The following is a 72,089-nucleotide window of genomic DNA, read 5'->3' on the forward strand; positions in this document are numbered from 1 at the left end:
GATCACACATTGGTGATTCCAAATCAGATAGTGGAAATGACCTGAAGAAAGATCATAATAAAGAAAAGACAGTATTCACTTGTGAATGGGAGATTTAATTTACTTCAGTGATAATCAGTGGATCACGTGGTAAATTTTCTATATTGCTAAACTTTTGTTTATATCTGCTTGGTGACAAATGGGTGATAGGTGTGTGTTGGCATCTGTGGCGTTCTATGACGTTCTGCTATGAGTTGGGGTGGGGTGCTTCCAATATTTTATCTCAATTACTATGGAACTCCTACCCTGGCTCGTTTTTGTAGGAAGTGAAATTAGTGATAGAGAGAAGTAAAGCTCCGAGACCTCAGTCAGCAATGCCGACAATTAAATTATTGACTGCACAAAGATGAAATTCAAAAGAATAGCTATTTAATACAATTTAAACGATATTAATTTTCTTCCTCTCGACCATGTAACAACCTATTTCATCACGTGATTATAGTGTGAGATGGCTTTCCCCTGTATTTGGTTTCTACTCATCTGTGTTCTACTCTGCCAATTCCTTTCCTACTTCCGGCGTTCTCCGTACTACGACTCCCGTTCTACGAATCTTCCTATACTCTTCCCCATCTTGTCTCCTTTAATCCTCCTCCTTCTCTCTCTTTCTTTAGCGACTAGGCCTGTTCTCTGCCTACTGTCTTGTTCTAACCTGTCCCCCTCTCTGAGACTCGGGACTTAACTACCCGGTAGTTCTGTCCCCAAAAGCTTCCTGCGAAAAACACAAGGACGTTAGCATGTTTCGTTAGCCATCTCGCCTCACATTAAATCTTCGGTCACGCATTCGTGCACATCGAAAAACCCACACGTTCTTATAGAAAACAACGTTGCAATAAAGAGCGGTTTCCTACTTATCATACATACATCACCAAATTGTGTCACATCAATATATATATATATATATATATATATATATATATATATATATATATATATATATATATATATATATATATATATATATATATATATATATATATATATATATATATATATTCTTAATCTAATTATTCTGAACAATATCACAACAATCAGACTCATTTCGGTACATTACACTCCCACAAGTGTACACAAATATTCAAAAATCAATATTATGTAATTTTACACACTGCAACCACTTGCAAAGTAATACTTCAATTCAACAGTTGCAAAATCTAGAATATCACATGAATAAATACACTCTTTTATTACCAAGTAACCAAGTAGCGAATTACAATATTAATTCTGACTACTTGCTAGCAATCTATATAATCATAGCTCATTTCTCAAGTACGCATGTAAATTAAACAATACACAGGAAATTCTACTTACTAACGATTCTAGCAAGTAATTATATATACTGCACATAATTACAATTACAGTGCCGTAACATTCTGCAACAATCGAACAAATAAGTCATTGATCTTTTCGAAGCTTTCTGTCCTTAGAATGTACTAAGGGTTTTCCCGCCCGTTCATGAGTGGCTTCCTCGGAGCATATTGCTGCTTGACCAGTACGATGGCTTACAATCACTAATTCGTTCCATTTCTGGTTCGAACTGATGGCCCCACTCTTTCTAAGTTCCGATTGGATATCAATTCTACCCCAGTTGGTCAACTTAACAGACGAGCCTCAGTCCATCTGTCAACGAAGGGGAGATTTACAACAACAACAAGGGTCCTTTGTTCTAGAACAAAGCTTCCAACGTCTACATGCGAGTTTTGACACCCAGCGAAGCGTGTCTCTTGTATAAACACGAATCGCTACGATAACCGCAGGGTCTACATCTACACATGGCTGCTAACCCATTCCTTTGTTCCTGACTTACGTAATCGCGGTCAGGCAAACGTGACAGCATGATTTACACTACTTAAGGTACTATTAAAACTTGTTATTAGCTTTACTTGTCATAGAACAGAAGAGGTCATATGATTGTCTATCATGCATCATGTGTTATCCATCCATGTGTCTGTTACTGCTAATTTGTTATCAAATCTCCTAAACTGCATTGAGGATGGCGGTGAACCTTGTCTTATACACACATTCATCTCATGGTCTAGTTGCTCATAAATAAAGACGCTGCTGCTCAGACATCCAGTATGAAAACAGAGTTTTCACCAGAAGTCTTTGGGCGGGAAAACCTTTAGGAATCTTACAGATGGTCGAGGTGAGCAGAAGTGTTTTCTGTGCGTGCTGAGGCAAAGCAGGTAAATCAGGTCCTGTGGTAAGAGAATCATCATTGTTTATTCATATATTCTCGGCTTATTTGGATTATTTGAATTATTGTTTGATTGTGTATAGTAAATTGTGCGTATCCCGGCTGGAGTACGTAACAATTATAACAGGTTTTACATTTATTCACCACTATGCTGTTTGTTTCTTTATTTCCGGTAAGAACAGGAGAAATATTTTGGTGGAAACGGATTAATATTTACATATTACATACAATTAGTAGGGCGTGACCGCCTTATATTGCCATAGTAGAGGTATATTAGATATTTCATCATTGAAAATAGTAGTGTGATATCTGCTTTTGTATTGCAGTTTACATTTTTGTATGAACACTGTTCAAATGATTAAAATGAGTACAGTTGGAACTGAAACAATGGCAGCAGGAACAATTCCTAAAAGTTCAAAGCTCAACCAGTATTTTGAAACACGTGTTGAGAATAGACAGCTAATAGTGAGGCATCCGGTGGGTTGTCAAACAATCGACTTTGGGGATAAAGCACAGGCCCCCAAACAAGCAGAAATCCTAATGGCACTACACACCCTTGGTATAGATATAGGGCAAATAGACGGAGTACAAAGCGGCGGGAGGAATAAATATGTGGTTTTCCCTAAACACCAGACTCCTTTACTTGACATGCCCACTATAGAAATAAAGGGACTGACTGTAACAATACAAACGACGGAGCCCTTCATACGGAACATAGAGCCAAAGATTACGGAAGTTCATATAGTGGGCTTACCGCTAGATGTAGACATGGTAAAAGTAGCAAGGAAAATCGAAAATAAGTTCCGAGAGAGGCTACATCAAAAATGACTATCATATGGGGTTTTGCACCCATTAAATCAGGTAACAAGATTATATATTTGAAAAAGAAGGATGCACAAAAATCCCACTCTTTTTGTATGTCTTAGGGTTAAATTAAGGAGCTGGTACAGAGGGTCGGAGTTCGACTGAAAATGTCACAGATGCCATCAAACGGACAGGAACCGAGATACTGCCCAATGCCCAACCCAGAAACACAACCAGGAAACTCTACAATTCCAACATATGCAAGCAAAGTAACTATGAAAACACATGGACAAATAAGAGAAGAAACAGAGCAAATTCTTATACTTATACAAGATGTAAGGAAGGCGACGAATTAATAGGAGGGAGACGAGCCGATACACACATTGCCAAATATTGACATCACAGCAATAGGAGCGACTAAAAGAAAACTCCAGACTGAGCCCTAACAAAACGAGTACGAATGGAAAGGAACACAGTATTCGACTACAGGATCGATTCGAATGTCTCTCTGATGCGGAAATACAGGAGGAAAATGATAAGGATGAAACAGAGGAAGGATTGATAAGAATAAAGTCACTCGCATCAACAACTTTACCAATAATGATGAAGAGTAAGAGAAAAGCGGTGACTGGCCCAGAATCCTCACAAGAAAATGAAAAGAAGAAGAGAAAGAAGGGAAAAACAGTAGCGAAATAGATGCAAGTAAAGGACAAAACGGGACGGTAATGAAAAGTGCAGTAACTAAAAAAACAGGGAAGAAGAGATTGAAGAGGAGGAAACGGAAAGAGAAATGGATAACAGAGATGAAATGGAAGAAGAAGAAGAAATAGAAGGAAAAAAAAGGGGGGAGCGAAAGCGACTCACAAGACAAACAGGAAGCAGTAACAAAATATGACACTACGGAAATGACGACGGACGAAACAAATACGATGACCAATGATACAGGGGAAGAAACCTACACTTACCCAATCAGCATAGATAAGGGGAGGATTGACTCCAGTGCCCCGTTTTAGTAAAACACATTTAAAATAAAATTATGAAGATAATCTAGAAAAATTATACAACAACCAACAATGCGGCAACCTGGAGGGAAAAATAAATGGAAGAAATGAACTTCCACCTTTTATCTATTAAAGTGAATGGAATTAATAAGGAAAAAATAGCAAAATTTAGAAAAGATTTAAATTATGACATCTTATTTTTGGAAGAAACTTATAACGGTTTTAAGGACGGTGTAAGGATCTTTTGTGAGAGCCATCTAAATGGGATTGTAATAAAAAATGATCTTGAAGGAGCTGATATAAGAGGAGGTGTAGCCACATTAGTTAAAATAAAGCGGGTATGAAGTGGGAGAGAGTAGAAGAGGACAAAGACTTAAAAGGGAGACTATTACATATAAAAACTGGGAAAACACATTTTATAAATCTATTCATACCAGCAAACAAATATCGTAAACAAGAGTTTTGGGGAAATCTAACGAAATATTTAGAGAAATACACGATGGAAGAGGTCGTACTGGGAGGAGATTATAATTGGGTAGGGGAAATATAGATAGAGAAGGGGAGTTAACATCACATGATGTAAGGTTCAAATTAGAAATGGAAAAGTTTATCACTAAACATAAATTTAAGGATGTATATCGTATCCTGAATATGCCAAGGAAGGAATATACCTATGAGTATAAAATAAATAAAGGATGTAGGATCGGAAAAATTTTATGTACCAACTTTGAGGAGATAAAGTATAAAGAAGCAGGTATTTTAGATTTTAAAGTATCCGATCACAAATTAATATATATTAAAATGAATGTTGAAATAAAAAATCTGGGCTAAAGTAAACTGGAAATTCAACAACAAACTACTAAAAGAGCCAACGTTTATTAGAGAAATAAAAAATGATTTTAAAAATTTTGCGGAAAACGTTAATAGAGATATTATTGAAGAATGGGACAAGCTCAAAAACAAATTTAAAAAAATAGCTATAAAACACGCGCAGATAAGAAGCATAAATCTAAAACTAGAGCAGGAAGCGATTGAAAGGCAACTCAAAAAAACTAATACAATAGAAACGGAAAAAAGTAAAAGACAGATTAAATAAAATTATAGAAAAATGATTAGTGGAAAAGAATTAAGGGCAGTAGAATTTACACAAAAGGGCAGAAAGATTATATAAACGTGAATATATTAGGGAGAGGGGGAGAAAAAATTATGGATGGTCTAAAAGTTAATGGAGATAAGAAAACAACCGATAAGCTTGAAATCTTAAAACACTTTGAAGAATACTACACTAATCTGTACAGATCGCAGGGAATTGCTGACGACAAAATTGAAGAGTATCTAAGAGATATCCAGTGCGAGATGATATCATCAGAACATAAGGACATATGTTATGATTTCATCTCGCAAGAAGAAACAGTGAAAAGTATTCAAAGTCTTACTAAAGGAAAATCCCCAGGGGGAGATGGACTCACCACAGATTTCTACATAACATTCTTTGGTGGGTTGTCGCCCATTTTGGAATGGTTGTATAATAATATTTTACTTAGAGATGATGTAATGACAGAAAGCATGAGGGAAGGTTTACTAGCTTTACTATACAAAGGGAAAGGAGATAGAGAAGAACTAAAAAATTGGAGGCCCATCTCCCTCCTTCATACTGATTATAAAATATTAAGCACAATTTTTGCGGATAGGATAAAAACGGAATGGGGAAAATTATAAATATCAACCAAACATGTGGCCCAAAAGGCAGAGATATACAACACAATATATTAAGTATTAAAACCATTATTGAACATATGTGACAGTGGACAAAAAGGTGCTTTGGTACTTTTAGACTAGGAAAAAGCTTTTGATAGATTGGAACATAACTATATACAAAAGGTAATAGAAAAATTTGGTTTTGGAAACAACTTTCAAAAATGGACCAAAATCCTGTACAACAAAATAACCTCAAGGGTGCAGGTAAATGAAGCAAAAACAGGTAAATTTGAAATTTAAAGATTAGTGAGGCAAGGTTGCCCACTATTTATGCTATTATATAATAGCAATTGAAATCTTAAGCATAAAAATTAAACTAAACAAAGACGTTGACGGCATCAAAATACCAAACATAAAAGAAAAAGTTAATGATTGTGCAAACTTTATTAAGGATCCATATTCCTTTACACATCTGATCAAATAATTCGAAAAATTTTAAAAGCATCGGGATCTCACATTAACCACGACAAAACCGAAATACTTAAAATAGGGAACTGGAGAGGAAACCATCCAGGTTTACCCCCACGCCTGATCAAGAAAAAGGTCAAAGCATTGGGAATTTATTTTGGAGAAGAGGAAGAGAAGGAAAACTGTAGACAGATAAAAGAAGAAAAAATGTGAACATCTGGGCACTAAAGCCACTTTGCCTTATGGAAAGAGTGCAACTAGCAAAAATATACATGTATGCACACATAAATTATATAATACAATCTATAGATATTAGTAATACAGTATTAAATACAATAGATAAACGTATAATAGACCACGTCTGGGATTTTAAATTACACTATATTAATAAAGAAACATCATATAAGGCTAAGGATTGGGGGGGGGGGTACTCCCCAGCCCCGTATTACTTGAATCCTCAAATATTTTAAACAGATTGAAAAAATTTAGAGCAGAATCACAATCTCCATGGGATGGTATCTATATATACCGCTATGGATTCACATTAAGAAATAGGAGGGGCATATATAAAAATAATAAGTTAACCAAACAATTAGAAATACAAAGAAATCAAAGGAATATAAAATAATTACTATTAAAATATAGAGACAAAAAAGAGTTCTGGAATAGGGAAGAAAAATTGACTCATAATTGGATAAGAGAGGATACGACAAAGGACCTTAAAAGCATAGTAGAAAAAGAAAATGTACACATAAACTGGAGAAGAGCATGGGGGCACTGGAATAAACTAGGATCCCTGAAAATTAAAAGCCTCTGCTTCAAATACATGCACAATGCGTGGTTGACAGGAGAGGTAGCAGTGAGACTGCACATGGTCAGAGTACCACCAAAATGTCCACTGTGTAAAAAACGAACATTTTCAAAATTTCATGTTGTGGCACAATGCGAAAACTCCAAAACTAATAGGTTAAAAGTCATAACTGAAATAAATAAAATGGATAAATACAAACACCAAAACATTTTATATATAGATGGAAACTTTAACAAAAGAATATTAAGTAAAATTACTGATTACATCGTTACAACTATGACGGCCTGTGGCCAAGTAATAATGATAGGGAAATAATAGTAAAAATGGGCGAGAGGCGGGGGCAATGAGAACTATCGATAGTGGTTGTTACCCAAAAGGGTTATTGCCCCGGCTACCTCACGATAAGATCCTTGAATTTTGTCCATAAAATCTATTGTTTTGAAAATAATATCTTTAATCATTTCTCTGTGGAAACTTAGGGAGAAAGGACAGGGACCTCCTGTGGAGAAAGTACGAGACGAGGAAGCCATGGGGTTAAGTAACATGGCGCTACGCGAAGTGAACAGGCCTATGGAAGAGTCCTGAATAACACCCGCATGGAGGACATGGAGACTTACAAAACAAAACAAAACATAACCTTTGTCTCACAAACATAGCTAACACCCGTACAGCCACTCTACTGTACAGAATAACCAAAACGGGAGATACAGTATTTGGCAATTGTTTGGAAATAAAACATCAAATAAAAGGTAGCCAAGTTCGAAGAAGTGAAGTGTGGGAAAATAAAGAGTATATGGAGCTCTCTAGAACGCAGCTGACCCTGGCTTAATACTATAAAGCGAAGTGCGACGCACTATTATAGCATACACCAAAACAATAGTTTTTTTTTTCTTTTTCTCTAAAATTAGCGCATAGTCACTTCGCAAAAATTCAAAATTGAAATAAATTAATCAAATAAATTATAAGAAAACGCATTAGATCCAGGTTATAAGGATCGTAAAACAACTGGGAACAGATTTGATATAGAAGGCAATCCCTTCACGAATACAATTATAGCACGAACAACATATAGCATACTCACCAATAGCACACACGGGATATAGGCACCTCCAGCCAAGGTCACACAAAAAATAGGAGAGGAACTCCGAGTAAAAGCGATAGAAACCTATTCGGAATACCAAACCTATAGAAGACAATAAGAATGTAAATACCCCGTCAAAATTTTGTAAAATTTTGTACCAAATTCTTTATGAAAGCAGAAAACAAGCAACATGGGGGGGGGGCTTCAGAAACACATAAAACACTTTTATCTTTGGTTAGGTGGGGGGCATCTGTCTGGTGCCCCCACCCACCCACCCAAAAAAAAAAGAAAACAGAGTTTTCACCAGAAGTCTTAACATACAGGTATCGTCTAGTTGAAAATCTTGTCATTACATCCCAATGGATGGTGATATAATGTTTTAACTAAAAGACTTCACATGATGTCTAGTTGGTCTTAAACGAAAAGGGTGCTGATCTGAGTTCCGTTATAGCTGTAACAGCATTGATCGATCTTAAAAGCTTTTCCTCATTACTCCTCCATAGCAAATAGTTTTGTGACAATGATGCTGTTCACAAATCCAATATGGCTATCATAGTGGCCATTTTGAGAACTTTGTCATCACTTATTGTGCTAAATGGATTTCTTATTAACATGTTGATTTTACTAAATTCTTAAGGTCTAATGAAAATCGTGCCACTCAGGCCACCACAGTGACCAATTTAATGGTCATATCAACATGGTGTTTTAACTGAAAGACTTGTTGTGATGTCTAGATGATCATAAATGACAATGATGCTAAACTGAAGACCCAAACGGTCATTTGGAAATTCTTGCTCTACTCTTCAATGAAAAGTCTTTTTGAGAAGGTTATTCGTCAGAAGAGTTCTTCTGATGTCTAGTTAGTCCTGAATGAAAACAATGCAAACTGACTCACATTATGACCACCATGCTAGCCATGATGAAAGTGTCGTTATCTCTGCTCCTCCTAAATGTATGCATATATCAACATAGGGTTTTCACCAACAGACTTCTTATGATACCTAGCTGTTTTTAAGTGCAAATGTTGCCATTGGTAGATCCAATATTGATGTTACATTGGCTGTCTTGACAATGGTGATGTCTCTACCCGCCAAATATGGATGGTTATATTGTCATCGGGATTTCACTGAAAGACTTGTAATGTTGTCTTGTTACAACTCTATGATCTTCACCTAAGTAAAAGAAAAGATAAAAAATCATAAAGTTTTGTAAAATTCAACAGATAATTTATTTCATTTTAATAAAAGGAACTTAACAATATTGTGAATTAAATCCCAAATAGTCCTATAAATTCTATCACATTTTCCAAAAGTGTAATGTTCCAAATGAATTCCAGTGGTGTTCCAAATAAATTGCAATCTTGCATGTACCGATATGTGAATGGTCTTGAATTTGCAAATGGTCTTGCTGTTTCAAATTGATGCAACCTAGAATATGTCTTTGAATAAATTCACAATAATCCTTAAAGAGTGATTTTATGCTGAAGTCAATGAAAACTTTGGAATTCCAATGAATACTGGTAATTCCACTACAAATGTTAAGATAGGAATAGTAATTATGATTTAAACAACATTACACGTATGATGTATATACCTTCCTTCTTGACCTATGTTGCAATAAACCATTTTTGGGAAATAGTCTGTCATCTTAGTAGAATTTCCATCAAATTTGTAAAAAACAAAATTAAAAGAAAAATTCAGGTCTTTTTACATAAATATTAGCAAGCTGTTAAGAAAAGGGCAGGTAGATCATGTTTTTTGAGGGGAATACCAATGTCCTGAAGTCACATCCAAGTTAACATGTTTACACACAAAATTACCTTATCTCAAAGTAAAAGCCCACAATAACGGACACAATTACCTTTTAATGAGTTCTTTACAAAATGACCCATAACAGTGTATAGTCATTAAAAAAAATAATGTAGTATACATAACCGTCTACTTAGTCTTTACCAAAAAATGGTATTGTATTAAATTACTGGATATTCTTCTTACTCAGAAAAGCATCAACCCATTCTTGTTACTCTTATTATTTGTATTGTAGTAAAAGTAGTATATGCTGTTATAGTTGGGAGATTGTTGTTGTTGTTATTTTCTGGAATATGACAATGCATTTTGTGCATGATAATTAGACGTTATTCAGGAGTTGCTCATACTTTTGCATTGTATACTCCCAGCAAGAGAAAATACTACGTATATCAAAAATCATAACTGAAATGTGTACTGCACTATGATTTTTTATTTTTATATATCCAAGCAGGAAAAGTTTTAATTTGGATCTTCCAATTCACCTGTTTTGAAAACGCAAATACAAAGTGAAGGATTGTTCCTTACTTTTATATTGAAATATTCTTTCCAATGATAAACTAGTTGCAACTGGAATTTTGTTTTACATGATAATTAAGTGTTGGTAGTTTTTAATCAGTATATTGCTGCATTAATTGGCATCATTCTTTCGTTTGTTAGAATCACAAATGTGAACACGAAAACCTTAACCAGTGAGCTGTTTTTACAATTTTAATTTTATAATTGCCATAGCTGAACTTAAAACTACAATATGTATGACGTTTGGAATAAATATAACTTGGATAGTTTCAACATTTAAATTCAGACACTAATAAGTTTCGACATTTATTGAATTTCAAAGATTAATAAGTTTTGACATGTCCAAATTGGTTCATATAAAAAGATGGTAGCTAGTTGAAATGTTGGAAAGAATAAGTAAATGATGTAACAGTCCAAGTTGTATCAAACTGGCTGACTGTAAAAAAAAATGCATTATTAATTATTTTACAAATTCCGTGGGGCCCAAAGTGTCAGAGTGGTTTAAAGCGCTCACTGTTATGGATCACTGCCATCTCACCTCTGTCTGTGTATGTTTGAGTCTCAGGCTCGGCTAGTGTGGGTATGTGAGAAAGCTTGCTGATAGCTTCTCGTGGGTTTGTGATTCTTTCTGGGGTTTTCCCAGGTTCTTCCTCCACCATATATACTGGCTGCAATGCATTGCCTATCTTGCGTTTAAAAATGGCATTAAACCCTATAACAACAACAACAAATTCCATATGTCGTTGCGGGCTGCAGGAATTAATTCCATGGGCCATCAGTTTGAGACCTCTGGACTAGATACATGGAAGCTATACCTTCTAGTAATGCATGGCAACCTTAATGTTTCTTCTAACAGTTTTTATACAACAACCATGTAATAATATTATATGTGCACCTGTTTTCCAGATGTCAGTCTGCTTGTTCTTTATTTTCTTTGGAATAAGTTAGGCTCCCTACAGTCTGTGGTTACCAAACTATTTGATCAGCATGCCTTTGGCAATAATCTGATTAATTTTAGGTATGAAAAATCAGGGTGACTAGGACTGAAAGACTGAAGATCGGTTAATTACATGCATACTCACTGCTTTGACCAAACTATGTAAATGGCCCACATAGAAGATGAGAAAGACACTAATTGATTGAGAGAGAATGCCCCACTTGTTACATGTCGCTTTTGTTGGTTATTGTTATCTAGGATATGATTGACTGGTGTTATTGCCTAGACTGAGTAAATAACAATGTCAAATATGAAATTAATGGACGGAATAACAGAGATCTGAGCAAAGATCTAGAATAGAACAACACCGTATTTAAACAATAACAATTTAATCAATTACATAAACATTTTGAAACTGAACATGACATTTGAATAATACACTTTCTCTTAGAAATAGAATTTCAAAATTTTATAGAAATGCAGTTGTCCATTCTGTTATAAAGATAAAACAAATTTGATCATAGAGTCGAGTAAACATTAAAACTCATTGCTCAGCATGCCGGCATAACCTGTTTCAGTCTCCTTCCAAATGGCACCCGACCGCTCCACTGGCCTAGTGGTTAGAGTGTCCGCCTCAGATGCAGGAGTTTGAGGGATTTATTCCAAGCAGAGTCATACCAAAGACTTATAAAATTGTTTCTAACAGCTGTATTGCTAGGAGCTTAACATTAAGAGGTTAGTGTTAGGACTGGTCAGCCTACTATAATGTGGCTAGGTGGGACATAATGCTACATGTCTGCGCCAAAATACCCAGTGCTCGACATCGCTATAAACTTCCATGCTGCATAATTGCAGCGATATGACTGTACAATTGTGAAAGCTACATTCAAATTCCAAATCGCACACACACACAATCCAAATGGCACATACTTGTCTCTGGTTTGTCTCTACGTTGCGTTTCCCGCCACTTAACCCCACGTTAATGTCGCCTCTTCTATATTTCTAACCACTATTCCAGCAGGTTCTAATTAAAAATCAATCATACCCTATCCCATGCAGCAGAGCATCCCATCTTTCACAGCCAGTTATTTATTGCGGGCCAAGCCTATACGCTAAAGTTAATTGTTACATGTCACCTTGACTGCATCAAGATTCCACTTAGTTATGGTACAATAATCATCTTCCAAAATTCATACTGTTACATTGATTTTTTAGTCAGGGTCACTACCATTTAGGGAAATATAGTTTACTGACAATATCTTCTGTTCTTTGTTACCTACTATAAACCAGAGCTTGTGGATGTCATGCATTTGAAACTAAAGACACCTATTGATTTGGGGGCAAAAATCCCCAAATACAGTTTCAACAAATTACTTTAAGTACTCTATAACTTAATTTGACCAAATTTTGTGGATGACAAATATTTTAGACAAGGAATACATCTATTTAATTTTTGGCTTTGAGCTCAAACTCCAAGGTCACACTGACTTAAAGAATACATATTCCCCGTCTTGACACATTTGAACTTGAGATCTGCATCCCATACTCTGGTCAGAATTTTTAGTTGGCTTGCATTTCATGCTATAAACAAAAGAACTGTTTTGATATTGGAGTCAAATGGGCACAGTTACTCCGTGATAAAACTGTGATGACTGTGTAAAAAAGGAAAACTTCCTTTATTTTCATGACCAAAAATTTTCATTTTTTGCGTTTGAGCTGAGAAAGATTAGGTATTTGATAATATAGTAGGTAACAACTTTTGAGGTGCCACCCATCATACTGGAGGTACGAGGGCTGCTACTGATTCTTGGGGAATGCACTGAATGATGCTCATAATTTTGGGAATGGATGTTTGGTGTACCATTTATGGTACTCATGTGGTGATAGGAAAACAAAACTTATACCTTGTATCTCAGAACATTATCAAGTGGATTATTTATACCCACCATGCTTTGTTTGTCAAAAGCAAGATATTGCATTTTAAGGGGTTAAGAATGGTTTTGCATTTCTAACGAAAAAAGCAAAGTGTCGTATAATTTCAGCCATATTAATAGATGCTTCCATGAAAACTTTTACAAAATATACCATGGTACATCTGTCACATTGCCATATGAAACATACTTTGCATAATATCAGGATCATAGAATTGAAACCAAGGCATGCAAAATATTTTGCCTACTCAGTATGTTGGAATAAAGGCCTAGCGTGATGTCTGGTGCAGGAAAATGAGTCTTCTAGCTGAAAATAATATGGCTTGGCAGACTTTGGGTGATGCAGTAACTACTGACAGTTTTCAAATTTGCTGTTGTAAAGAACATATTACATTACTAAGTCTTCTTTGGGATTTTTGTTTATATATTAAGATAATTATCATTTAGAGATAAATATACATACAGATGTTGAGTTTAGGGTCTGTTTCCTTTTTAAATGAAGAATTTTCAGGAAGCAACCTTGCAAACTAATGCTTGACATACAAGCAAACCTAACAACTTACTTACCTTCTACAGCAGAACAACACTATAACTGCCTGCGTTCATTGCTCGATATATATGCCCCAGCAACCGAGTGCAGAGTATCAATTCAATAGTGTTCTCCATGGTAAAGGAGTGTTAGGGACCAGCTTCGCACTGCTAAAAGAGACCGCCGTAAAGCTGAAATGCTTTGGCTTTCCACCAGACTCACTATTCATAAGCAAATCTATTAAACCGCTTAGATCATAGATCATCATCCAGTGTCTCACCAATTGTACGCTGATGACACCCAAATATACAAATCTAGCCACCCAACGGAAGTTGATGCTACCATCCAAGGTTTAGAGAGGTCCATTTCTGATGTGAAATCATGGATGACGTGTAACAAGCTGCAGATGAATGATGATAAAACTCAGGCCATTCTGATTAGAAAACAAAGATGTTCTTATTCACATCCTTTACTTCAAACAATAAATATCAGCAACACCAACATTAAATTCACACAATCAGTACGAAACCTAGGTGTTACTCTGGACAGTACTCTCACATTGCACCAACATGTCATGAACATATGCAAGGCTGCATATCTTCAACTGAGACGCATCAGCTCCATTCGCAGATATTTTTCAGTTGATGCCACTAAAACATTTGTGTGTTCATTAGTACTTTCAAGACTGGTTGTAATTCAATTATGTCTGGTTCATCTCGATATCTACTCCGAAAACTTCAAAACGTTCAAAACACAGCTGCTCGGATCATACTTAGAGTACCACGATCAGAGCACACCTCCCCGCTGCTCTGTACCCTACACAGGCCATCCATTTGATATAGAATCAAACACAAAATGTATTCTCTGTGCTGCGTTTCACTGACGGACTGTAGTCCAACATACCTCTCCGACATCACCCACGTGTACACACCGGCAAGATACTTACGCTCCTCTTCTGACAATCGTATACTCATTATTCCCACTATGAAAACAAAGTCATATGGACAGCGTTATTTTGCATACCAGGGCCCAGCAACGTGGAATGAATTGCCCACTGAACATAGACTCAAAGACACAGTGATCACATTCAAGAGTGCTCTCAAAACTCACTTATTTCGACTGCAAGAACAAACTTAAAGACCTAATAATGTTTCCTACCTTAAATATTTTCAGCATGTTTTTTTCATTTATTTATGTTTTATAATTTCATGGTGTTTGTGTTTGTAATCATATCATTATATGTTTTCATCTCATAGGTGTTGTCTAATATTGTAAAGTGCTTGGAGCTTCTAAAGATTAGGCGCTATACAAAGTCTTCATTATTATTATTATTGTGAATTTAATAGGAAAATTAACTTTTGACCTTCATCCAGGTTGTGTTATTGTGTCTGGGCTTTTTATATATTGTGTTTACTTCAGAATGATTCATTCCATATCTTAACCTCAGTCTAGTGGAGTCAGTTGTGTTCAAATATATTTTGTGAAGATTTAATTTATTTATTTCAATTATTGATTGTAATTACAAAGTGCTCTTTGATTTTAGGACTAAATTACTATCTTGGAATTATTGTGAATTTAGTCAAGGATACTTTGGATTATATTGTTGTGTTACGTCGAGACTGTCAGCACATCCACACTATTCCAGACTTCTGGCACTTCAATGCATTCAGTATCGAATTTCTTTTGGAATACTACTGGAATTCATTTGAAATACTTGATACCCATTGGACTTAAGTTAGAATTTTTTGGGACTATTTGGGATGTAATTCAGACTAGAATAAGTTCCTGTTAAATTTTCACTTTGTTTTCTAGGGAAATAATTATCTGTTGCATTTTATGAAAAAATTTTTGGTTTTTACTATATTCTGGTACTTAGTCTAAGACCATAGAGTCATACAATCAGTCAGTGCTGTGTTTGGGGGTTTGGGGTGTAAAAGAGATGTACAATACTGGTATAATGTAGTGCCCTTTTCCTTTGCATAGAACCTAGTACTTGTATACTTTTTATAATTATGAATTTATGTTTAAAAACTGCAGCTAGATTGCACTAGTTGCAAATTGTCATATTGGTTCTTTAATTAAATTGGAAATAAAATAAAGGATACTGGGTTTCTCTTAAACAGGTTTAACATATTGTTGCCAGGGGGAGGAGGGTCAGATCCCTTGCAAAGTTGTGATCATAACAGTTTATGGCCATGACATTAATTCTGAGTTGTTTTTGCATGATTTTGTAACTGGCAATATTCTGTGCCCAAAGTTTAAGCATGTCAGTGCAGATTAACAGTACATGCATACAAGTTTTGTTGTTATCTATCTGTTTATAACAGCTTGAACTCACTAGAAAACACTGTGGCATGCAGTTATATAAATATATATTACAGTGTGAACTGTGTTTGTAGCCATTAATCGAAGAACTTCAGGTACCATGTCGGAACACTGCATTGCAAGTTTCTGAGATTTTACTTTTCACACAAGATTTATTTAGGATTCATGTAGAGCTTTAAGGAAAAAAAGAAAACTGATAGCACAATGACTAGGCTCCCTCTAAATCAAGACTGTGCCCATCTTGTAAGCTACCTGTCTGATCTGTTCACGAATGGTGCTGTATAATTTGCCTGAAAGAATCCTTGATCCATTTGTCGAAATTGTGTATTTGCACAAAGACTTCAAAGTACAGGTATAGTAGTAACATTTTCCCAGCTATGAAAGTTTTGCCAGGCTAGAAAATTCTTTACACTTCCAGCTGAAAGTGCGCTCCCCCCCCCCCCCCAGGAATTCGCTAGGTTATTATCCCCCTGCCAATTACACCATTAGAACATTTAAAAAGCAAAACTAAATTTATAAAAACAGATACTAACTTAGTTTAAAATTTTTATAAGAACAAGTCTCTGCCCCCCCCATGAATATATTTTGTTTTTAAAACCAATAATATTATAATAAATATTTATGTTACACATTTCCATATTAACAAATATATATATATATATATATATATATATATATATATATATATATATATATATATATATATATATATATATATATATATGTCCATTCCTCATCGTGGGGGTTATATGTTTTTCTTATTTTGTTAAGATTCATTCTCCTACCGCTCTTAGAAAGGAATGACCTGCGTGTGTTTTCCGATGTCACGTAAGACCTTCAAAGCAGATGCCTCTTAGTTTCCCACTAAACATTGTCAATTGTGCACTAAGTGACGGCGGTATGTCCGTGGAAAAAATCAAAAGAATATTGACAATGATGATGCCTTATTCGTGTTAATGACTAGCGCTACAATAACAAGCGCTCGTGATGAGTGGCAATCTAATACAAATAGTACGTGACCACCGTCGACACACAGGATGTTGACCCCTTAAATTTGTCAGTTATCTGATACCAAACGCAGAAGCCGTTGTCGGGTCCAGTGCGTAGTACATTCATCCTCTTTTGGTTTGGCGCCTGCCGTGGATTTATTGTATCCCACACATTTAATTTAGTCAGTACTGTGTTTTTATTTACAGGAATGACACACTTCTGTGGGTACATAGTATATGACAATTTCACGTCCATCAGATGAAATTCAGGAATAAGTATCCGGTCACTCTCGCTGGGATACAAAAACAAAATCTTTAGAAAGTTGATATATTATCCTCTGCAACAACAACGACACGATCATCGTCCCGGGCGCTAGTTTTTATTTTATCAGCCGCAACAGGAATCATGGTAACATAACAAGGACAACGGTTTCAACCCGTGTAATTGGACCATACTGGTATGTAATGGAAACAGTGATCAGTATGTCGATCACATTAGCTGTGGTGTGTGTTTGTCACTGTAAACACGGTAATGTGTAAGGGCTGCAATGCCAACGATCAAGCTTCCGGATTTCCAACTACTCTTACCATATATAGCTTCCACAGTTAGCAACTCCGTTATGCATGCTTACATTAGATAAACAAAGTCAAGTGGAAGCAAACAGAAATATACAAGGAGTCATATGTGCGGTCTGGATGAGCTGGATTGGAGTATTGGTGCAGCTCACACAACGTACATGACATCAACAAGGAGTATAAACCATTGGTGAGAGAGCATGTATCAACTAGAGAGGCGTACCGCCCCCCCCCCCCCATTCACAACCACGCAAAAGAGCTCATCAAATATGTTTACCCCTCATACACGCAAAACCATTCCGACACACGCACATTAAACGATATTTCTCTATCTGCCACTAGTTTAAATTCTTCCAGATTTTCAGCTACACATGTATGATCATGGTGAGGAAAGATTTATCATCAAGATACATCAGGATAATGTTCTTACACTATTGACCTTCTTCAGAATTGGTCGATTATTGTCTGTCTCATGTCAACGTTTAACGTTGTTGTTGTGGAAAATGTCAAACGTTTACTGAGCAGTGATATCGATATTTTGAAGGAAACATCTTATACTGCCAAAGCTTGAACAAGGAGAGATAGAGAGAGAAGGGGGGGGGGGAGAGAGAGATTGAGAGAGAGATTTCTTAATACGTATCTTTTCTCTACAACAAAAGCTTTCTGCAACGTATATAATGAGTCGAATAGACAGTTCAGTTGTCGGCGTGATGTTGTCTTTAAGATGGGGACACAGGAGACCGCAAAGAAATGAATTTGGAAGGATAATCGCTTACTCTTGTACGTATCACTAAGGTTCACTGAGATGGAATGCGATCGCGTTTCAAATTGGACTTTTAAGGTCTGGCTGTACATATTCTGACGGCATTTAAATATCCATCCATCTGTCTGGTAAACAGTGCATATTTGTAAGATCCAATCTTGTAATATATTTTGATTGTAGAATATATTGTATCATGAAAGCACGTTTTAGTTTTGAACGTATATCCGTATTTAGCCACGTGAGGTATAAACAAAATTACAAATAAACATTATAAATGCACAAAAATAAATTTTGCGACAAATCTAGACTAATCATCTATCCTATATTCTCTAAAAAAATATATGCAATAAGGTTTGTATCAATGTTGTCTATTCTGTGGTTTCCATGGCATCTTTGAGAGTGGTAGAGCATGGTCATTGTGTTATTGAACTAGATGAAATAGCTTTCTGACACAATGTTGCAACCGTTAATCACTGATTGCAATTAAATCACTGATATAAGAGAGATGATAAAATTGTTTATAACATACAATATTTGCAGGAGGAATATGATGAACAAACCGTTGCTGCCAAAATGAGTGAATACATCTCGCTACCCCAGCATTTGGAAATCAACATGCTTAAATGTGTTACTGTGGAAGTATTGATTGGGATACAGCACTAAACATACAACTCTCTCCAATGAATGTCACTCTCTACAGTATTTGACTAATACGGTAGAAAAGTGGACATTTACATTTTAAATGACTCACAAGCTCCTAGTCGGCAATGTAGACAGCGTAAAAACATGAACAACTTAAATTAAAAGGTATAACAATTTAATATATGTAGTAATAATAAATAAACTAATCAAACAATTTATGGCTATAAATCTTACAATTACAATCCTCTCGTAAATGAACACATTAACTTGGCCTGTTACAAATCCATCATACGAGAATTTATATCCTAATATGAAAGAGTCTCCTTTCAGTGAGAACTCTTCCTTGTACTCATCTGTGTCAATTCTCCTGTCTCACTTCTCCTTCCCTCCTTCTTCTTTCAGTCCCTTTCCTGCTACTATTCTCTTTCATATTGCCTCCTTCCTTTGCCACACTTGTACTCCGCAACACCTTGTACTATTCTCGTACTTCTCCATCCCTCCTTAAGGGTTTAGTGCCGTCTCTACATGCATCCAGGGAGCTTCCTCTGGAAAATATAAAGGACGTACATCTGGTTCTCTATATACTCATCTCGAAATCTTCAACTTTATCGCGGACTTCTCATTAGACAAATGGCGAACACTTTAGCAGGTCTTCTCACACTCTAACGTTCTCATTCCATATAAACTATGCCCTATATACGAATAATATTACTTAACGAAGTCGCGTAACACAGGCACTCACATATCTAAATAGTAAACTCCTACACAGCAATCTACCGTTGTTGCGGTAATCGTTCACATTGTAAGTGTCCTACGAATAATAGAATGATACAAATAAATACATACATATGCATAAATATTCACTGTCCATTTTACATACATCTTATTCTACATGCTGGACAATGCAAATACCATTCTAATAATTTCATATTTACACAAATCAATGCAAATATTCAGATGAGATATTTCTTACCTGTAGAAGCTTCTTATTTATTTTCCAATTCAGTTCCTCTTTGACTTTTTTTTGAGGCACTCGCTCGGAGTAGTCATTTCCCAAGATACTTTTATAATTCTTATATCCTCCGCTCCTCTCAAAAGGTGAGGAACCACTGATTAATTTCACCAAGGTACTGGCTAGCTGTTTCATTGTCCAATTGTCTGTCTGAGACATTAACTCCCTTACTGGTAGGTTTTTAAATTTCTTTAATTCCGATCGGCGGGTACGTATACCTTGAAGTTCATGGCTTGCCATATACCCCATCCCACAGTTATCTGTGAACACATAAATCTTTCATTCGCAACGACACAAGGAGTTGAATCCCTTTGAAGCGACTAGCGGTCTCCCGTCTAATTACTGAATAAACACGTTGCCGGTATCTGCTGTGGTTCTTACAAAGCATCTCAGACAATTATAACAATGACTTAAACCCGAGTACATTGACAATGTGATCTTTCATCTGATTGGATAGACTTGTTACTACTCTGGAGATTATTTTTCTTCTCCGAGTTCAACCAGACTTTCCACTGAGGCTTATATCAAGATCTCGAAGGAGTTAAATACTAAGCAAGATGCACAATTACTAATGGGGCGATATTGGATCTGATTGACTGAGCTTGCTAGGACCTACCAGTCTTGATAGTTTTGATCTGAGTGTGATCAAACCTTGGATATATGCTTGTGACATCGCGATTTGAGCAGAACTTGATAATGAGCGAGATACAGGTATTTCAATAACGAAATATGATATCTCTTCCTCTGATCATGTCCCAGTTCTGGAGAACATATTTCTGATATATGTTTAATTAAACTCGTACCATAAGTTTACTTTATTTAAGAGCTCGTAATAGATCGATAGTGAGACAAATCTAGGCATGAAGATGAGGTGAAGAACACTTTGATTGGTTGATCTTTGTACAGCGCTGGTGGTCATAATTGTTTTCCGATTTTGATCAAACTTGAAATCTAAGCTTGAATCACCAAGAACTCAAGCACGTTTCCAAAATGTTCAATAAATTCTAATGAGGTGATTATGAGCTGATTAAGTTTGTTTGATCACTTGTGTGTTGTCTAGCTGGAGGTTTTAATTAAAAGTGGTAAATACTTTTATTTAATCGTTGAGCGAGATTTAAAATATCAACAACTTGATCTTACAACTTGTTAAACTGAATCTCTTTGCACACAAGAAACGACATGTCTGACCGGTTTTGTTATTCAGAATTATTTACCTGGCTAATATTATTGAGATGTTAGACAATTTTATTATGAGTGAGACCTATACATATTAATGAGGTAATTTATTTACTACCTGCCTGAGCTAATTGCAATTCTAAAGACAATGTTCAAAATAAGATTTGGATTAACTTGGCAATTAAGCTTATATGTCAATACCTCCTGTAGGTACAAATATGAGCGAGATCGACACATATTAATGACATGATATCCCGCGCGACCGATTGGAATAGCTTACCAATATTCTATGGACTCTAGTTTCAATTTGCTTTTGATGAAATCTGTTAAGAAGTTTTACATCATGAAGATGTTGGAAGAGTTTGATCATGATATTTTTTCTGACTGACCAAGCTTGTTACCTCTCTCTAGACCAAGTTCTGTCCGATTTTGCCGAAACTGAGTAAATAAGTGTACAACATCGTGGTTTTGAGACAGGTTCTGTAATAAGAGATTGCTGGACATATTACTTACTTGATCTGGTATCTGAATTTCTGATCTTGCTACCTCTCAATCTTCGTAAACCAATTTTCCGATATATTAACCCTATCTACACCTCGGTGGATCGAGCATATATTTGAGTGCTATGTTCTAGCAACATATATTGGACTGTATGAGTTGTCTCCCTTAGTGTGTAATGTCAACTAATCAATAGCGTGTAGATGCGGTGCATTGCACATCGGTCGATTGACTTCCAAAGATACTTTGCATGTTTAATATCGAAATTATTACTACGAACCAGAAAGAAGCCATTACATGCGTATTTAAGTGAAAGATATTTGTACCATCACAGACCGGCTGTGAAAAATTGTTTATTTATGAGTCTATTCAAGATGTGTGCTCCAGTTGTTTCGATAATGTTGGAAAAGAGTTCGAATTTGAGCAAGTTAATTGTGATTGGATGCGGTAGCTTGCAATGACCCGAAGCACACAAATCTCTGCTCGATGAGTCAAGTTGTAGATAGGGTTAACGTATGGAAACTTTGGCTAGTAAAGTTTACAAACTCTTCAAAGACTATATTTCGCATTCGATTTCGATAAAACAGTACAAGTGCTTTTTATGACTAGGACCTTGGTAGAGTTCAGCCATAACTGAGATCCATGCATGTTAAGCCTTATTCATTTTAATAGTTACATCATTCACAGTAATATGCAAACCACTGTACTTTGGAAGCACTGCATGATATATTTTGTGTGATATCGAGAAATTAATATTTATATTTTTCATGTATATTATTTTTCAACACAGCTAAATTTGACCATAGTTTGGTCCCATTTGTACTGGAGAACAAATATGCATTGTTTATGGATACTGACACAGAAGCTCTGATATTAAACTCGTACAAAAGTAAAACAAATTTTAAGAAAATATATCTATGTGAAAATTACAAAAGATATGTTTCACGAGGGTGCGACTCTATCAAATATCTAACTGGATGTATATTACGCGTGGATGGTTTTGAATAAGACCGAATTTTATTTCTTATACCTCTCCAAACTTCCGGATTCCGTCGTCCGCCCTTTACGACGGTCCTGGTCGTATCCAAATAAAAGAGGGTAAATAGCAACAAGGCTTCCTGTTAAATTTTATTTTAAGTGTTGTTGCATATTTAAAAGAGAAGGTTAATACACTCAAGTCTGGCTGGTCTGCAATCTTATTATTGTATCTACAAATAAACAAAATCACAAATGTTTTCAATTTCTTGTTTGTCACTCTTGATATGCCTTTCTAATGAATGTAGTTATTTAGCTTGGCGTAACATCGGTCTCTGAAGTGGTGTTCATTGTGAAAAGTAAGAAATTGTCAAATTGGACATAGTCAAAATCAGATAACTTTGTTATTACAAAACCAAATGAATTAAACTGACAAACTAATTCACCTAATTCTAGAAAGTACAACGTGTCTTTCAGGAAAAATAAATTAATAAAGGGACACGCAGTAGCTCATTTGGTACATCTGTAATCCAAGGGTCGTATCGGCCTAGACCAGACTGTGTCGACTCCATTGGTGTGTCCATGAGAAAAGTACTTACCCGTCTGTCTTCCATGCCATGTTGTAGCCACTAATGTGTTAAACTGCCGATAATAACCAACAAGCCAACTATTCATTAAGAAATAATTTTTTTAAAATTAATAGATGTTACTAATAATACAGATTTTGAATAAAAAAATAAATGTATATCTTAACATGGAACACCCTTTATTGATGACTGGATATAACATTGGCTACCATTGCTAACAGACTGTTAAGCTATTTTAATAGTGTGATATATCTTTGGACATCCCCATTGATTTCGCCATTGTGCAACTACTGCCTTTTGCTGAGGTAAAATGTAAGTCATTTTGAACGCAGTAAGGATAATTTTTGTTTCATTTGGAAATGTAATCTGAAGTACAGTACACTTTCTACGCTTGTTTCAAGTTTGGTCATGTCATTTTGATTTGCAAAACTAAGAAAGTACATTCTGAGGAAATTCAAGATGCATAAGTTTAAGTATATGTATTGACATTCTTATTAATATCTATAGGATACATATGATTATGCTGTGTCCCTTGCATACTCACTGTTGGAGGGACCCAGCTATGACATTCCTCGCTTCTCTCTCAGATTCATATTGGATGTGCTTTTATAGATGTATTTCTGATTTTTAATAATTTAAATAGTAGGTGTAAGATACTCATTGTCAGCGTGACGTTTGATGAGGAGGGAAACCTTTAATATAATTGATGATGATATCTTCAATTAATTAGAAGCCTCACAAAATAACATTTTGAAACCTGTTTTAAAATTTCGGGTAATGAAGCTGCAGATAGCAGAGTCTAGTCTCAGATCAAAAATAAACTGACACTATTTTTTCTTTTGTGCGGTGGAAACATATTGTAAGGGGTGTCAACGGAAGCAGATTTTAAAGGGCTTTCTATATCGTTTATTTATTTCTAATAGTATTAAAAATATAGTCAAAAACCGAAAATCCGACAGTACGATCTGATCTGATCCGACAAAGTTTCAAGATGTCTGTCATCATTAATTCGTCTATTGCATGGTTACTTGATATCAGAAATACATAATAAATTAACATGAGGCTAATACAAATAATTATATTCCCTGGATTTCTCTCAGCCCCTGTGTACCAATCACTAGATCGTTACTAACAAATTCACAGTTTGTTAAATTGTGTTAAAACCTTTCACAAGTTTATCTATTTTTAGTAACAGCAGCCATATTTGATGGCAGATTAGAATCATTTGCATAAACTTTAAAGCCTTTCATGTTAAACTGTTTACTGTAATAATTGGCCAAATTATGCGGAGTAGTTTTTCATAAGATGTAAGTTAAATGATACCCCATTTTCAGACATTTATTTCAACTTCGTGTAGTTTCTTACATATAAAATGTTGCCATATCTGATGTCATTTAAGCCCAGTTTGCACAAACTTTAAAGTCCTTTAACTTTAAACGTTAACGGTTGTTGAGTTCCACGCAGTGGCGAAATACGGGTGAATGGAGCCCGGGACAACGGTCATAGCCCAAAAGGGTTCTGGCGCCCCAAAACCTCTGACACCCTTGGTTTTCTGCCCTAAGATATATGGAGTCCTATCCGTCATCCCTCCCCACCCACCCAAGGTAACACGCTAATGGTTTCACATCAAGAATCATAAATATATTCCGCATTATAGGTCCAATTACAACTTGTATAGCTTTGCACACTCAGTAATTGTATATATGTGACTTCAGCTTCTGTCTCCACTTTATCTTCACCAAGACTGCTGTAGTTTTGCACAGTTATAATTTACAAGTGGGTACAGCTCCTGTCGGCGTTTTATCTGCATTAGTAACGAAACATCGTAAGATGACAGAAACATATATACCAGTTTTATCATTCAGTTACATTTTTGACCAATCATATCCGTTCATTTTATACTGTTCAAGCTGACCGACACCCCTTTGGCGGTTATTTTTGACTAATAGTTATGGTTATAAATGTATACATTCCGCTGAGTTAATGGAATTGAATAATCTGTAAGTAATGGACTCTTCTAATATTATTTTTATGGATAATCCACAGTCCATGTTTACTGATTTCAATATGAATGCAATATAGCCCCTTACTAATCTTTAAATCGTCTACTTTACTGAGTTAATTAGATTTGTTAAAACCTTTTTCTGATCTTTCAATCACCAACCAATTTATTTTGAATAACGTCAGTTGAGATTGCACAAATGGTTAAACAGCTTAATCTTATTAGCAATGCCTTTGTCCATATAATCATTCCATTTACTACCTTCAGTGTAAGTGCGTATAGCATATGTTGCTTTAATTTAATGTGTCTATGTATGTGTGTGTATATGTATAATTCATAATTACAAGTGAGTGTGTCAAACACTGTAGTGTTTTATTTGTATATACACGCTGCAATTATAGTTTTAATATTCGACTTTCCGTTACTAAAAGTATGATTGGCTGATTTGGAATCAAATGTATTATTCTCAGGAAATAGTAGTAGTAGTGATACTAGTAGTAGTAGTAGTTGTAGTGGTAGTGGTAGTAACATTATGTGTATTACCAAAAATAGCGAGTTTTGAGTTTCTAATTGCAAAATATGATTGATGGAGTCCCTCAACGATTGGTCCTAGGACCATTCTTGATTTTAGTACATATAAATTATAATGCAAACAAAGTAAATCAATTAGACTTTTCGCTGACGATACTACGCTATATATAATCGTTGAAAATCTAAAAATGGTAGCTCAAATTCTAAATTTGGATATTCACAAAATACGAATGGTCCCGTATGTGACCACTGACCTTTAACCAAGATAAAACAGAGTCGACGCTTACAAGAAGATAAAATATCCAAAAAAGTATTATGTACTACAGATAGCTAGCAAAGATGTAAAATAAACGTTTAAACTTTTGAACATAAACATTTAATTTGTATATTGGCTAATGTCTCCGCCTGGCATACCGGATTTAGGAAGCAAATATATTAGATACGTATTTGAACATACACAATAACGTAGCATATCATGCTGCAGATGGTTAACAAAAATATTAATTAAGTGAGTATATCGCCTAATGTCGCCACTTGGCATACTGCAGATGGCTGGCAAAGATAAAAACATAATTGTTTTGAACTGAAGCATTTAGGTAGTACATTGTCTAGTGTCGCAATTTCGCACGCACATGCTAAATCATTGTGTAAAAAGGACTATGATGAAGTTCATGCTTTGGAGAAATTGAAACAGATTCAATCGTTTGTCCTCTTAAAGAATATAACGCCCCTTGTTTAACTATTCTGATTATATCTGGGATTAGTGTACCATGTAAGAAAAAGCATCACTGTAAATAAATACAATTTAAAATAAATTGCAAGTTATAAGAATAGTTACTGAGAGTAGGTCCTGGACACTACTATACTGGACATGGTGTGGAACAGCCTGAGTTCTAAACGTCCTGGACACTACTATACTGGACATGGTGTGGAACAGCCTGAGTTCTAAACGTCCTGGACACTACTATACTGGACATGGTGTGGAACAGCCTGAGTTCTAAACGTTATATGCATAAATATTAATCCATCTAAAAATGTACGCCAATGAGAACCAACTGTTGTGGTTTATAGAACGATTTATTCTTAAATAATTTTTCCAACCGTCGGTGGGGTAGTTCAGTTGACCGAGCGTCGGAAAATTCACTTAGCTCCCACTTTCTCAGCACGATATTTTCAAAAATGTTTTTAGCCTCTGTAAAATCAGCAAAAAAAGTATATACCTTCCAGCGGTAAGCACTGTACATCCGGGCATACCGCATCGTCTGAACATCATTTTACCGCTCTATGGACAGCGCGTTATTTACACTACTTTAGGGGTTTTAGAATTAACACAGCGTTATTCGGCAATTAGGCATGTTGAGATTTGTATTATGCAGACCATATATACAAGTATAAAGCCCAACATATATAATATTCTTGTTATTAATTAATACATATATGCGAGCCCGCTCCTAGGGGCAATGGGTTGACTTAACCTCTAAACCTGTTTCGGTCTACATCCGTAAAACGTAATAGCTAAATACTACATGCTTACGCTCAACACCCCTACCCCTATTATGCGGGTACCCTAATTATATAACCTAGAACTGATTACATATCTATTTATGTGTCACTGATCTAACCACATCAAGTCAGTGTACAAATATTGATTGTCAGGATTTCTTCGTAATATAGAAGAGATTTTCTTTTTATCTATCTCTTTATATATGTTAGTGAGTTAACCACTTCAAGTCAGTACACAAATACTGATTGCCATTAATCCTTTGTAATATAATACTTTCTCTTTCAGCTGAATCTCCCCAGACATTGCATTGTTTCAAAATAGTATGATCCGGTAGAGTAAATATTCTTTAAACAAACAAGATCAAGACTTATTTAGATCTTATTCGCAACTGTCCCCAAGTTGTTCTTAAAAATCTTCAGAGTGTATAAATCCCGCTTGAGCATTATTAAGTAATTAATGTCAATTTTGTAAACACAGGGTGATACGATTCATCTTTTGGGATAGCCATTATCAAGATTTATATACTTTGTGACCTTCAATAATCACAGCAGAACCTATACTTTGTAATTAATTGTAACTGATAAGAGCACATATATTACTATATTGTAATTACACATAGGTACCAATATTTATTCAAATGTCACTTAAACATGCAATTTGTTTTGTTGGTTTATAAGACTTTAACCGGAATATGAAACAAACTTTATATATGTTGATGAGAGAACAAACACAAGTGTCCTCCTAGTTCGCACCATATTTTTCACCTATCCAAACGATAGTGGTCACCGATGTTATGAATGAGTAACTTTTCAACTATACGTTTATGGGGACTTTGTCAATTTTCGGTTAAGTTTTGATTTTTTTAAATAAATTGGTTGCTTTAGTTAACTATTTGGACTTACCTGTACATATAACAATGTAATCGATGTACTCCTGTCAGAATCAATTAAAATGTATAGTTTCTGATGTGCTTGATGGAAGTCACATGGCCAAAATACATGGCGTAATGATCAAGATTAACACATAAACCTTAACAAACAATAGTAGTGAAGGGGGGCACCCTACGGACAATGGGAATTACCATTAAAAACACCCCTGGGGCACTCTACGGACAATGGAAATTTAACATGGAGAAAAATCGTGGGGCACTTTACGGACAAGGGGATTTAACATGGCAATAAATCGTGGGTCACTCTACGGACAAGGGGAATTTAACATGGCAATAAATCGTGGGTCACTCTACGGACAAGGGGAATTGAACATGGGATTTTTTTTTTTAAAATTTAAAAAAAATTTTTAAAAAAAGGGGTAGGCAATGGAAAGGCTATCTCTTTTCGAGAAATATGGCTGGCCCTGAAAAGGGCCTTTGGGTTTTCTTCTTCTTCTAATTTCTTCTTTTCCTTCACCAACTTCTTATTTTATCTCCAACACTCTTTCTCTTCTTTTTTTTCTCCTTCTCTTCTTTCTTCTCTTCCTCCTCTTCTTCTTTCTTCCTCTTCTCATTTTCCTCTTCTTTTTCAATCTTTTCGTTCCATTTGCGTATTCTTATTCTTTCCTCTTCATCCTCCTTCTCCTCCTTGATCTCTTTCATGACACCACTAATCTTGTCCTTTGCTTTCCTTAAGTTATTAATTTCCATCTTCACACGATGGGGACTATAGGAATAATGGTCTTCAACCAGTCTTAATAGCATCTGTTCCATTATTCCTAAGTTGTCTAAAACGTCTTGCAAGGTTTGAATTTTGTCGATTTGGTTTCACGCCATCTTCTTTTTTATTCTTTGCAGAATGGTTTGAACGACCAACATTGTGGGTTCTTATACGAAAAGCGCGAACGTGAAGGAAAACATCCCCCTAAAACATAAAATGGATCTTACCTAGATCATGACCCAACAACGCGCGTACGTGAAGGAAAACATCCCCTACTTTTTTCATATAATAAAACCCTAACTATACTCTTCACATACGCTAAGAAACCCATAATCTACTATTCACACAAACATACCTCAGCTCTTACTAACACAATCACACAAACACATACCCTCACATTTTTAAGAAAGAGTTAGTGTTTATATTCACACTACTCTACCTACACACATTGGCAAATTGATGGTTATTTCTTTTCTTGAGTATTGGGTAGCCCTGAAAAGGGCTGTTTTTTTTTAAACTTCAGAGGCCTTGGTTAATGGTGGCACCTTCCGGGTCTGGCACCACAGACACAACGTCTACTCCAATCATTAGTCCAATTCACATGACTTGTTTGAAGAGCAGACGGTGGGTGAGTGGCTTCACTATCCCACTCCTCCGTTTGCGGAATAGTGAACACTTCTTCTTCCCTCTGTCTTCTTTGTCTTTGTCTTCGTTGTGATTGTGGTTCAGCTACAGGCTGGCAAGATGTCCTTGCCTCAGGTATCACCTTGCACACAGGGTTCATCATAGGGTGACACCTGATCTCTCTCTTTCTTTCATTCTCTTCTTTCATTTTTCTCTCCTCCTCCTCCTGTTCTATTCTCACTTCTTCCACAAGGGCCTCCGCAGTCAGCTCGTTCAGTAGGTATCTGGCATACTCCAGATGCATCTGAAGTTCCATCAATTTAGTCAGTCTGTTGCTCATTTTTACTGTTGATCAATCAACAAGGGTAGCTAGACTGCCCAGCGAGTTTCAATTTATAGTGAAAGCGCGGACGTGATGGAAAACATCCCCCTAATAACATGAAATTGATCTTACCTGGATCATGACCAAAAAACAACAACAACGCTCGGACCTAAAAGAAACACTCGCTCACTTTTTTATGCTACCCATTACTATTGTAAAATTTTTATAAATCACTTCAATTGACTATCCACATACGCAAAGCAATCCAATCTAACCTAAAATATATACCTCTAACAGCCCAAAAAACTAACATCATTTTAATCTACTATCCACACCAACCTATTTTATCACTTTCAAACACACAAACACACAAACTCATACCCTCACATTTTTTAGAAAGAGTTAGTGTTTATTTTCACACTACTCTACCTACACACATTGGCAAATTGATGGTTATTTCTTTTCTAGAGTATTGGGTAGCCCTGAAAAGGGCTGTTTTTTTGTTTTGCTATGGCATTCTTTTTTAGTTTCTAAGAATGCGATGTCCTCTGAGGATAGACTTTCTGGCGATAGGTCTGCTTCTTCGGAAAGAGAAGAAGAATTCTTTTGTGTCGATACGACAATCGACAAAGCCTCTGTCAGCTTCAGGTTGCTGGTGTTGCTGTTGTTGCTGCTGTTGCTGCTGTTGCTGCTGTCTCTGAAGTCTGTACTTCTCTGTCCATTCTTCTTTCTCCCTGTTCATTTCTTCTCTGAAGAGCTCTTCTATCAGGTCTTCAGTGATTTTTAACATTCTCACATTCTCTATTTCTTCTGGTTTCGGTATCAGACTGTGTCTGACCCTATGCAAATTCACGTAGGCTTCGTTGAGCTTAGCTAGTTTGGAGCACATCTTCTTAGGAGGATGAGTCGACAATGGATGGCTAGACTGGGAACAACCCGGTTCTTAAAGTTAAAGCGCGGACGTGAAGGAAAACATCCCCTACACGGTTTTCGAGCCGCAACGTTCATGAGAGGGATAGTAAGAAATGAAAGAGCATCAATCCAACATTCTTATAGCTAAACAAAAGACAAAGGCATTTTTTTCTAAACACAACATTTTTTATTCAAAAATCACTTAACACTAACTAACAACAACATTTTTAACAATAATCCAACACTATAACATCAAACAATTTTTTTTCAAATACAATCTACTTTAAACAGGGCTGACAACGTTGTGAATGAAATTGTGATTTCCACTGTTGGAAATCATTAGGCCATTGATGGACACTACGTTTCCTAGCTTGAGACAAAAGATAAGCATAATGGTCACAGAACCATCGATCTACTTTCACATCGTTTCTAGCAGAAGAACGAGGATCGAAATGAGTCACTAAATGTTCTAAGGAATAGCCCAGGCTGCGATGATGCAGAAAATACACACAATATTGTCCACACACCAAGGAATCTGTGCCTTGTAATTTCACATTATTGAATCGGGTGGTCTGAGCATTTCTTCTCATAAAGTCGATGATATCGTCTTCCAAAGGGGGCAATCCGTACGAATCGAAATATTCCACACATCCTTCTTGAGGAAAGTAAACGGCTACCCAGTGGGTTCCTGGGAGATGACTATCGTCCGTGTTGATCACGTAAGCTTGATGGTCTTTAGGTTTGCGATGAGGGAGTTCATCTTTAGCACAGACGACGGGATTCCAAGAAGCAGTGTACGAACTGTGGTTCAAAAGGTAATAAAGTTCCCAGGTATCCATTGTTTTGTGTTTGTTTTTTTTTTCTTCTTCTTCACAGGTAATAATACGTTGTCAATTCGATCCTGACTTTTTGCTTGAAAATGTCTGAGGAATAAACGGTTATTCGTTCTGTTTCCTCACTCTGATTCAGGAGAGCTTCGATACGATGGATCTCTTGAGTGGTTAATGGTGGACAAGAATGTTCACGCAAGTCTTTATACCACTGGTGCAACACGTCTTTGTTCGAGATGAGACTCCAAGCTTCGTCCAGATATTCGTCCAATTTTTCTTCTTGACTCAACATCAGGCATTTATCGTGTTGAATTTGACTGGGATGATCGTTTTGACATCCATAGCAATTTTTCTTGATCAATTCCGTTATTTTGTCGACCAAGTGTTTGGCAAAACAGGAGACTAAATGGGCTTCTTGTTCTGGCCATCTCGACTTCATTATGATATCTTCTTCGTCTTTGTCTTGAGATTCTTCTCCTTCCACGGTCTCCTCACATTCCATCTCCAAAGTTTCTCCACTAGGTAAAGAGGGATAACAGTCTTCCATGGCTTCTAATAATCTAGAATGACTTCTCTCAAACTGTTGATTTCTATGGTATTATCGAATTCTGCATACAGGATGACGTTCACCGTTACATCAGGGGCTGGGTCTGCAAACTGAAGTTCCACACGAATCTGGCCAGATTTTATAGGATGAAAATGTCCCTCGTCACTGCCTTGGTCTGGAGTGAAATCGAAAGCCCACAAAGCATAGCCTCCTGCGTAATCTTCGTACGTAATGCCGTGACTGGTGTTGGTTCCTAACTGGCCGGTGGCTTCGTACAGGGACAAGTACGATCTCAAGTAATTCATCTTTGTGGGAACAAAGCTAGGTTCGAAAGGTCGGGTACACAAGGTCTTGCCATCGCGACTGACTTCGATTTTCTTCACGTTGAAGTGTTGAAACCTGAAAGGATTTTCATTGAAGTCTCCGTTGAAGGCTGAATTCAGGACCATACCAAGGATTAAACGCTTGGGTAACTGTCCTTGGAACAGATGATCTTCGATTATGGATTGATGGTTACGGGGAATGGTGAACGTTTTCACTTCCACGCGTCGGATGGGATACTTGGCAGTCGTTCTGCTCAACGTTTGACTGATGTCATTCCCCACTTTAGGTAACACTTCCACGCGTCGTACGTAGAGTTTGGCCTCCTCGATTTGGCTTTTAGGATTACCAGTCTTAGTAGCATTATCATCAGCCAACAAATGGAAAGCGACACTGCTGCGATTCAGTCTCAAGCGGACATTGACCCCATTCAGCAAATATTTCTCTTGCAACCACATGTCCAAATGCAAACGATCCATCAGTTCTAAACTCTTCTTATTTAAGATTTTGCTTCGTCTTTCCTCAAAGCCGTCATTGTCTTTTTCTATTATGTCAAACGTGCCCGCTTCGTCAGGTTCCCATAGCACACAAGCATTGAGATGAGTATTCTTGGCATCTATTCCGTACGTCAAGAGATTTTCCAGGTAGGCACGGTAAGGGTAAGTATCCATGCTGCTGCTGACCAGTTTGTTGTTCAAGTACAAGTCCACTGAGCTGAACAAGGAATGCATGAAATTGTTGACGGGAGCTATATTCTCAGTGTCTTCTACTCCATTACCATCCTTATCTAGAACTTTGACTTTCAGGTACAAGTAACTGCTATTCAGATCGATGTAATCTTCGGGCTGTCCTTTGATTTCAAACTCGATGGGAGCGGAATCCGTCAAAGAGGAGATGGGATTAAATTCCACCCACTGGGATTCTTGCATGGTCATCATGGTGGGGGGCATGGCAAACAGATCCAGTTCCGTCTTGGAACAAGCGCAAGACTCTCGGTGCATCATTTTTTTCCTCTTTCTCAATAATCGAAAACGTCTAAGTCTCGAACGGTTTTTCTTTTCTTGGCCTTTCTAGCTTGAAGTCTGGTGAAAGGGTGTTTTCTTCGTCGTCTCTTTCTGCCTTGTCCTTGCTGAATGCCTGACTCGGTAGCGTGCAGGGCATTTATAGGTGTGTCTCGTCGGCCCAAAATGTCTTTGCCCGTTTGCAGCAAGACATTTTTGCCTGCCCTCATGAAGGCTTCTTTAGGGTTTTGTTTGTCGATGATGACATTTTGGAGAAATTCTTTGCCTTGCGTCAGTGCCGCATCTTTCAAGGCGTGCAATCCGCGTGTCACCATCGGTTTCAACACCGGAGCCACCGAACGAAAGGCCGATTTTAACATGTCTCCTAAACCGTGTCCTCGCTGTCGAGCAACCCCTCGGTACACTGGATACATGACTTGCTTACGAGTCGTGAGAGAACCGTTTTCGAAAATGGAGTTTCACCGTGACTTTTCCTTTGGTGAATGGAATATTTTGTCCCAAATCTCCTTTTATAGTAATGTTGACCGTGTCCAAATACGACTTGCTGACCGGCAAATAGTGAGGATGGACAAATTCGCGGTGGACGTGGTAAGTGTTTCCACCTTCCTCGTCAGCGTTGGTGGCAGAATCTACTTTGAAAGGAATGACACGCAGTAACGGTACGGAGGTGTGTCCCACCACGTTGTATTCCACCACATCAGAATACACAAACATCAAATTCAGTCCTTGGTTCAGTTCTACCGGGGTACGAAAATACTCGACAAAAGTATCGTTGTCGTGAATGATGGCTTTTTCTTTTAGTGTTTGTTCTGTTTTCTTCTTCATCTTCACGTCACCACCCAACATGTCAAACAATTCATCATCAATAAAATTGAAACCCATCATTTTTTCCCCCTCAGGAAATTTCATCAGGAAGCGACGAGCTGTTTTGTGGTATTCCATGGTGATAGGTTTGATATTCTTGACATTCTTAAAAGCTTCCCCAAACACGCCATTAAACTTGGTGACTATGGTGTTGACCAAATGTTGACCACTAAAATAATAGCCTGAGGGAATGGACAACTGATAGTCGGTCCAATTTGGATTGACTTTGTTTTTTGTTTTATGGGGATATTTGCTATTGTCATTCATCCACTTTTGCAATGTATCGTCATAAACTTCCACCACAAATTTATTTTGATCGGCAACGACATTGAGGACTTGGGTCGGGTGAATCATTTCGACTAAAGCCACTTCCCAATGGGCTTCGTGATCTAAGGGGATGGCTTGAGGTAATTTGGCCGTGTAACAGCACAACGTGTTGTTGGGAAACACCTCCATGGAACTGTCACTGGGTAAGGTTAAGTAAAATTGGTTTTGGTGACTCATAATTCCAGAGTTCTGTGGCTGTCCGAGGGGATATTACTGGATGTCAGAGGCGTGTCTCCGCCCAAAATGGGGTTCTGGTTGTGGTTGTTGGAGTGGTGACTGGCACTGGACACAACGTTCCCGTTCGAGGAGAATTTCAGGGAGGGATTGGGAAGCAGGTAACCGATGCAACTGCTCCATAAAATGGTCCACAATTGTTTGTCTCCTTGTTGCAAACTCAAATTGGCGATGGCTGCCCCGATGACACAATACACCACGAAGATTTGGCAGAAAAAGACGATTTGCGTTTTAGGCACACGTTCTCCACACCACACCCACAAGGGTTGTTTTTGTAAATCTTGCACAGAAGAACTAGGGGAAGAAGGAGTGGTCGACGTAGCTGCGTCTGCTGCTGTGTGAAAGGGCATGATGGTCACTTCTTCTTTTTATAGTCGATGACTTGCGAAGCGTCGATCCAAGAATCGAAACTGGGTGGATATCCTTTCCAACGTACTTTGATTTCTTTGACACGTCGTTTGCCCACTTTACGGGTTCTGCGTTCGAGAATGCTTTCGATGTCGTACACGTCGTCTTCTTTTTTGGTGACACGTTGTAACTCGGGCAAATAAAGCGTTACTTTGAGTACTTCTCCGTTCATGTCTTCCAATTTATAGACGGCAGGATGACGGCCATGCACTCGTCCAGTGACGCGAAACAATTCGGTCGTCCAGTTAGGTAAGTAACCTTTGTCGAAAGTGCGTTTGGTTTTGCCAATGCGCACCCAATCTCCTACGGTCAACTCTCCACTTTTCTTGGGGACAGCCCTCGTCGGGGACGTACCAAACAGACGCTCGAACACCAGCACTTCGTTGTCGGGAGTCACGTCTTGCGGGGCACGTCCGATGCTTCGATGGTAAGATTGGTTGTACGCTTGCACCAGGTGCGGTAAGATGTCGATGTACTTCAGAGTGTGGTGATGCGTAAAATATTTCCACATGCGTTCTTTCAAAGTACGTTGAAAACGTTCCACGATGCTGGCTTTGGTTTCGGGATTCTCGGTGGTAAAAAAATGAATGTCACGTTTCTTTAATTCTTTTTGGAAAGCTTGGTTCAGAAATTCGGTGCCTTTGTCCGTTTGCCATCGAAGAGGGCGACGACCGCTTTGTTTCAACACCCGTTGCAGGGCTCGCACTAACTCGCTGCTGGATTTGGAAGTCAAGGGTACGACCCAGGCAAATTTGGAAAAGACGTCGATGACACAAAAGAAATATTTGTAACCACGATTGTAGCTGGCCAAATGAGAGACATCGGCTAAATCGGCTTGCCATTGATGATCGATGCCTTCCACTCGGGTGCGACTTCTGGCAAACTTGCGTCGAATGGGTTTGTGTAAAGTGTAGGTAGCTTGTTCTTGTAACCATCGTTGCACTTGAGGTAAACGGAGACTTTTCAGTCGCGTTTTGGCAGCACGATACAATTTTTGAACTCCTGCGTAACCTGCAGGATGGGAGGGATCGTAGTAAATGCTAGCTAAGACTTTTTCCATTTTTTGTGTTGATTGGTGTCTTAATAAGGCACCCACCCTTGGAAGAGGCTACTCTTTTTCTCTTGGGGTATTTTCTTGGATTGCAAGGCTTTGCGTGTGCGACCGGCAATAGGTGTCGAAGAGGAGGAGGATGTCTGAGCGGGGGATATCGGTTCTTGTTTCACTTCTGTCTTCACTTCTGTCTTCACCTTCTTTTTCTCTTGTGAGGAAGAAGGGGTGGCCATCATCTTTTTAATCCATCCAATTCTGGAGGTAGGTGGTGTTGTTAACTTGCGTACTTTTTCTGGTGGAGTTTGAAACCCTTCTTCTTCTTCTTCTTCTTTTCCTTTTTCTGTCTTGGTCACGGGTACTGGTGGTACTGGTACTGGTACTGGTGATGGTGCTGGACTTTTCATCAAGGTTTTAAAATCTTTCAAAGTGGGTAGAGCTGTTTCGTCTAAAGCTTTCTGGTGAAAGAGTTGCAGTCTTTGCAAGAGTTGACCGTACTTTTGCGATTTTTCTGTTTCGGACAAATCTTGGCGATCCAGCAAGGATTGCAATTCGTGTTGTAACTGGGACATCTCGCTCAAATTGGGATTGGGAGGTAAATGCGGGGTGCGTTGTTCTTGCCACCGATGGTATTCCATCCATCGTTTGTAAGGCACTAAAGCTAGTTTTCGTCCTTCCATGGGGTTGTCAGGGGTGAATTCTGAGATCTTGGGACTTCCGAAGGCCTTTTTATCTTGCTCCCACCAGTCCTCCCAACATGGTTCCCAAGACTCCTTTCAGTATGGGGCCTAACAAGAGAGGTAAAATGCCTCCACGTTGGACTAACATCTTCTTTTTTTGACGAATGGGAATTTTCTTTTGAACCATTTTCCGAAGAACGTGACGATGTTTGCCTAAGCATTGTTTCTGGTGTTTGGACAAAGGGATCGTGCCTTTCAAAACGTTCAAACAACATTCGCACACGGTATCGATGACCTCTTTGGAGGCCGTTTGAATGAGTTTTTTTCGTAGGGGTGGAGAAGCTTTGGACAGGACAGATAACAGGTCCCCATGTTTGGCTAAACGTGGTGGTAGTCCTTTCCTTTTCTTTCCTTGGGGTTTTCTGGAGGGTGACATCTTTGAGTCTTTAGGAGCACCTAAAAACACTGATACCCTATTCGGTCACAGGTCTTTTTTATACTGGAACGCGTCGCCACTGATTGTCTTTACGGCGTATCAGTTTGAGGACAGGCATGACACGTCGTGCAGGGGTACGTAACGGACTAAATCGAGCCAGTTCTTGCTTGGACAAATCCAGTAAACTTTGTAACATGCCCGATCTTTCTTGAACTTTGATTTTGGGAGAAGGTACTTTGTGAGCAGCAGCCACTGCCGCTAAATTGGAAGGTCCTGCCACTGGGGAAGTTCTTTTAGGGGTCATCAACGGAGAAGTTCTTGGTGTAATCAACGTCTCCAAGTACTCTTCAGTTCCTGGTGACATCAACGGAGAAGTGGACAAACGTGAGGCTGCCGGAGACGTTGTGGCAGGTCGTGGCTTGCGAGTGTAAGGTTGCGTCCTGGCCGAAGTGCCTCTCTTGCGACTAGTTTTCTTCTGTGGACTTTTCTTTTTTTGAGGACTTTTTCTCTGTTTCTTTTTCTTGGGGCTTCTTTTCTTTTTCCGGGGTGATGGTGGTGGTGTCTGGTAAGAGAAGGGTCCCGCCACTGGAGAAGTTCTTCTTGGGGACTTGGTCTTTTTCTTTTTCTTCTTGGGGCTTCGTTGGACTTTTGTCTTAGGGATAACTTTGGGGGCATTAGGATCCCATCTTAAGAGTGAGCGAATGATGACCCCTCCTAGAGTACCGCTCCCTCCAGGTTTCAAAATGATTTGTTTTTTGGTTTGAGTGTCGATGCGGGGATCGGCCAGTTTGACCAAAGCGACTTTGTTTCGATCGAAAAAGCGTTTGGTTTGATGAGGAATCTGAATGATTCCTTGGAGTAATTGACGTGCCGTCACCGTGAACCATCGTAAGACTTCTTTGAGACTAGCTTCTAAGACACGAGCTCGTGTTTGTGGATCTTTTTCTCGGCTGATGCCATACAAGGCACGAATCAATTTGACGGGAAGATGCGACTGAAGGGACGTCATGTTCACACTGTGTGAGACAGACGAAAAAGGGTCTGAGGTTTTTATAGATTTTTTTCATGGGGAGTGAAATGAAGTCGAGGACGGAGACGTGTACAGGACAGGCCCTCCGTCTTGGCACCAGTGGTGAAACCAGTGGGTACGAAATCGCAAATCCTCGGGGGTCGTAGGTTTCAAATCGACGAGCAAATAGGCGTGTGGAGTTTGAGTGGCATCGTCGTACGCCTGAGTCAGCCAAGGCGTTCCTAACTGTTTGGCTAAAACTTGCACTTGCGATTTATCTCGAGGGCTTTTAAACAAGACCACGTAATGCGCATTGAGACTGATGGTGCGATGGGCTTTACTTTGTTGAAACAAATTTTGGGTGATGTAAACGACACTGGCATTACGGTGATGCCCTTTGCGCGTAAACCACAATTTAATTTCTTCTTCGTCTTCTCCTAACATGTCGTCGAAAATGACCAAATGGGTTTGACGGGAGTCAGAGACGATACCGTCGTCTTCTTTAGGAATGCCTTCCACAAACACGATGGAATCGCCTTGACTTTCTCGCAAGAGGCTGTATGCCGATTGCCACTCTTTGTAACACCACACGATCCGTTGAGGGGGCCGATCGATCAAATGATGTTTATGTTCGATCAAACGTTTGACGAATTCGGTTTTGCCTGAACCGCTAGGTCCAGCAATGAGCATGTTAAAGGGATGGCGAAGATACAAAGCCTCCCAACTGGCACGATCTAAGTGTTCGTCGATGACTTTGACAGTAGAAGAAGAGGGAGCAGAGACAGTAGAGGTAGCCATGGTGTGAGAAATGTCACTTGTGACACGAAAAACAAACAAGACAAGAGTTTATATACTTTTTTCAGAACACGTTTATTGAATGTTTTTTTTCAAACATGAATACGAAAGACAAAAATACATAAAAGCCAAAGGCTTAAGTACAAGAATAAAAGGCACATGATAACGATGAATGTGGAATAAACACAAGTGTCTGTACAACAACCACATGTTTTGGGTAATGTTCTAACCAGTTCAACAGGGGGTAAGGTCACACAAGTGTCCTCCCGAAAGGGTCTTTCAGGCCTGTCCACGACAGTCCTGTCCTGGGTGACGGGTTCTTCTGGCACCGTCACTAACACGGGATGAAAAGTAACTTTTTTCCTTGAACAACTCTCGTGCATACTGGGCCACTTCTTGGGTCCAAGCCTCAAAACCCCATTCTTTCCAGGCACGGACATCTGTCCAATGGGGATGTAAGTCACAAGCTACACACACATCGTCATACACGTATTGGGTAGCTAAAAGTTGACGAATCTTTTTTTCCTGTTGAGGTCGAGAAGTATCCAGATGAAATCGCAAGGCTTTGAGCAAAAGGAGTTTTTCGTGACCATTTAAGGCCATTGAGGTGGTAAGTACTGATCGTAAAGAGTCCACAAAGAATCGGATGGTAAACGAAATCCCAAAAAACAAGTCACTAAGACACACACCACTTGTCGTCCCAAATTGAACGGATACAGTTCTTGTAATAATTGATGGTAATGATCCACGGTTTGAATATGGTCATTGAGTTCCTTCCACGGAATCTGTTGAATGATATGTGACATAATCCGTGGCATGGCAACTTGATTTTATAGTGTCTTTGTTTCGGAAGCAATAAAGGTAATTTCTAACCAAACACGTTCGTTCTCCAGTAGGGAATTTAAATGTTACATACTGTAACTGAAACGTCAGAGTTTGTCTAGATGTTTCGTCTTTTTCTAAGCAGATTCCATGTAACAAATGTTGGTAATCCTTTAACTCGTCTTCCTCAATACGTTGCAGTAAGTGAATCTCCAAGTAACCAAAATTACGAACGTCTAGCCCATCATCATTCATATACTGAAAGTATTCAACAAGGTCTGACCAGTGAAAAAATTTCTGACGAATCAGTCCTCTTATACCATTCAGGTACCAGTGGTTAAAGATCTGGTGACGTAACGGATGCAATTGTTCTTTACGTTTGACTTGTATTTTGACTAGCTCTCGGTAAATCCTTTCTCTCAACTCCTCAGGCAAGCCCAAAATGTACTCTTGTAAAGTATCCATAAGTATATACACTGTTTTTGGAATCGCTGGGTGGTAGCCAATAGCCTCGTTTAACTTTGTGCCTAATGTAATATCCACTCATAATCAGTCTTCTTGTACTTTGGAACAGAGCATAATTTAAAAACGGATGAATCACTTTGAGTTTGCGTTTCACTTGTATTTTGATCAGTTCTCGGTAAATGCGTTCTCTCAACTCCACAGGCAAAGCACGAATGTTCTCTAGCAAAGTATCCATGAATAGGTCATACTAATTCCTCTTTGGTCTGACACAAGAAATGTACTCTTTGCACAAACATGGTTTCACTTCAGTGTCGAATTTAAATCGTTGAGTCACTAATCTACACATTACAATTCGTTCAGAAGTTTCCTCTTTCACCAAGTTGACATTGTGTTTAAGATGTTGGTAATTCGTTAACTCTTCCTCTGGAATTCGATGCAGTACGTTTACAATGATGTAACTACAATCGTCCATACCAAACCAATCCTTTTTAAAACTAGAGGATCGTTGATCAATGTCTGTCCAATGGAACACTTTCAATTGAATCAGTCCTTGTATAGCCTTCAGGTACCAGTGGTTCAAACACCGGTGACGTAACGGATGCAATTGTTCTTTACGTTTCACTTGTATTTTGACCAGCTCTCGGTAAATGCGTTCTCTCAACTCCACAGGCAAAGCACGAATGTTCTCTTGTAAAGTATCCATGAACAGATTATTATGGTAAAAAGTTACTTCAATGTCTCGGCCCCACTAAAGGTAAGTAATGACAATTCGGTGACCATCGAGCATGTTCAACGTAGGCCGAATCTTGCGGTTCCCAGTGGTGAAGTGACACACCGCAACTGAAGCACTTGACTTTATCTCCTTCGCCCAAGTAGAAAAATCCGGCTCTGGCTAATTCTTCGGGGGTCGGTCCTCCCAGATACTTTGGCCATTTTCCTTTGAACGATTGAAGACGATTTTCAAAGTCGCAGTATTCCGACAAACGCACAGGGAACGAATATTCGTTTTTCACAGGTTCGTTTCGATGAGGGTTGGGTGACAGGAACAGGAGTTTGCTCAGGGCTGGATGACATCCGTAGGGGGGTAGACGTGAAGGTGAACATTCCCCTTTAAACCCGGTAAAATGTCTAAGAGGACGAGCGGCATCGCTTTCGCATCCCTCAGGTTTGACACGCACAGCATCACTTTCCATGACAGGGGCAGTGAGAACAAAGTTCCCATGATGCTTTACGGCATCGCTCAGGTCACAACGTACAGCATCGGTCCCATCGCAAGGCTCACAATCGCACTCGTCTGCAAACTCCGTTACGCAATTACAATGGTAACCACATGGACAATCGCAGTTTCCTTCCGGACATTTTCCGTCGCAATGCATGGGTCTTATCCATCCAGTATTAGTCACACTAGAGGAAGATACAACTTTTTTACAATCCCCAAACTGAAACGATGTCTTTTTCAAAGTATTCATCTTGTTCGCTCGGTCTTGGTAGTCACAATGAACTATCGATCTTGACCATAGCCCCCTTTTTATACTAGTCTCAATGCAGTCTCCAGCTTGTACATCTTTCCTTTTTTACGTTTTTTATGTCTTGTTTCGGAAGGTACCGTCTCTAAGGTACCGTCAACATTGTACCGTAGTGTAATGAGTGGAAAGGCCATAGAAAGGTAAGGGCAGTGCGGAGACCATCGAGTATGTTCCAGAATAGCTGAATCTTTATAGATACATAGATCCATTCGTAACTTCAGTCCGCAAGCGAAACACTGTACCTCGTATCCCAATCCTGACTCAGGTCCCAAGTAGACAAATCCTGTTCTAGCTAAAACATGCGAAGAAGGTAATCCTTCCCTATCCGTAGGCCATTTCTGAAACGTGTCCAATCGACGGGCACAATCACAATAGTCAGGTAAGAAGACTGGAAAATGGTAGGGTTTGAACTTGGAGTTCTCATCGGGTTTCTCACTCGATTCTTGCTGTGGCGAAGTCATCTTTCTGGTGGGTGGCTATCCTCTTACAACCAATGTTTTATACCAACGTGTCCATACGGTAAGGTGAAATGATTGGGAAGTCGAACTCGCTTCTGGTACACGATTTGATAGACTTTTTCCAAGGGTCGACTGACGATGTGGTGAGTGGGTAAACGTACAATTTTGTTCGGTTGATAGGTGGTCACTTTAAAGTTTCCATCCTCTCCCGATTGCAAGGCTTCTTTCAATACCCCAAAGTTGACCACTCGACTGGTACGATAATTCAGAGTCAGTCCTTTCACTTTGCACGTCGTGTGCACTTCTCCTTGTTTGTCCCGGTATTCGTAGCCGTAATTTTTGGGACCGCCACTGACGAAACTTAGAATCTTGTCGTCGGGATGCTCGTCTGTCCAGGCTCCTAAACGGTCTCCTTCGATGTTAGGGTGATGTTGAATCGGGTGATGGATGTAAATGCAACTGTCCGTGTCAAAGTACAGGACGCGTTCTTCTAACAGTTCTAAAGCTTCGTACAATTTTAAGCGAGCATGGGCTGTCACGTAAGCCGCAATGATGACATTTCCAAAAGGGTCGTCTTGTACAAAGTCCAGATCTTCTTCGTAATTGACCAAGATCAAATTCTCTCGAACGACGTCCACGTGTTTCATGTATTTGGTTTTGTCGTGAATCATCTGGAAGTAGCGGGAAGGTTCTGTCAAATATTCCGTCTTGGGTAAACACGGTCGTTGTGCCATTTTACCCCACAAGCAATTTAACATCACTTTGGCAAACGATCTCCTGCCTTCGTTTTTCTCGATGTGGTCTAAAGAGATGCCTTCTTGTTCGTAGTATTTCTCTTTGAATTGTATTTGGTCTTCGGGAGTGTGACACCAGGAAGGATAGCCGCTGGCTTCTTGCTTCAGTTTCAAAAAGGCATCCACGTAGTCGGCGAAAATGCCTTTCTGAGTAGGGTCACCCTTGCGGTATTGTTGTGTCTTGGGAAAGTGGCAAATTTCGTACACTTCTAACAGTTGGTATCCCATGTCCATAGCTTTGAACAATTCTACGCTGACCCAGGTTCCCGTCAAGGCACGTTCTTCCTGGCTGTGCTGACAAGGTTGGTCTTGGTTGCACGTTTCGGCACAAGTACGGCACAAGGGAAACATCAGTTTGCCTTGACAATGGTGAGGTAAGACGGGATGGTATAGGTTCGTGGGAGGCAAAACTTTGCACTTGATCAAGCCTTCGTATTGTCGAATGTTGACCAGGTCGATGTGTTCCGTCAGCAATTGCGGGTGCCCTACAGGAAAGCGACAATATTTGCACACGTAAGGATACAGCGAACACACGTCCAAGTATTTGATTTCTTCTCCTTTCTCTTCGTCGGCTTGGTACAGCAAACAGGTGGCATTGGTCCTTCCTCCGTACAAACTATCCCTCGGGTTCAGCGGGTCCATGAACTGGTAACTTTCCACGAGGCGTTTAAACTCGGGATCGGTTTTCATACGGTGATCGTACTCGTGTTCCCACATTTCCACCACTTGGTATCCTTGCTGTTCTAACTTTAGGCGTCGCTGACAAGTGTCCTGGTACAAGTCTTCCATGGTTCGTTGCAAAAAACTGATTTTTAGTGCCACGGTCAGGGTAACAGACGGGACATCCGTGAAATAAGCAACCGTTAAACTCGTACACGATCTTGGGGTTTTCTAAGTCCCAGCCATCGACCGAATACGTTCCGATGGTCTTTTCGCCCCCTCCGTTGCGAGCATGCTGAATCCACTTGTCTTCCTTGTCGCACAAGTAATGTAACCAACGTAGGGCTTTGACCGAGTATTGACGCTTGACAAAGTGGGTCGTTTGAGGACTGATGACAGCCACGGTGTTTTCAGGCATGAATCGTTGTCGATACACTAAGGAACACGCTTTGGCAATGGTGCAAGCTTCTTTCAAAGGATCGACCCCTCCGTGTTCCATGAACAGTTCTCGAAATTTTCCACAACAACGTCGTAAAATGTCCACATCGGAACGACAATGCTTTAACATTTCTTCCTGAAAGTCGAAAGGGTCCGAGGCGTGAGCCTGGTACCAAGCGTAGAAAGCTTCTCGTTGTTCGGTACGCATGTTGTCGGGGTCGTAATAGTGAGCCTCGGGCAAATGGGGTAGAACGGCGTGTTGATTGGCTTCCGTATTGAAAAAGTGTGGAAAGTACCCTTTAGCCATTTCTGTCATTCCAAACGTTTTAGGCATTCGACTCAAAGGCATGGCCAAGTAACTCATCGAATCTTTAAACTGCACTTGTCCCACTTGCATGAAAATGATTTTGGCTCCGTTCAAAGTCACTTTAGGACGCTCGGTGCCTTGTTCCGTATAGTACCTCAAAAGAAACTGTCCATCGTATCCGGAGAAATTGTGAGCCATCACCGTGGCATGACGATGACAATCTCCGTAACGTTCGATGTCCTCTTGGCTCCACGTCTTGTCGACGGGGTCTAAGACCCATTGGGCAAAATCGGCTAACGTGTTTGGTCCCCGAAAGATTTTTTCACGCCCTCCGGGAATCTTGCTGGAGTGATGGCAATGACTGAAGATAGGTTCTTGAATGCACTTCTCGCACGCTCGATGAGCCACGCAGAAATTAGGAATGTGAATGCCGGTTTCTTGCATGCATTCGAAATCGAAAAAGATGAAATTGCCTTTCTTCTTGTGACCGTCCTCTTTCTCTGGTGGGGGCTATTTTTGCACGTAACATTGGTGTTCCAAGTCCACGATGTGGTGACAAATGTGACATTTTTTCTTTCCTGAACATACGTGTGCCTTGGTATTATTGGTACGTATGACTTGTTCACACGTAGAGCACAATCTCAGCAGTTGACAAGCGCATTTCTTCTGTGAACCTTGCGTTTTCAGATGTTGTTGGTAACAGGTAGGGCTGACAAACGTGCGTAGACAAGTGGAACAAGGCACTGGTTCTTCGCTCAGACAGGGTGAAGAGGCCAAACATCCTGTGCATTTCGATCCACAATGCTTGTGTTGCTCTCGATTGTTATAACCATGGTCACATTTCTCACAGTAATAACTGTATTTCAGGAATCCGGTGATACTGGTAATGGTATCGAAATGTTCATCGTGATGATAAAGGTGAATGTATTTTCCGTCCTTAAAGTCTTGGCCTCGAAACAACAGAGGTCCGCGCACTTCTTGAGGGTGCACTTTCAAGGTGTAGCGTGGAGCTAGGGTATCTTGCAATTTTTGCATCTCAGGAATGCCACAGGGTGTGTCTTTGGACAGTCCGGCTTGTTGTAACAGGAGTTCTGCTTCGTTTCGTTGTTTGGCTCGGTCGGAACGTTGAATAGTGTCCCAGGTTCTTTTCCATTCTACCGTGTCGTTCTTGTTGGCATAGGTTCGTCCCACCACGATGGCACGGGCTAAACACATCTGGTCATGAGGGTTCTTAATTCGGACGAGACTTGTTTTGGTGTTGCGAAGGTCGTCCACCAATAACATCTTTTTGCGTCCAGTCCCTTGAGGAGGAGAGACGTGGGTCATGTCCAGTGTGGCTTTACCATCGGTGATGTCAAACTGATCATTAGATTGTTGTACGTGTTGAATCTTGTCCATGACTTTGGAAGCAGTTAATTCTGCAGGGGTGCTAAACTCGATCCAAACAGGGGATTTCAAACCGTCGTGTTGTATGGAAAGTCTCAAGCGATCGTCTTCTTTGGGTTGACATTGTCGCTTGAGTGCAGTGAGCAAAGAATCCCACACCTCAGTGATGAACACTTCTGCTTTCTCTAACGGCACTTCAGCCTTGAAATCTTTAAACTTCACCGTGTATTTGTAAGCCGTGGTTCTAAATTTTCTAGAGGAGCGCTTTTCCGTCTCTCGAATGGAATAGTAATTTTCAGGGTTAACTAAGGGTGATGAACTTGGTTTAGAGGGTTCGGATTCTGGTTCACTCATGTCCTCTTCAAAATCACTGGCATGAATTTGTGCCAAGATTTCAGCCCTGGTACGAGGCGATAGATCACGTTTCTGCCTCTTACTTTCTTCTTCTTTCTTCTCGAATGAATGGGATCGTTTCATCTTGAAAGCAAAAAGTCAAATGACTCAAGTTCAAACACCATAAACAACTTTATAGTCATAGCAGACCAGCGTATATAAAAGGGTGTGTGTCTTGTCCTTTCACTATTCATTTCACTCTCAAGCCGAGCACAACGATGGAAGAGACTGACCAGATGGAACGTTTCGTCAGAGCTTTGCGAGGGGTCATTAGAAAATTCTCTTCAGACCAGCCTACGGACTACTCTCCTTCCTTTAGAGATAAAAGTCAAGATACTTGCTATATCTGTCAGAAGAAAGGGCATTGGTCTTCAGAGTGTCCAGACCGTCAAAAAAGAACAAAAACAGGGGATAAAAAAGACAAAAGTTAAGATACCTGTTATTATTGTAAAGAAAAAGGACATTGGTCTCCAGATTGCCCAAAAAAGAAACAAGAGGAGTCAGAAGAAAAGAGGAATTCTTCAGAAGAAGAGAGGGATTCTTCAGAGGAAGAGAGGGATTCTTCTGAGGAAGAAAGAAGACAGGTGAAGAAAAAGAAACAGGAGAAAAAAAGAAGAAGGGAAGAAAGCGAGGAGGAAGAAGAGGAAAAGAGTGTGACGGTGAAGAAATTCAAAAAACAGAGAGACTAAACAAGGAGAAAAGAAGAAATTAATGAACTTTTTTATTAAAGTGTTGTATTATAAATTGTGAATTGGATTGTAAAAAATGGAGAAAAGAATAAATGAATGATATAAGGTAAGTGTCTTTGAGTTGTGATTTTAAAATAAGAAGCTACACTCACGCACTCATACACAGACACGTACTAAAAGGGTAACATGGGTGAGTTTTTTTTGAGTTATTGGCAAATTGAAATTGTATTTCTTTTCGGGAAATGTGGGTGGCCCTGAAAAGGGCCTTTTTTCTTCATGGTGTAGGGGTGAGTTTAAGCAATCAATTTTAACTGCCTTAAGCCTTTGCCACGGCCAAGGCCTACTTCTGGACTGCGTAATGTTGATGATGATAATGATTGGGTTGAAATCACTAAGGGTGGTACGGTAGGCTTAGTCACAGGGTTGACATGTTTGGCTCGGGAAGGTCGTATTCTCTTCGGTCGTGATAAAGAAGTCTGATACATTTGTTTCAGACTTCTTAACTCCGCTAAAATGTCCAACAGTACCGTGACCGTTTGATTTTCACCCTCTTGTTTCTTTGCTGCTACTTCTTCTTGCTGTTGTTGCTGTTGTTTTTTTCTTACCTCTTCTTCTTGTTGCTGTTGCTGTAGGAGAAAAGCCTGTTCCGCTTCCTTTTGTCGTTGTATAAATTTCTCCAATTCTTCTTTCTGTCTCTGTCTAAAATTCTCCACTTGCGGTAATGAAGAAAGTAACGAAGGTTCCGGAACAAATTCTTGCGAGGAGAGAAAATCCACAAAATCCCAATTCACCTCTTCTGAAAGTAAGTCCGGGTTCCCTTGGGCAGTCTCCCCTGCTGGTGCACCCCACTGGATCGTTTTCTGAGTTTCCGTCATGTTGAATCACTGTCGCATAGATTGACTGCACACAAGCGCTAGCGAATCTATATTGACTACGTGACGTCACAGACTGCTCTCTTCGGATTGGATGCGAGCTGACTGAATTCTGTAACGCGTGTTCGGATTGGTAAATGAACTCAATCCGTTTCAATCCTTCCTCCGCCTATAAATAAGCGCCGTTCACTGCATTGATTCACCTGTTCTCGTCGCTTCAAGATGTGGACTACAGTTGAGTCATCCACCCTTGTGTCTTCCATGATGTTTCGGACAGACTTGCTCATGTATGTCCGATCGAAGTGGACCGTTGTCCACAGGACAAACACCAGCCTGTGGATACGTAGGATCTACGTCGAAAGACAAGGATGCCTGAAAAGAGTGCTGATGTACGGACCAACAGTAAGACGCAGCCTAAGGACAAGAAGAAGACCAATGCGGTGCCATTTATGTTAATGAATACATTAACATAAAACCCAAAGGCCCTTTTCAGGGCCAGCCATATTTCTCGAAAAGAGATAGCCTTTCCATTGCCTACCCCTTTTTTTAAAAAAATTTTTTAAATTTTAAAAAAAAAAATCCCATGTTCAATTCCCCTTGTCCGTAGAGTGACCCACGATTTATTGCCATGTTAAATTCCCCTTGTCCGTAGAGTGACCCACGATTTATTGCCATGTTAAATCCCCTTGTCCGTAAAGTGCCCCACGATTTTTCTCCATGTTAAATTTCCATTGTCCGTAGAGTGCCCCAGGGGTGTTTTTAATGGTAATTCCCATTGTCCGTAGGGTGCCCCCCTTCACTACTAACAATCAAACCAAAACTTTGCAAGTTTTAAAAGTGACGCATCATTCGAAATGTATCGTTACCAAGAAAAAGTCTCCTTAACACAATGTTGTAATGCTTTGTCTAATAGGCTCTTAACATAGGTAGACAGGGAATTTCAAAAAGAAAGCAAACGTGACATTTTATCGGTGTCTGTCAGATCTCCATGTAGGACTGAGAAGATTTTATTTTAATTAGATATAACAAAAAATATCGCATAATAAAATTTGACAGTAATGTACACTTGTTCAAAAAAACATCAGTGATATTTTTGTTGTGCACAATGTGATTTTGTTTGGAAGCAAAATTTAGAAATTGTTAATAAGCTTATCATAATTGTTACTTCCTCTTTGGAAAATAACGAACATGTGTAATTCCGAAACTCGGGTAATGAGTTTTGATCCAGTCCATACAAATTTCCAAAAATGTCCAGTAGCTGGAGAGCCAAAAAATAAATTCTTAACATTTTCTATAGCCTCCCTTTCAAACGGTGCCTTTTATTGTGATCACCTAAGTGTTTGTTATGTTTTTGTTAATTTCATTAACCGATTCGTGGGAATATTTATATGAATAAATACAACATTAATGCTAATAAGTTTGTTAAATTTGTGTAAAAATTAGCCATAACAAAAGGAATAGTCAATTTGTCTGCATCAACAGCACGTTCTAACTGACTGGACCAAATTTCACGTGTACCATTTGTATTTTTAGTTCTTATCATGTCTTTATAAACTATTTTTTTAACATACCCTATGACGTGATGTGATGTCGTAATGTAATCGAATATATTTCCACGTTCAAAATAAACCTCATTACAATCCCTTTCTTTTCGCTATATCTTTGAGAAAAGAGCAATGTATTTTATGAAAACATTTGCTTTTTTACTGTATCAAATCTTAATTGAGATCATTGTGCATAACACATATTGAATAAGTCGAACGACCTTTATTTTCAATCTTGTATATGATTTGAAATTTTATATACAGACTGAATTCAAAATATCTTGACAATAATTCTCAAACAGTTGATATTTCATTTTTCCATAGTGATAAATAAAAAATAACATCACATCTTTGTTAATGGGTTTTAAATTCTCGTTTAGTTTAATTGAACATAATTTAAATAACGTTGTACCGTCAAAATTACCAAAATATTTTTCAATAAACTAATTTCTGCCATATAAGTGTACCATCTTCATTTGTACTAAAAGACTTCACACGCGTGAAAATATTATAGAATACAAAAATGAGTGCATGTGAATGATATTTGATCACCCTTCCTTCAAAAAAGCTAAAATAGTCTCTTTTAATCCTCTCAGTTCTTCCGCCCGAATAAAATGGACGAAGCTTTTTATTCAGTTCATTTGCTTTATGGGGTGGACGCTTTGGTAGATGAAGAAACACCGAATGAATTTAAGCAAAACCAATGATTTTATAAAAACAATAACTCTTCCACCAGCTGTGCAGGCAACCTATTTCCACCAAAGATCAAATTTCGATATAGCTCAACACAAAGACAACCTTCAGTAATCTAAAACTGCACAATGACCAATTAATATCAAATTTTGGACCTATTTTTTCGTTTCAAATATTTTAATTTTTAAATCTAAATAAGGACGCGATACCAGCAAAATCATTAAAAATCCGCATGGTTGTCTTGAAGGACAACAGAAAATAATCTCAAAATATAAAAGCATACTTCCCTAATTTTAATTTGTTGTCGTGATAGAAAATGCATGTATTGCTTGTATTCTTTGTAAGGCCCATTGCAAAAAGCTCACTTCCTGGTATAAATAAGTAAGGTGCAAAAGGAACTCCCTGGTTCAAACTCTCTCGCAATTAACAGTTGGAGATAAGTCTTCATTGTTAATGATAATATTTGTATATATCTCAAAATACTTTGAAAAAGTGAAAAAAGGAGTATATAATATTACAAACTGTTAGATTATATATATATATAATAGTGTCATAGTGTTTAGAAAAAAATGTGTAGACCAGATTTACCAGATTCATGATTTTGTCGAAGACAGTGCATTTGCATTTCTCTAATAAATCTCCTGTTCATAAAATTATTCGGTCTGTGGCTAATAATAGAGGAGCATCAGTCGAAGTAGCAACCAATCAACAGGATTAACCATGAGACTTGTCTCCAAATACATTTTTGATAAAAATACAAACCTCATGCCTATCTTCTTTTGGAGTTCATGTAATGATTATTCCTCAATGACATTCTGAAGAATGTTTCATATCGCATCCAGCGTTTAAAGACATAAAAAGAAAATTGAGCATCAAATTGATTCGATTTGGGATTAATTTCATTTGTTCATGTTTTTCAGCATTTGTTTCTAAATCTGTGTTTTAAAAAGCGGTTATGAGTTGCAAATTAATTTTGCATTTGATTTGTATATTTTTTAACCTCTTTTGTTCATTAAATATATCGTTCTAATCTGTTCAAAACTTATAAGTCCTGTGCAGACTGTGTTCTTGACCCAAACGTATATTTAAAAAGCGATACACTTACCAAGCTTATCATATTACATAATACTAAAGCTGGGGTCGTGGAGCTAGCCTTATAATTATTCTATGAAAGGGGCGTGTTAGAAAATAGCGTTCGCCATTTTTTGTATTGTTTTCTAAGTGCTCATTCCAGGAGGCAAATTCCTTTGTGTTATATTATATATTGTCGAGCAAACAACTGGTCTATAAGATCACACTGTTTTATACGGTTCGAGTCTGTGTTTTGGAAACATGTTTTGTTCTTAAAACAACAGACTATTATTTTAAGAATACACAGCTCACCTTTTTTGTAAGGGAGTGTCATGAAAATCTGCAAACGAATGAATAACAAATGCATTTAAGACATTCATGATATCAGGATTGTAGTACTTGTAGTAGGTTATATTGGTCAGTAAAACGTTGATGTCACTGTTTGTTTGTTGGTGGGTGTTGGGTCTGCGTTTCAGCGAAATTATCTGACCATATCGCCACATTTGTTTCATATCATCGCAATCATAGCAAAAATGTTGATACTAGATGTAATGCCAAGACCAAGGTTAGACGGCTTGCGGAAATTCCATTGTTTTCTTCAATAAAGTTATAATTAGGCCGGTGATTGCTAGCAGAGACACTTATGGATGATTTCAATGTACCTGAGTACGTAACACTCCTTTTTGTGAGGTATTCATTACTATCCTACTGTCTATACAGATGAATACTTAATATTGCCGCGTTTAGGTGGCAAAAAAGAAAAAAAAATATATGTAACTTCAACATATTGAAATATAAGTCATGAAAAATGGCTTATATATGTATACCGTATTTTTACCAATGCTGATCAGGTCCAAAAAAATGATGAAAATTTCAACATTTTTAGCAGTACAGTAGATGCACATGCTAGATAATGGAATGTGAACTTGAAAAAGTAAAAGAAGGAAAAACTGTGCCTAAAACAACGAAGAAACATAAAAGTTGAGTAAAATACCCACCCTGCAGCGTTCTTTAGAACCACAACCAGAGCCACACGATGAACCACCTGAAGGAGCAACATGAAGTGGCCTTGCCACTCGCGATCGCGTCTTATGAAACAAAGTGATAACATGATCGGAGAATCGCAGGTGATTCAAGGCAAATTTTGTCCCAATAACATCCTTGCTGAAGTTGATCAACTAGAAATTCTGATTGTTGGAAGACCAGTCAGTAATAATTCCCACGAAATTATTACTGAAGCAGCCGCTATTTGTAAGCGTTTATTTACCGGTGGCGTCATGGACAGTAGCGTCAATCGGGCGCTGATCTATGAAATTACTGACGATTACTACGGTGAGTGATCAATTAGAACGGCGATAACAAAATGATATAATAATGCACAACTCCCAACGTGGACCTGGAAACATCATGGTGATAAATTCACGATTAAGGTTTATAAAATGATCTACTGAGATGGATTCGGCAATATTATTCAAGATTTATTTAGAAGGATAGCCCCAGAAGCTATCCAGATTGCAAAACATTTAGGTATGAAAGCCATCGCAATTGTTCGTGATAAGGGTATTATCACTGTTGGTGATGTTGCTCGTAAAGCATATTCGGCCATCAGAGACAAACTCGCACGATTAGTAAGACGAAAACCACAGCCAGTAAAACTGCCAGCACCTAAGTAATGCCACCAAGTGTCAGCAAAATAATAAATCAATTAGCTGGTGGGCCATCTCTGACAAAACAAGCGGCCGAGAAGATGGAAGAAAAAAACATAATCGCAAAACTAACTGGTTTGATCCATCGTCGTTGGAGATCGACCACTTATCAATCAATTTTGGAACGTCGTTTAAGACAGCAGAGAATAAAGCAAAAATGTTCAAGCGTGTATCTGATCCCGCATTTGACATGGATGTACCAGTACTCAAGGATGAGTATGTGCGTGATTATCAGTATTATTCTTATGAAGCACGAGAACCAGACCAACGTGGACGAATCGAATTACATGTCCAAGATATATAAAGCTATTTCTTGCCCGCCGAGACATTCCTTGAAGTTCACGGTAAACTTGTGAAAAATGATAATACCATATACGGTGCAAATAAGCGAGGTGTATTCATTAACAACGGTGTTATGGCGTTGTTTACCAATGCCAGATATATAATTGATGGTAGATAAATCGAAACATGTTTCGATATCGGTGATGCTGCAACGACAATTATCGGTCTTGCAAAATTCAACATATGTTCAGACAAAAACAATTCTAAAATAAACATTTTGCGATGTAACATGACATAATGGATGACAAAAACATTCTTGATATAAAAGAAGAATTATAATTAATACATAATAAGCCGAGTTGTTTCTTTTTAGATACTGTTCAACAAATCAGTTTCTTGTTCCACCCCTACAATAACTGATTGTATGGAATTCGCAGGCTCTTTGTATAATTATGGACTAAATATAGCCAAAGTTATTAGTTGCAAATGTATGAAAAGCACTCAACAAATGAGACTTTATGAGACTTTATGTCAGATATGACAATTTGGTGAATGGTATAAAACACATCAAATGCAGCCATAAAAGGTTCACAATCAGTTCAACTTCAAATTCCATCAACGTCAAGATCTCACAGACATTGTGTTTTATGTAAAAGACCATATGGTCATCAAAATCATCTTGTTAATGTTCCATTATGTACCATAACCCAGTCTTTCCATTTGGAAATCTCCCACTTTGCTAATGAATCCCTGCAATATATCACTGCAACACAAAGGTTTGAAAGCTTTTCAAGAACAGATATTAAATCTCGTTTCCAAAATGTGCGTGAGCTAATCAAAACAAAGTCATATCTTTACATTGATGTTCCTGCTTCCTTACCCGATGATGATTATTTCCACCTATTTTGGATAGAAAATGGATCTATTCCTGTAACCAAATACGGTTTAAATCGTGGTTCAAGACAACAACTTGCTGAATAAGCACAACTTTTACGTCAAGATGGATGCAGCCTCTTGCAAACTGAATAAATTTCCCAGGATATAAGTTGATTACGTGCGTGATATCACTATGGGCATTTATCAAGCCAAACAGGCTCCAAATTATAAAATGAACATCTCCCAGAGGAAGGGCAAAATGACGTTATGGCATGAATGGATTTTCCAGGTCTGTTACATTTACAAATCCAGTCTCGCCACTCCAAAAATAAAATATTTCGCTGTGGATCCAGTACAAGCCGAAATATTCTATGGACTCCATCAAAGGATGGTATTGGACCTGCAAGGTTGGTGCTCGGTTGCTGTGTATTGTGCCCATGTATATATAGTTTCCTTTGGTTTCTTGGCTGCAAAATATGGGTAAATGATGAGTTGTCATCTTAAGGATGCATCATATATTACAGAATGTGAATATTACATCGAGTAATCAAATGAGGAGTTGTTTTTTCTACACTCTGTCCACTACCTTCATCAGTAGTCATCTGGCTCGTTTTATGTATATATGAAAATGATACTTTTGTGGAACATAAATTGTCCTCCATATCATGATGTTTCCATTATTATGGCATCGTATATGTGTGATATTGAAGAAGAGAGAATGATAATACATAACAATTGCCATATTGAGGCCTTCCAGGGCCCTCATCACAGAAAATATTATAGTACCCCAACCTCAGCAACTAAATTTTGAATTTAAAAAACAAAAAAATATCAGAGGCTAAAAAATGCTGTAAAATATCAGTACTGCCACCATTCCAAATCAAAATATTCCTACATGCAGATCGAAATGGTCATATATCATTTATTCAATTTTGTCATCAGCAAATAATTATACTTTTTCCGGTGCCCATATTGGGCTATTACCCCTAAGCACGTGCTTAATATCTTAATGTCTAATCTGGCAATGTACATACCACATTCAAATGAATACAAAAGGCATATTTTCAAGATATACTCATTAATAATTTGACTTTGTATGTCCATGTTGGCCTGAATGGTTTATTTTAATGCTTTGTATTCTCTCTGATTACTGTTCAGTCATTGCAAGTTCTGTCTGGTCACCTCCCATTGAAAGTATGAGAGGTCCAAGGTTAAATACACGAAAAATGACAATTACAGTAACAATTGGTCATCTCAATTGTACAGGCGGCAGGAGTGTATCACTCCTGCGTCATATTGTGCGTGGATGAGTGGGGACGTTACAATCATCAGGATTTGCTATTTATTTATTTTGGCTAAATGCTACCGTTAGGTAATATGTGTTTAGTGCATTTCTGTTATCAGATGTGCATCGTCTAACTTGCATAAATTTTCAGTTTGAAACACCTCTGAGAACCTCCAGTGATACAGAAAGTCTTACGGCGAGATATTCGCAAGATTTTGCGTAGGAATACGGACGAAGATGTCGGTCAACATGTATAGTATACAGGACTTAAAATATTTATTCACATAATGTGACTATCTTTGCTTTAATGGTATATATGAAAACATTTTCAAATAAAGTTATTTTATTGGTTAACATTTTTCTATACGTGTTTGAATGTATACATTGCCCCCATCGAGGGCCTCAGTTTTGAGTCATTACGAAGAATTGAATAGATGCCTACATGTGCATTTGGTGTTTATTAGAGAGAGATAGAGTATAATCATATATAGTTACTTTATACAATGTAAAAGAAGAAAAAAACTTACTTTGTCTCGTTTCTGATCTATGTGTGTGTGCAAACTTGCTCCCGACATTTTCTTGAAAGTTGCATTCGTTATATAAATCCCCGAATCTTGCACGATGTAAATCATCATCTTTGCAGACTCTAAGTGCTGGTAAATGACACTTACAAAACGATTCATAAAATGATTGTGTTTCCATTTGTTCATTATAGGTATATGTTCTTTATAAACGTGTTTATCCTCTCACTTCACAGACAACTGTATGCAGTCAGTGTAATGCAGTATTCCGCGCTGGTTTGAAAATAGACGCAAACGATCTAGAGCGTACAACACCTATAGTCTGTTTCTATCCTGTATCCTCCAATGTCATTTCTTCTAAAACATATTTCACATTTTTCAGAAGTTCATTAAAAGTGCTGAATCAATAGTGTTTTCTTTTTTATGATATATATATATATATATATATATATATATATATATATATATATATATATATATATATATATATATATAAGATATTATATCTTTATGGATGAACATAAAGGTTATAAATAGATGGTAGTTTGACTATAGGATACCTCAAGGGGTGTGGAATACAATTTTGTTCTTCTTCTAAAGATAGAAACACACTAGTGTGTGTGTTATATAGCCATACTAATATGATGATAAAAGTACATAAATACATAAAGAACATTTGTCATATCCAGTGAAGGTAACAAACCGATGTATTCGGTGTAGAAGCGAATGAACAGGCCCCTGTTAACGCCTGCTTTACAATCATATTCAATAACATCAAACAATCATTTAAATAACTGAATAATATTAAGCATTATTCAATATTATTAAACAACATTTTATTAAATAACGGTTTTTTATTTTATGATTAAGTACCTTTTTGTCAACGTATTTTAGAAGCAGTTTTCAGTTGACGTATAAGTTCGATATTCTATTTTTGTCTACGATGGACCATTTTTGAATAGTTTTAGAAAGTAAACTTTCTTTATAGAGCTTCATAACCGATACAATTAATAAAAATGCATATGGCAAGTTTTAAACTGAGTGAATAACGCATGGTAAAGCAGTATCTATGAGCAGTAAATGGAAAAGATGAATACTTTTCATGTCTTTTTTTAGTGTTTTGACACCTTGTAACCATGGCACCGGACACGTGAACTCGCAACTGATGTCATACATAAATGTTAACCACTCCATGTGTACAGTATGCATCATATAAGGACATTTGGAGAGGGGGAGAGCAGAAAATGACCCTTTTTAATATAGTCATTTTGGTAAATATTGCAGCATGAAAACAACTACATTGCATGTGTGGCAATTATAAACGTCTATGTATTAGACAGCGTTACATGATAAAACTTATTCAGATATGAAACATAAATCTAAACCAAATTAGCGGTATTTTCGACAAAGGTTAATATTTAAACAGAACCTTCATAAGCTAGCATATTAGTAATGTTAATCCTGATTAATTGCGGCCAATATGATCAAATACGTTTGCTAAATTTAGATTCGTTCACATGGATTATGCACTGGATATTCTGGGAAACTGACCCTTCAGTTCTATATTTTTGTCTCTCTGGTGGCTTGTTTGTACAAATTTAAGTACACATACATGAATACATATAGGGTACCTGCATACTCCCTAGACCGCGTCGGTGGCCTAGTAGTTACAGCGTCCGACTCGGATGCGGGAAGTTGCATGTTCGAACCCAGGCCGAGTCATACTAATGACTTATTTAACAATGATACTAACAGCTGCCTGATATGCGCTCAGCATTAAGAGGTTAGTATTAGGACTGGTCGTCCTGGTTTCAGGATAATGAGTCTAGGTGGAAAATCATGCTACATGTCTGCGGCATGATGTCCCAGTGCTAGACATAACTATCACTGCAGATATGACTGAAAAAACCTTAATGAAACACACCCGCACACACAAACACACACATTTAAAAATCAGGACATAATCTATACAGGAATTATATTTATTTTGTCAAGACAGTATTTGACACTTCCTATACTTTGCTTCTTTCCAAAAATTGGATCTCACTATAGTAACCATTACTCTCAACAGCAATGTAAATTATTCAATTGAAAGTGCCACAATGCTCATTGCACTTTTCAAGGGAAGAAGGTTTTGAGGATGACAAACGTGATGTTGGAATGATATATGTCTTGTATCCAGATGTTATTTCAAAATAAAGCCCGAAACTAGTCACATTTAACATGACCAACTGTTGGTGCCAGCAAATATTAAATGCTTTGTAAGTGTATTCAGTAATTACATTAAAGTCAATTAAGCATGTGACATGTTTAAAACATTCTCATACAAGGTACATGCTATTTTCTATGTATCAAAAATGTACTGATATGATTTTTAAATGTTTCATTATTTTGGTACCATAGAAAAGTATATTGACATATTTTAAGGAGACATACTAAACGTAAAATGTAGTAAGGAATTGTTACATGTTGTTCATTTGACACTCATGCATACACTCATGTAGGTGGATGAAAGTATTTATAGTAATTGACTGCATAATGGCAAGTTATTATGGTAGAAGTTTGTATTGTTATACATGGCAATATTAGAGGCTTAAGTAGCTCTTTACAAAATTTTAAATTGAAATATGTTTACAGTCTATTAAAATATCATATTACAACAAGGAGTTTGATTTACAGTCTTGTATACACATCTAGGCTATGTAGCAATCTTGTTAAACTAAGTTTAGATATCTATATTTGAGTAATATTATTGTGAGCCAGATCAATTCTGACAAAGTTGAATCTGCTATGCAGTAATATAACAACACTAAATCCGGTTCATTTCATCAGCCTTATAAACCAATACTTTCACAACAAATATAGTCTTGTACAAATAAACATTTCATATATGCCATGCGATAATATCAGAGGCTACATGCGTATACTAACTGATTTCTCATTTCAACTCTTTTCATGAAAACAAATATCAGATGTACATACATACATACATACATACATACATACATACATACATACATACATACATTCAGAAATATCACTACTTAAATACAGTTTATCTCTCTCTCTCTTTGGGAGCTAAACATCACCTAGATTATGAATGAAATACTGTACATGATTATGATGATTTCCAATCTGTGTTCGGCTGATCCTAACTTACTTAAATCTATAGCGGCCCAAGCAATAATAAATTATTTTGATTTTACATTACATGCATCCTAACAGAGTGTTATCACCTGAACTGACCCCAAGTAGGCAATATAGTAATATTCTCACATTCATATGTGTATGGCTGTATTTTCAACTTAAGAACACCAGTGCAAGATTGCTGCTCATGCTTCACATCTGACGTTTATAATGACTTCTGAATATATTAACAATTTACTGGGAACATAGGGCACACAAAATATAAAACACTTCCTTGCTTACATCGCCTTGTGAAAATATTGGATTCCAGAAATCAAGTTAAACATTAATTGCAACATGTTTATATATTGAATCGAGCAGTGGTTTACGTTATATGTCCCACATGCATATGGTTGTTTTGCAACTTGAAAGTTAAAACAGTATTCACAGTATTTCTTTTTGACTTAGTGCTTTAGTGTAGGATTGAAAATTTCATCATTGGGATTACATAAGTGCATCAAACACTCAGTACATCCTTGTATATGACTTCAAATCCTAAGCTTTGAATTGAATTTTGGTATCCTAAACAAGATCATATGATGGGTTATATCAGTACTACATTGAGCGTTTCAATGTCGACTTGGGAAGGTAGTCACAACTGATAATCAGTAGAGTAATATTACTACGTGTGTGTGATTTGGATTTTTAATGTAGATTTAACAACTTGTCAGTCATACCGCTACAACATATGCAGTGTGGCAGCTTTTAGAGATGTCTTTCACTGGGGCATAATGCTGCAAACATGTATTATCATGTCCAACCCTGTCACATTACCCTGACAGCAGGCAGACTAGTCCTAATACTAACATCTTTTAGCACCATTTATATAAACTCTGTTATGACTAGGCCAGGGATCGAACCAGTGACCTCCTGCTTTAACCGCTTATGCAACCCAAAACGTAATATGACTATGAAGAAGGCATTTATAATGAGATTTGATTTAAATACAAGGTTAACGTCCTATAAGAAAGACAACACTGAATTTTCTTTTATATTTTAGAGGTAGTATGAAGCATAGCTGTAATAATCTTACTGCATCATATTTCTTAAATGACAAAATGAATGCTTGAATGTCACTATGGAAATAGGGTAATGTTACTATACGGTTTTGGGATTAACAATGTAGTATAATTACTACATCAGGTTTTGTATATCCAAAAAATCAGCATTACACTGCCACGTGGAAATAGGGTAATATTACTTCATGGTTTTTGTGATAAAGAAAGTAGTATTATTACAACATCAGGTTTAAGAGATTACAAAATAAATACTTGGAAATAGGGTAATGTTACTACATGTGTCTTGGGGATAAGTTATGTAGTATACTACTACATCCGGTGTTTGAGCTTACAACATCGGTGCCTGGAAATAGGGTAATGGTACTAAATGGGTTTGGGGGAATAGCAGGAGTGCTATGTAGTATTGTTACTACATTAGTTGTAGTATGTTACTACATCCGGTTTTTGAGCTAACAATATCAGTGCCTGGATTAATAAGGTAATGTTGCTACATGGGTTTGGGGGAATAGCAGGAGTGATATGTAGTATTGTTACTACATCAGTTGTAGTATTGTTAATACATCAGGTTTTGGATCTCACAATATCAGTGCCTGAATAGCAGCAGAGAGGGAGAACAGACCATAGAATTCCGACAAACAAATAAAACAAACAAAAAAAAAATAAACACGTAGAAAGGTCCAGATTTTCACAAATAAACGTTTCCTTGAGATGATTTTATTTTTTGTTGAAACCAACCCCATCAATAAAACCTAGTTCGAAAAGGTAGCTGAAAAATAAAGTACTCTACGTGTTTATTTATTTTTTGTTTAATTACTGGACGACCAACATTGGTAGGCGCCCTCTCTGCTGCTATTAATTAAAAGATTGTTATATTAAAAATAATGGTACATCCAGAATCTCATACTGCAAGAACAGCACGAGAACGATTAGAAGGAATTAAAAACTTTCTTCCCGTGCGAGATTCATTTAGAAAAAAATCTACAAGCGCAACAAGAAGCACAAGTTGAGTACGAAGAAGACACTAAAAAACTGTTTAAGCCCGTCACTGCAGCTACTGAACAAGTTACAACAGTCATCAAAGAGGAACTTCTTCCGGTATCAAAACAAACAGCAGAACAAGCTAAAAAAATTGCAAGAAGAACTAAACAGACAAAGAAGATTTTACGAGATCTTCCACCTGGCATAGCCAGGGAAATAGCTGCGGCTCAACCTCCACCTGTTGGTGAGGAAATACTTGAAAGTATTGGAAAACTTCGTGCTGAAGTCGCCGACGTGCAAAAAGAGCGTGCACGTAAACCCGAACCAGCAGAAGTAAACGTGGAATTGATTGCAAGATTTAAGGAAGGTTTTATCGAAGATATTAGAAATACTGAAAGAGAAAAACTACCTGAAAAAATATTAATTAGTATATTTAATAAATCTATAATTTTAAAACCTAGTTATGAAAAAGTAAGTAATGATGATCTTATTAAATGGATATATCGTGTATATAGAAATAAAAAACAAGCTAGATATGATGATTTTGAATATAGAAATCTTCATCAAGAAGTAAGAAGACTTTATGACGAGCAAATAAAACAACTAGAACAAGAAGAACTCTTCCAGTATCAGCTTCCTCCACCTCTGCGACATATAGAACAACAGCAATCTTCTTCATCGCAAAAACCATCTGGAGAGAAAAGGAAGCAGATGGCAAAAGAAATGAAACGAAAAGCAGAAGAAAAATGGAAACAAGAAGAAGAAATATTAAAAAATATAGAAACTTAACAACGGGAGAAATTACGTTCCCTGGGTAAAGAAAGAGATCCTGGTGATGATACTCCGAGCGCTGTAGGAAGTGGTTTTCTGACTACGTCGGGAGAAAACAATTGTATTTGTCCTGATAATATCATTAATGATGTGTCACGGTTAGAGGTTCTTATAGGAGGAAAACGTGCCGGAAATAATTCACCAGAAATAATTAATGAAGCATCTGATATTTGTCGGCGATTATTTCAGGGTGGTATCATGGATATCGGCGTTTACCGAGAACTTATCGATGAACTTGCTGATGACTAGTTGTTAAATAAAAGGTAAATAAAAGTAAGATGATCATAGATAATAATCATCGTAAACCCATGCAGGTCAGAGCGGTAAACTCACGATTGCCAATCTACAGAGCTACTTACGGAGATGGACTTGGTGATGTTATTCAGGGATTATTTACAAGGATAGCCCCAAAAGTAGCACCCGTTGCAAAACAATTATCGATGAAAGCTATTGATATTGTTCGTGATAAAGCTCCTGGAGCAATTGTTAATGTTGCTGGTAAGGCGTTCTCGGCAATCAAAGAAAGATTAGCACGATTATTGCGACGAAAACAACAATCACCGGTGAAACTGGCAAGTACTGAAATTATGCTAGCAGATGTCAGCAGAATAATAAATCAGGCTGCAAATCAAAAACTAGCGGCGATATCTGAAGAAGCAGAAAAAAATATAACAGCAAATTTAATAGCAGGAAGCGGTCTTCGTCGACGATGATCATCTTTTGAAAAATGGTAACTATAATAAAAATGTTCAAGCGCGAATCAGACCCAGCATTTGATATGGAGGCACCTGTCCTTAAGTACAAATCTATACGTGATTATCAGTTTCATTCTTATGACGCAAGACAACCAAATCAGCGGGGGAGAATCGAATTACAGGTTCATGATACAAGTAGATATTTCTTGCCCGCTGAGGCGTTTATTGAAGTAGAAGGTAGACTTGTAACGAATGTTGTAGCTAATACGCCATATGCTGCTAATTTGCGTGTTGGTTTTGTCAACAACGGGATTATGGCGTTGTTTGATAACGCCACATACATGATTGATGGAAAAAATGTTGAATCAATTCAGAAGGATGTTGATGTTGCTACAACAATAATTGGTCTGGCGAGATATTCTGACGACTTTACAAGATCGGCTGGCCAACAATGATGTTTGCTAAGGATATTACCAACAACGCTGATCGTGTTCAGTATACTAAATTACTGGCACCACAAAATACTGCAGTTAATCCACAACCAGTTGATTTTGAGCACGCAGACAGACCAGGTGCTGATTTTGATATTATAAAAAATGTTAATGCGACTTACAACCTAGGATTTGCAACGCGCCGAGCAGCGCTGTCGGGAGATAGTAGAAATTTTTCATGTGCAATTCCATTATCTCACATCTTTGGATTTTGCAGAAATGTTAGAAAGATCATCTTTGGAGCTAAACACACAACTGTGCTCGTAAGAAAAGGTGATGATAATGATGCAATCTGGCGAGGTGCTGGTGTTGCTGATGGTAAAGTAAATATATCAAAACTTTCACTGTGGATGCCAGTAATGACTCCATCTATTACTGAGGAACAAAAATTACTTTCTTTTATGGATCAAGGCGGTAAATCATTGCTATCATGGTTAACAGTAACCACAGATGTCATTCAAAGTAATGTTAATGGTTTATTTACATGGCATATATCATCACAGCAGGGTGTTTCTGCACCACGACATATTTTTATTGCGCTGCAAAATAATGACCGGACGAATAATCAAGAACATTCACATATGATATTTGACAATCTTGGAGTTAATGAAGTTTTCTTACGGATAAATGGACATCAAGAACCAGCCGAGGATATATTGTTAAATTTTGATCAAAATCATGTAGCGCGCGCATATCATCGTTTAATGTCATTCATGGGACGTGATCAAAATATAGATACTGGTTTGCAAATATCACAATTAGATTTTACAGGTCTATATCCGATTTATTATTTTTCTTTGGAACATCTTGATTTATCCAAACAATCTGTCGTTGATATACACTTTCGAGCTCGTGTTACTAACCCACCAGCACCTGGTGCCTTCTACAGAGCAATCGCGGTCGTACTTAGCGATAAAGCCATGTTACTTGAAGGTGGTAGTGGTCGAATGAGGGTCGTTGATGCACCGGTGGAAAATCTTTAATCGTGTTATTTAGAAAAATATATTTTATATAAAAATGTCGTATGGTCATGTTAATGTTACTCTGACTCCTGGTCAGGTAAAAAAGCTTCAATCAAAAACCGCCAACAAATGCGGAACTAAAATATCACTAAAACGAGATCAAATTGGTGGTGGTCCAAACAAATTATCGTTGACAAATAATCAGATTAAACATTTCAATAAAGCCATAGAATCAAAAACTGGAGTTCAATTTCATCTTTCCCCGAGCGCCATCAAAGACATGGTTAAAACGGGTGGTATATTTCCACTTCTTGCGGCTATTCCAGCATTAATAGCTGCTGCTGCTCCAGCCGTAGCAAAAGCAGTTGCGTTAGGTGCTGCTGGAGAGGCGGGTAAAAAAGTTTTTGATAAAATTACTGGTGGACGATATAACAAAAAAAAAGGACGCGGTCTGAGATTACCCGGATCTCGTTTGGGAAGAGGTCTGAGGCTTCCACGTTAGATACTCCAGCATCAAATTTTGATTTAATTGATGCCGCTAAAAAATTAAAAATAAAACCCTTTAGGGGTGTTTTTATGCGAGATCAATTACCAAAACAACCGAATAAACTCGAAACAGGTATTATTAATCTCGATGAACGTTCTGGACCCGGTACTCATTGGGTATCATACGCGGTTGATCCACGTGGAATTGTTTATTTTGATTCGTACGGGTTAGCTCCACCCGTTGAATTTATCAAGCATGTCGCACCACTCCACGCGAAAGTTTGGTATTCAACGCTACCCACACAAACAATGACAGATCCGCCAATATGCGGCCGTGAAGTAATTAATGTACTCGACGCTATATCAAAATCATCCAAACCACCACATAAAGTCGTGCATGATTATACAAGTAACAGATTCGTTTTGCGTAAGGCGTTTTAAACAACATATCTTATTATAATGGTTGATATTTACGGAAGAAGATTCTCGCGTGTTAGGAGAACATCCGGCGATGTTGATCTGTCGAAGTATGCGACTAAAGATGACCTCGCTGATATTATGAACCTGGCTGGAGTTGACCCAGATGAAGTTGTTATTTTTCAAGATCGATATGGTAAACTAAAAACGAGCAATATTAAATGGAATGATATAGTTCGACGAGTACTCGGTGCAGTTACAGATAATATTCCTGTGTTTACTGACGGCGGTAGAATCAGAGATTCGAGTGTATCATTTACAACCATCAGAAATGAAATTGGAAGAAGCGTTGCTAATCGCGTGAAAAACACCGGCGACACAATGACGGGTGAACTCAGCATGAACGGAAACAAAATAGTAGTTTTAAGAGATCCAACATCCGACGAAGACGCAGCAACGAAAAAGTATGTTGACATTAGCTATGGTACCGCAGATAATAAATTATCCACGTTACGGGCTGAGTATGGTGTTCACGTGGGCGCTTTTGCATTATTTCGCAGAAACCATCAAAGAACCACAGAAGAATTCTTCGGAACTCCGTTTGTCGTTGACATAAAACTCGTTGATATCAAAACCAACATTGACACGATCAAACAAACACAGCAAAACATCGTAGCGGGTATTCCTGAGATCATTAACAAAACCGGTCTGATTAAAATTCCAACCGCAATAACTCCCGGACATATCACAAACATCGTATACACGGTATCATCGGGATTTGCAACATGGTCGCAGCAAAATAATACAATCAAATATACCGCAACAGTCACTGGCGTGTACAGGTTGTCCGTGTTCAGTGCTGCGCGATTTGAGATCTTTACAACGTTTCCATGGCGTCATTCCACCGATAGGTTTTCCGGGGTTGTATCTGTTATATTAAATAACGGAACTGAAGAAATATTTATTCTGGAAGCAGCTGATAAGAAATTAACCGCAACATCTTACTGGTGGTGTTTGGAATTTGTAGCTGAAACACCTCAATTGTTTACTGCATAAAAATATATGGACGGTGCACAATACAGGTACAATCAAGCGCGTGAATGGCAGGCGGCGCTAAAAGATCAAGTCGAACAATATACAGTAAAAGTACAAAAATATCGACGACGATTAGTTATCGTCAACGTGATTGTTTATTCAGTATCCGCTGTTGTTGCTGGAACGGGTGTTATATTATCAGCGGTGACAATGATGGCACCAGTAGCCGTGACTATTTGTATTTCAGCGGCAACAACGATTGCAGGTGTACTTAATATCATCGCAAAAAAAATATGTACTTGTACGAACGAAAAATTATCCGATTGCATGATAAAATTACACACAACGACGGTAGCATACTCGAAATTATCCTCGTTGTTATCAGCGAGTCTCAGTGATGGAATTATATCCGATTTCGAGTTTTCAATGATGACTAAAATATACGACGAAGGTATCCGTATTAAAGATACAAATATTAATAATGACAGAATTACTCCAGCAGATCGTGACTAACACAACTCCGCCAAAGATAACGATGATCTCGGTAAGTTCGTCTAATCCTGAATTTAGTATTAATTTTCCTACTGCAATTCCGGTAAAAGAAATAGCGTTAGCTCAGTTACGGGTATATTACAGCTGGCCAAATATCAGATCAAAATCATTTCATGGTACATCAGCAAATAATTCGCTCGTATTTGCTAACAAGAACAAGCCAGATGGTACTCCTGACTGGATAGATGTTGGAATACCCACTGGTAGTTATGAGATTGAAGATATCAATGAGGAATTTCAGCGTAGAATAAAATCAATAACCGGAAAAGAGACAAAAATATCAATTAATGTTCACGAACCGACGCTATCTTCGACGGTTGAGATACATTCTCCCGCTTACGTCGTTGATATTTATCAATCCACGATAAGATCCGTACTAGGTTGGCCTGAAATTCCCACGGTGTATGAAGGACCACCAGAACCAAAAAAATCTGATTATGTCACAGATGGACAATCATATCACGAAATTGATATAGTGTATAAAAAACGTTAATCGATGTAAAAAAAATAAGGGCTGGTGATGATGCGGTTTTTTATTTGCCTGATAGAGATATATTTTCTTGGACATTTTACTCTGAAAAATCACAATCCAGAATAGTTGCCTCAATTGGTATTAGCACAATTGAACTTACTAAAATATTTACAGAAATTAATAAACATCATAAACAACAACTAGAGCAACTACAACAGTACTTTCAAGAACATCTTTTTAATATAACAAACTCACTCAAAGAAATCATTACGCGTGTAGATTTATTAAATCAACTTGTTTCCGACATGGAATATCTCAACCAGCGATTAATTAATGCAGTAATTAGTGCTGAAGCAGACTACCATAGCAAAAAGCTTTTTTTAGATAAGTATAAAATAAAAGAAGCTGATCTACCAAATTTTAAATTCTCCGGATATAACGCGAATGAACTAAAAAAATTCGTCAATGATGTCATTGATGAATATTTTCCTAAAATACTCGATGCGTGGAAAAAACTAGCACCACCTCCAACTGTTTTAAGATATAATAATGATCCACATGACGGCGGCAGACACGTTTCTCCGGGATTCGTTAATATAACCAGCACTATCGTGGTTAATCTGGTTTGTGACGTAGTCGATGGCAGCTATCAAATAGATCTCCGAAGATCAAATCAGGCTCAACAAGGATATATTTTATATACATTTACACCACAAGTTTCCCCCGGAAGTTTAATCGTGCAAGAACCAACTAATCCTGTTTATCTGCGGTGTCACAATAATATGTTAACACGAATAAATTTTAAGCTCACAGAGCACCTCAATCGCTTAATTGACATACGTGGAGAAGAGCTCGTGATAAATCTGTATGTGAAATCGTAGATCTTTGATCTCGAATTAATCAAGTAAATATTATATAATGTACCAACACGTGAGGGTTTTTATACACGACAAAGAAGTACTTGAAAACGCCATCAGAACAGCGTTTTCACAAAACATGGAGCAATTTAACGTTAATTTAGTTATTGATGAATACGGAGGTGAGGATTTCTTATTAACACAAGAACAGTTAGATGAGCTCCGTCAAAAACATATTATCGAGATCATTTGTAGCAGAGATCAGATTCTAAATTATGCACATTCCTGCATTAAAGTCGATCAACTTAAAAAAATAATATTCCAGAATGAATAAAATAAGGAGCGGATTAAGAAATATTTTATTTTATTTTATTTTATCAGAAATATTTTCTTTTATCAGAAATATTTATTTTATCAGAAATATTTTATTTTTTTCTAAATTTCAGTGAAAAATCAACAAATTTCGTGTTTTTGATGGGTATTTTACCCATTTGGGTGATTTTGTCCATTAGATCGTCGGGGTAAGTTGCTTGATTCTCTAATTGATTTCAATTGAATAAAATATCAAAAACAGTAAAAACCAGTAAATCGGTAAAACAATTACATATTTTTTGAGATAATTTTACTGATATTTGAGCTAATTTTACTGATATTTGAGCTAATTTTACTGACTTTTTTCTAATTTTTGTTGGTTTTGGTATTTTATTCAATTGAAATCAATTAGAGAATCAAGCAACTTACCCCTCCCCCCACGATCTGATGGATAATTCAGAAAATAAAATAAATAATAAATCTGAGTACCAACTAACCCATCAAATTTGCAATTTTGATCATTTTGCATAAATCTGAGTACCAACTAGCCCATCAATTTCAGAAAAAAAATAAAATATTTCAGAATAAATATAATATTTCAGAATAAATACAATATTTCAGAATATAATATTTCAGAATATAATATTTCAGAATATAATGTCAAAATAAATACAATATTTCAAAATATAATGTCAGAATAAATACAATATTTCAGAAATAAATAAAATATTTCAGAATATAATATTTCAGAATAAATACAATATTTCAGAATAAATATAATATTTCAGAATAAATACAATATTTCAGAAATAAATAAAATATTTCAGAAATAAATAAAATATTTCAGAATATAATGCCAGAATAAATAAAATATTTCAGAAATAAATAAAATATTTCAGAATAAATATAATCCCAGAATAAATAAATAATTAATTCAGACAGGGGTGCTTTGGTCGTTACCCGCTGATATAATTTTTCTTAAGTATCTTATGCGGGTACTGATTGTTTTATTCGTTTCGTACTCGTGTGATAACAGCGATCTGACCTTTTCTACTGCGACAGAAAGAGAAACAAATTTATTTACTTGACCATCGCTGACCATAGCCAGTGACTGAAACAGAGCTGACTGAATCCGCTTTATGAACTTATATTGAGATGATAGAACGTGCTTATTTTCGTTCTTAAGCTCTTCTAATGTTTCAAAATCAGATATTATTTTTTCAGGATTTAGTTCATCAGATATATTAATTCCGTTTTCTTCTAGGCTTTTGATAGCAGAAATAATGTCATTGACATTTTCATGGTTCATTATATAATATATAAATCTTTAAAATAAAAAAAAAATTATCCCTAGAACCCCTATCGAGTCTTTAGCGAGTTTTTCGGGATGTTTCAAGGACGGCACAGCCAAGAACTCGCAGATTGCCATCGCATTCTACCAAGTTCACCAGGCACACATAACATTTAATGAATGAAGAGCCCCTATCGAGTCTTTAGCGAGCTCAGATTATGCATGGACGGCACATATATTATGAAATGAACCTCTATTCGAGTCTTTTAGCAGGTTCATTATGCAATGAATGACGGCACAAACATATATTATGAAATGGAACCTCTATTCGAGTCTTTTAGCAGGTTCATTAAGTATGTAATGAGATGTAATGAGATGAAATATATGTAATGAGATGTAATGAATGAATGTAATGAATGTAATGAGGCCATTTTCTCCGCGAGAACACCCACCCACAATAATCAACCCGTGGGAAATACAAAAACATGTATCTACCACGTTTGACATGATAGGATGGTGTTCTCGCGGAGAGGGGCTGGCGGTGCCCCAATTAATTATAAAAATCGCTAATATGCGTAACCACCCGACCAATTGTCAGTCATGGGATTCGATCCTTGACCGCGAGCGTCACAGTCCAATACGATACTGATTGAGCTATCAAATCTTGTTAGAAACATATGTTTCGAAAGTTAATATATAACTAAGGAACTAATTTCAAATATATTTACACTGAAATAGCGGTTTCTGAATAATAATAATTTCTACATTTAAATAACTACTCCTGCATTAAAATAACGGTTTCTGAATTATAACAGCGGTTTCTGAATGTATCTGTATTATGCAGACTGCAAATACCTGCGAAATCAATAACGGATTGTGAAATGCACCTGTACACTAACAACGGTTTCTAAGCTGATTGTATACAGCTACCTGCGGATCAATAACAGCGGTTGTAAAATTGCCCTGATTTCTCGTAATGTTGTATGATGGGAAATATTTAAAAACCATAAATATGCTTCTTCGAGTAATTAATTACGACGTAATTCGTTAAACTGGCCAATTACGATTATACAAAATCAAAAATCTACGAAGAAAACTATATATTACAAAGTAATCTCCCCTTATATAATCAAAAATTCAGTAGTGTATGGAGGACATACTGTGACAAAAATTAAAAAAATTAATTCAATGTGGTGATGATAGTTAATAATGTGGTGATGATAATTATTGATACTGAAAGGTGATTCTCTGTTTATATTTTTTTGAGAAAGCAGATCTGGTTATATTTTCTGCGATAAATTGTACCAAACGCGGATTAATATTAAAGTATTTCGCAGCTGCGTTCATAGACTGAAATGTAATTTCTTCACCGGTTTATATGTTTGTAGACTTTACTACCCTTCTAGAAACTGTCTTACATCTTCCAGTATTACCACGTGTATTATTCTCGCTGTGTGAGAGAGCTTGTAAATTGGATAAATTATTGTTTTGAGTGTTCCCGTCAATGTGATCGATCACAAAACCGTCTTTGATCACTCCGAAGAAACATTCGTACGTAAATCTATGACAATGATACCCTTTCCCTCCAGCGTTGAACCTTAGATAGCCAGTATTCGAAACATTACCAACCGGTCTCTTCAACCTGCAATTTCTAATCATTCCATTACGATCTGATTCATAGTTTGTTATTGTGGGATGTGGGACAAATTTATTTTGCTCCATTATAATAATATTATTTGTTTAAATCATTGTTTGTCTGAAATCTTGATATATAATCCTCCACGCATTTTATAGCGTTTTCACCATTATTATTTTTTTTTGTCATGATATCTTTTAAGCTCTCTGAACCGTTTTCCACCGCACTTTCCACATAATTTTGTTTTTCCTCGTACTCCAACACCACACCGCAGACACGGTATTGGTCCTAGATTTCCTCGTCGTATACTTTGTAAGTGCATCCAACAAAATTCGCCTCTGCAGGATTTATTGCATCTATTTACTGAACCGATCGTCAACCATCTGCATTGAGACATTGTATATATAATATTTTTTATTTAAATATTTGTTTTAATTATATGAACGAGTTTGAGAAATTATCCCAAGCTAGGCCTGTTAAGTATAAATTCAACCTCGACAGATTATCTCCAGACTTACCAGTACGAGATCTGGTTGATCCGAAAAATAAAAGTCTGATCTCGAAAATTCACGACGCCAAGAAAGAATTTTACACAGATGGTGCATCTCATACATGGTCAACGTTCAAGATTATTCGCAATACTGTCAAGGACGCCA

At 37.6% G+C, this 72,089-nt stretch overlaps 1 protein-coding gene and 1 long non-coding RNA gene across 2 annotated transcripts; both read right to left on the reverse strand.

The window, feature by feature from the left end:
• Nucleotides 1-19,270: 19,270 nt before the first annotated feature.
• On the reverse strand, nt 19,271-20,442 carry LOC149792033 (uncharacterized). Its single transcript, XM_089969323.1, has 2 exons — nt 20,086-20,442; nt 19,271-19,657 (listed from the first exon to the last, which is right to left on the reverse strand). Exons 1-2 carry the CDS (start codon nt 20,371-20,373, stop codon nt 19,634-19,636), a joined length of 312 nt encoding a protein of 103 aa, XP_089825449.1. The 5' UTR covers nt 20,374-20,442; the 3' UTR covers nt 19,271-19,633.
• A 29,150-nt stretch (nt 20,443-49,592) lies between these two features.
• Nucleotides 49,593-56,600, reverse strand: LOC149792034 (uncharacterized). The gene is made up of 2 exons (XR_016423468.1): nt 56,220-56,600; nt 49,593-54,874 (listed from the first exon to the last, which is right to left on the reverse strand). It is a non-coding gene; the product is annotated as an uncharacterized LOC149792034 (long non-coding RNA).
• Between the last annotated feature and the right edge of the window lie 15,489 nt (nt 56,601-72,089).

Source organism: Sinohyriopsis cumingii, chromosome 9 (assembly GCF_028554795.1).
Source record: "Sinohyriopsis cumingii isolate HCF-2022 chromosome 9, ASM2855479v2, whole genome shotgun sequence".
Taxonomy (NCBI): Eukaryota; Metazoa; Mollusca; class Bivalvia; order Unionida; family Unionidae; genus Sinohyriopsis; species Sinohyriopsis cumingii.

Coding starts and splice junctions, on each gene's coding strand:
- LOC149792033 (XM_089969323.1), bottom strand. CDS start 20,373: ATGGGGTATATGGCAAGCCATGAACTTCAAGGTATACGTACCCGCCGA. Junction 19,658..20,085: donor TAAATAAGAAGCTTCTACAG/GTAAGAAATATC, acceptor TATATTTTCCAG/AGGAAGCTCCCTGGATGCAT.